This window comes from Gadus macrocephalus, chromosome 14 (assembly GCF_031168955.1).
Source record: "Gadus macrocephalus chromosome 14, ASM3116895v1".
Classification (NCBI taxonomy): Eukaryota; Metazoa; Chordata; class Actinopteri; order Gadiformes; family Gadidae; genus Gadus; species Gadus macrocephalus.
Window position 1 is genome coordinate 25,288,311 of NC_082395.1, and position 70,167 is coordinate 25,358,477.

At 44.3% G+C, this 70,167-nt stretch overlaps 4 protein-coding genes and 3 long non-coding RNA genes across 14 annotated transcripts in view; 3 read left to right on the forward strand and 4 right to left on the reverse strand.

Annotated features, from left to right (window-relative positions):
• Nucleotides 1–656: 656 nt before the first annotated feature.
• On the reverse strand, nucleotides 657–1,576 carry LOC132472598 (uncharacterized). The gene is made up of 2 exons (XR_009529113.1): nucleotides 793–1,576; nucleotides 657–738 (listed from the first exon to the last, which is right to left on the reverse strand). It is a non-coding gene; the product is annotated as an uncharacterized LOC132472598 (long non-coding RNA).
• A 10,446-nt stretch (nucleotides 1,577–12,022) lies between these two features.
• On the forward strand, nucleotides 12,023–38,992 carry dnaja2a (DnaJ heat shock protein family (Hsp40) member A2a). Of its 2 annotated transcripts, none has more exons than XM_060072292.1 (9): nucleotides 12,023–12,194; nucleotides 13,525–13,584; nucleotides 22,323–22,552; nucleotides 22,630–22,710; nucleotides 22,860–22,993; nucleotides 23,068–23,264; nucleotides 32,179–32,323; nucleotides 36,938–37,065; nucleotides 37,878–38,992. In XM_060072292.1, the coding sequence occupies exons 1-9, from the start codon at nucleotides 12,117–12,119 to the stop codon at nucleotides 38,064–38,066; spliced, it is 1,242 nt and encodes a 413-aa protein (XP_059928275.1). In that variant the 5' UTR covers nucleotides 12,023–12,116; the 3' UTR covers nucleotides 38,067–38,992. The 2 variants fall into 2 exon arrangements, with proteins under 2 accessions (XP_059928275.1, XP_059928276.1); XM_060072293.1 differs by lacking the exon at nucleotides 37,878–38,992 and adding an exon at nucleotides 37,590–37,616 and having other exon boundaries at nucleotides 12,035–12,194; nucleotides 36,938–37,092.
• LOC132472599 (uncharacterized) lies at nucleotides 20,990–22,329 on the reverse strand. The gene is made up of 2 exons (XR_009529114.1): nucleotides 22,220–22,329; nucleotides 20,990–22,093 (listed from the first exon to the last, which is right to left on the reverse strand). It is a non-coding gene; the product is annotated as an uncharacterized LOC132472599 (long non-coding RNA).
• Nucleotides 31,211–33,642, reverse strand: LOC132472595 (uncharacterized). Its single transcript, XR_009529111.1, has 2 exons — nucleotides 32,570–33,642; nucleotides 31,211–32,508 (listed from the first exon to the last, which is right to left on the reverse strand). It is a non-coding gene; the product is annotated as an uncharacterized LOC132472595 (long non-coding RNA).
• Nucleotides 38,993–40,696: 1,704 nt separating the features above from the next.
• Nucleotides 40,697–54,054, reverse strand: wdr59 (WD repeat domain 59). Of its 4 annotated transcripts, XM_060072263.1 has the most exons (28): nucleotides 53,932–54,029; nucleotides 53,573–53,622; nucleotides 53,056–53,191; nucleotides 52,812–52,897; nucleotides 52,620–52,700; nucleotides 52,219–52,256; nucleotides 51,947–52,035; nucleotides 51,746–51,862; nucleotides 51,566–51,643; nucleotides 51,253–51,409; nucleotides 51,086–51,165; nucleotides 50,100–50,229; nucleotides 49,808–49,905; nucleotides 49,473–49,637; nucleotides 49,149–49,244; nucleotides 47,879–47,983; nucleotides 47,482–47,603; nucleotides 47,128–47,281; nucleotides 46,542–46,598; nucleotides 44,927–45,060; nucleotides 44,329–44,410; nucleotides 43,848–43,960; nucleotides 43,473–43,611; nucleotides 42,398–42,479; nucleotides 42,061–42,187; nucleotides 41,785–41,927; nucleotides 41,108–41,360; nucleotides 40,697–41,058 (listed from the first exon to the last, which is right to left on the reverse strand). In XM_060072263.1, the coding sequence occupies exons 1-27, from the start codon at nucleotides 53,983–53,985 to the stop codon at nucleotides 41,125–41,127; spliced, it is 2,949 nt and encodes a 982-aa protein (XP_059928246.1). In that variant the 5' UTR covers nucleotides 53,986–54,029; the 3' UTR covers nucleotides 40,697–41,058; nucleotides 41,108–41,124. The 4 variants fall into 4 exon arrangements, with proteins under 4 accessions (XP_059928246.1, XP_059928247.1, XP_059928248.1 ...); XM_060072264.1 differs by lacking the exon at nucleotides 46,542–46,598 and having other exon boundaries at nucleotides 53,932–54,054; XM_060072265.1 differs by lacking the exons at nucleotides 52,620–52,700; nucleotides 52,812–52,897; nucleotides 53,056–53,191; nucleotides 53,573–53,622; nucleotides 53,932–54,029 and adding an exon at nucleotides 52,486–52,589.
• Nucleotides 54,013–58,504, forward strand: nob1 (NIN1 (RPN12) binding protein 1 homolog). Of its 2 annotated transcripts, none has more exons than XM_060072288.1 (9): nucleotides 54,013–54,151; nucleotides 54,886–55,018; nucleotides 55,106–55,239; nucleotides 55,323–55,415; nucleotides 55,489–55,620; nucleotides 55,776–56,057; nucleotides 56,313–56,410; nucleotides 56,497–56,641; nucleotides 58,001–58,504. In XM_060072288.1, the coding sequence occupies exons 1-9, from the start codon at nucleotides 54,083–54,085 to the stop codon at nucleotides 58,265–58,267; spliced, it is 1,353 nt and encodes a 450-aa protein (XP_059928271.1). In that variant the 5' UTR covers nucleotides 54,013–54,082; the 3' UTR covers nucleotides 58,268–58,504. The 2 variants fall into 2 exon arrangements, with proteins under 2 accessions (XP_059928271.1, XP_059928272.1); XM_060072289.1 differs by having other exon boundaries at nucleotides 55,323–55,394.
• Nucleotides 58,505–64,663: 6,159 nt separating this feature from the next.
• The window catches only part of homer2 (homer scaffold protein 2), a 43,307-nt gene continuing 37,803 nt past the window's right edge, over nucleotides 64,664–70,167 (forward strand). Inside the window, exons 1-2 of one of the 3 annotated variants that reach the window (XM_060072294.1) lie at nucleotides 64,665–64,833; nucleotides 65,228–65,399. In XM_060072294.1, coding sequence (XP_059928277.1) covers nucleotides 65,395–65,399 — 5 coding nt within the window. In that variant the 5' untranslated portion in view covers nucleotides 64,665–64,833; nucleotides 65,228–65,394. Of the gene's footprint in view, nucleotides 64,834–64,957; nucleotides 65,400–70,167 lie in introns of those variants that run through there. The other 2 variants (XM_060072296.1, XM_060072297.1) reach the window with 2 other exon arrangements.

The window sequence follows — 70,167 nt, forward strand, 5'->3', positions numbered from 1 at the left end:
GAGGGCTGTCAATCAAATATCGCGCTTCAGAAACGGCCAATCATAGGAAAGCCCGCCCTGCCTTGGTTCCCTCCCCCATAGTGCCAAAACTAAGTTTGCGCGCGAGAGCAGAACATCATTCGCGAGAGGCTGTTTTGTATGGCAAGCCATCCCCGCCAGAAAACGGCATCATTTAGACGCGTATCACCTTCATTACGCCGTAAAAAACGCTGTAAAATGTAGAAAAACGCCGTAAAATACGCCGTCAACTATCGTCATGCGCAAAAAAGCGCCGCTTTATACGCCGCAATTAAGCCTTTCAAGACCGCGCGTAAAAAGCGCCGTTTTGAACATCAAACCGCGCGTAAAATACGGCGCTTTTGTGCACATCACAACGCCGTAAAATACGGCGTCTCTCTAGCATGCTAATAATCTCTGCCCTTCTTTTCTCTCAGCCAATGCATTTGAAGTGTTTCGAATAAAATCACCATAAGGTTCAAGTGCGGTCATAACTAAGGCTAAATATAATTAGACAGTCTATTGCTGGTTTAGGTGGTTGGCTCTTTTTTCTTCGCTGCGTTCTGCCTTCTGGTGTAGCCTATAACTATAAATGTAGGCCCTATCTATTTTTGTAGGCCCTATTTGTTTTTCTGTTTCGTGTTTTAAAAACCAACACACAAAATCAAATGCCGTTTATTTGTTTATTCCTTTTGCCCTTTTTCAGTTTCAAAACCAAATCTGAAAAACCAAAAAACAATCCTGTTAATAGTTTTTTCTGATTTTGTTATAAATCGGAATATTCAAAGAACGAACCATACACGGATTCTCCTACCTCATCACTTTACTGACACACACAATGTGTGGCAGTAAAGTGACAGGATCATTCCATAGACAAAAATCTTTCCATCTAACTAATTTAATTTAGGAGGATAGTCATTGCACAGATGTAAGTTAACCAAATATTCTCATTATAGCCTAGTTATATCCTAGTTTTGCATATTTATACATTGCATCCTATTTTCATATTTCATGTGGCATCTGTATTTTTATGTAGGCTACAGCATCTGTATTTTAAATGTAGCTTATATCTTCTTTTTACATTTTACCTTTTGCTGAGGTGGGCGCTGTATTAGCCTACTGTATAGGCTGTCTGTATTTGTGTAAGAGTTATTTGTATTGTGTAACCTGCTGGATTATGAAAGTTAGTTTGGGGTAAATAAAGTGTCTGTCTGTCTGTCTGTCTGTCTGTCTGTCTGTCTGTCTGTCTGTCTGTCTGTCTGTCTGTCTGTCTGTCTGTCTGTCTGGGGGAAAATGCCGTGAAAAATGTACGCACGGTGCGTTCAGGATTAGGACTGATATTATGTCGGCATAGGCCTAATCAATCGGGTTTTAATATTTGAAGCATTCATATCAGTCTATTCTGCTGTTGGCCTTGATGGGGAGATATTTTTTTGCTTCCATGCACAAATAGTTGAATCCAACAACATTCCTGCGTCTCCAGAGCCCATTTAAGCACCGTGTCAGACTCAGTAGACTGTTACAAGCCTCTGAACGTTGTTAGAGCATGGCTCCCCAGTTCATCAGTGTCTCTCTCTATGGCTCCTCGTCCTTTCCACTGTGTATTTATATCGATTGAACAAGAGAGGATGTTACGATAACTCCGCGAAAATAAAGGCTCCATGGCTGTAATAATTTAAATATAATTAACTTATAAAGCGTGTAACAAGACACCTAGATGATCTGGCTGGCTGACTAAAAAGGCACTGAATTTGGAACTTATAACACAGGAGGTCTGGCTTGCGGACAAAAAAGCATTGCGATCATAAAAGCGTGACCATCTGACAAAATATAGAATCGATCCGACAACCTACATAGCAAGCGTCTCTATCGATTGGACCACGGTTATCACAACGTTGAAACTGCATTTACTAATATATATATCTATATGAATATGACGCTACAACTAACGCCAAATGAGAGGAGATCTGTGTTGAACTGATTTGGTCTGCTTGTCTTGTTCAGCGATTGGGCGCAAACACTTCAAATGCCTTGGCTGAGAGAAAAGAAGGGCGGAGATTATTAGCATACTAGAGAAACGCCGTATTTTAAGGCGTTGTGATGTGCACAAAAGCGCCGTATTTTACGCGCGGTTTGATGTTCAAAATGGCACTTTTTACGCGCGCTCTTGAAAGGCTCAATTGCGGCGTAAAAAGCGGCGCTTTTTTGCGCATGACGGCGTATTTTACGGCGTTTTTCTACATTTTACGGCGTTTTTTACGGCGTAATGAAGGTGATACGCGTCTAAATGATGCCGTTTTCTGGCGGGGATGGCTTGCCATAGTTTTGCGCGCGCGCAGAGGTAATTTGCGCGCGCGCAGAGATCATTTGCGCGCTCGTAGTTAATATCTATGCGTGTGGAATAATATAATACGCCCGAATGCATCTTTTATCACATGAGTGCTTTATGGCACTAATGTGTCGCCATACTAGGACCATTCATACAGGAGCAAGCAAGAACGTTACCTTTTTCTGTCCTTGGGAAACGAAAAGACGGACAATCCGTTTCCACTGTTAGAGCAGTTTATCATTGCACATTTACGAGGCATTTCTTTTTTAAACTATCTTTATTTTCGAAAAATAGACAATGACAGATGAAATGATATTGAGCGGAACATTGACTGTATTATTTAAGGTGGTCATACCGTACCTACCATGTATATAACACATTGAACATTGAACACAAGAAATGGAAAAGATATTCCATTATGCCCATGTACTTTCACCATACATAACTATATAAAAAATAAAAGGGCCTGCAGGAAAATATAAATACAGTACGCAAAAAAATAACTTTGACGGAATGTTTCTGATCGTGTTTCAGCTTCAGATGCCGTCAAGAGGGGTCTCTGGTCGTAATCAGTCGCAAGTCCGTCCCTGACTAATCAGCATTCATTAGCAGAATGCTAGCGTGTACGGCCAACAACGGCCCAAACTGTAAGAAATCGAAAGGACATAAGTACTCATTCATTCGACTTTTGAACTATAATCTATATTGAACTTGTGGAATCTACAATAAAATTTGCGATATTTCAACGACAAGCAGGTGAAAGAGACATATTTAGCCGTCTAGCCCCATAGACTCCATTCATTCTGGACTCGCCCGCGATCACACCCAGTGGATGTCTAATGGAACTACAACCAAGATCGGTACAATGAGGCGTATAGGAAGTGCCCAGGCTCTTCGGTCCGTGGATCTTCTGGCCAATCGATTTTCGTTTTAAAACCAGGAAATGGAAAACGGATAACGAGCCGTCTCCCGTCTCGGAGTCGGAAAATGGGAAACGAGGAACGAACCTATTTCCCATTTCCCATTTCCGATTTCAAAACGGGAAACGGGGAACGGGTCGTTTTCTGTGGTTCGTGTGCGTGGTTATGAATGGAAATTCGGGTAAATAAAAACGGGGGCAATTTTCCATCACTGATTTTGCATTAATATGACCCGGAACTGGTTCTGTTGTATGTGCTGATGACCAGTGTTGTCAGGTACGCGGCACTTTTGAAGTGTTGCCGCGGGTTGAATTCTTTGTCCGCTGGTTCTGGTTAACCAATTTTGCATGGCAATTACATGAATATCTTTAAATATAAAAAAATATTTATACCCAAATCCTACCAAACTGACTCCAGATTAATTCATTCATCATCAATCCATCATCAATCATCTGTCCAATGATTGGTGATGACATACTGTCCAATCATCAATCATCATCAATCAATCATGGAGTCGTTTACACTATTTAGAGGGCCAAAGAGAGTGAGGATCCGGGAGGATGATCTAACTGTGGACAAGGTTTGGAGGATTTTTCAGGTGAATACATTAAACCACGAAGCTGATTAGCCACCGTGCAATATTGTGTATGTTGGTTATTGATTTTGTCGTAAAATTGCACTATGCAAGTTGGGCCATGCGTAGACTACTCAAGGTGAACTGCGCTAGCTAGCTTAGCCTAAGCAAATGTCAGTGAAAGTTCGCCTTACTGTCAAAAAGAATTAGTGCACAGTTTCACAGTGTGCAACATCATGTTCTGGTTTGGGAAATGAGTCCGCTTCAGTTCGAGCTGAAATTAACATTTTGCCTTTGCTTGGCTGCTTTGCGTTATGTTGTAGATAATGCATCAACACTGACTGTGACACAGGAGAAAGACCGCTATCGAACTCAGGCTATGATGACTTTTCAGCTAGACTAGCTTCTAGCAACAAGGGCAAGGAAAACTCCTTGCCCTTGGTGGTGTCCCATATCAATTAAATGAAATAAAATCGTAAATTTACAACAAATGCAAAAGCGGATTGGGGGTGCGTTCGTAAATTCAATCTGACGCTCTGAAAAAATAGAATCGCGCTCTGAGTTTTGAAAAAGACGACGAACGGTTGTTTTGAGTAGAATTAGCACTGTATGAAGGCTACGCCACTACATTATTTATTTTCCAGAACACAATCCCAATGATACAGGAACAATTACAGTGACGATGAGGAGCACTGTGTGAGCAATAGTTTTAACCTAGTGCAAAACAGTATTTGTAAGCAACAGCTTGTGATTTTAACTCAAACGTGCTTTAGCACTAGCAACCTGCCAAGTGCACTCTCCATTCATACACAGCAGACAGATGAAATTCCGGTATGAATGTCACAACATGAGGGGACTTTTCACATCTTTCCCATGCAATGTCAACGTCTTAATGTACATATGTTCAGCATCAATGTACAAATTACTTCCGGGTGATTCCTGCAACGTCACTTCTAAATACATGTTCTCTGATTCTGTCTCTCCCCAGGTCGCTCCAGATGCCATGTACCTGACAGATGATGGCAATGGGGCCATTTTCCCCCTGCCCTCTGGGGAATTCCCCATTGGGTCCATGATGACCATGGGCCACTTTGAGGTGCAGGGGCAGCCAACCCCAGCTGCACCTCCAACGCCAGGTCCAGCCCCCTTCTCTTTCTCCTCTCCCTCCGCCTCACCTACACCTGTCCCCTTTTCCTTCTCCGGTGGGCCAAGGACCTTCCCCCCGAGGGCTTCAGGGCACTTTGGGAAAACCTTTCAAAGGTAGGGTGACAGAAGGATTTTTAAGTGTATGTTTTGAAATGACATGATTTGACTGCATACATAACATTTATTTTATGGTCTATGTAGGTCCATCAATGTGGGGGAGGTAGCGGGCAACCGCATTTTGACCAAAAAAACGTTGGTGGTCCGCTTCTCAGAGGCAGAGGCGAATGTGGAGGCCATCCTTCTAAAGGCGAGGGAGGCCCTGGGCCAGGTGGAGGAGACCTTTGTCCTGACCGACAGTCAGGGCAAAGGTTTTCGTGCTGCTGGAGGGGGAATTTGAGGACCTCCAGCAGCAAAGACGGGCCAAAGTGAGGTATGTAACATCTTGTCACATGTCAGTTCATCCATACAATTGACAGAGTAGAGTAGAGTACAGTGAAATGTATCAATCCCGAAGGAAATGCAGGTGTCTAGTAGCATACATGCATACAAATTCATTTACATATATTTCATAATATAATAAGCAGGCAAGTCAGATAAAAGGCGCAGATGGTGGGTGGCGGGATTTGGTAGATCAGCAGCCTCAGTAAAAGGAGAAAGGTAGAGATACGGGTGTGAGAGGTAGCGTGTAGAATGTTGGTGTATTTTAGAGATAGTTATACTGTCCAGTCACCGATGACAATCTCTTCCTGTGTGTCATTTTTTGTGTACTATGTACTGTGTACTATTAAAAAGCTGATAACAAAGGTATGTACGTACATGTTGTCACTCATTATTCGTCCATCCATGTCTTTGCAGTCGCAGGGAAGACAACACCCTGCTGGACCGGGCAGAGGAGGTGAAGGTGGCTGCCGAGTCCCTGGAGAATGTGGCTAACGCCATTAAGAAGCTGTCAGAGGTGGCTACTGCCCACCTGCAAAGACCAAGCTTGCAGCCCGCCAAGGATGCTATGTCCTGCCTGGTTTGCAAAGGTATGGAAAAACGTTGATGCCACACATGCACATAACTGAGACATGTAGTCTTTTTTCAGAGATGTATAAAGCACTGGAGTGGAGGAGTGGAGTGGAGTAGAGGTTCATTCATTCTTTATGCATTCATAGATTCAATGACAAAGTTTTTGATTAACATTACAAAAGCGATTGATGTCTGATGAAAAAACTGAGATTTGTACATAGCCATTTGCATGGGTGGACAAAAGGAAACTGCTGAAAGCATTGAGAAACTGACTTTTGGAACTGCATAGGTGACACCAGAATGTTAAACATGAACAACAACTTTTGAGAATTTTAATTCTGTTGTGAGAAATGTGCCAAACCAACTTAGAAAAGCTGTAAGTACTGAACGGGTGGAGACGGAGCAGGGTGGGTTGGTTTCACTGGGCAGACGTTTAAAGTTCTTTAGTGTAGCCTACGTCTTGGGTAGGTTATATTATGTCAGCTGTGATGTGACCTGTTTAATTTACCTCATTTATCTTGTCATTGTGTGTTCTGCAGCGGTTTTCGTGGATCCACAATTCGCGACATGCTGTGAATCCTTGGTGGGCTGCAGGGTCTGTGTGCAGCGGTGGTGTGCCTCCTCCGACTTCTGCCTGAAGTGCCGTGCAGCAAACTTTGCTGCCAACGTCCTAGCAGTGCGTGGCTTGTCTCCGGCTGCTGATTTCTTCAGGGACTTTGATGTTGATGCCTAATTTCTTTTTAGTGTGTGTGTGTGTGTGTGTGTTTCCTTTAAGACAGTTTCCACCCCGTTACACGTTGGAGCTTTTTTTCACTCCCGTTACGTTTTGGCATGCAACACACCTCACTGCACCTCACTGCATTGTTCACGCATCCATGCACTCACTCTACATTACTGACTTTACTGACTTCCACGCTCTACCGTTTTGCTCCTGTTCGTCTTTGTTTGTGTTCATTGTTATAATAAATTACTTGTTATTTTGTATTTAAACACTGCGTCCTTCCTTTTGTCATGGCTTTCGAGCCAAGTCGTGACAGCTTGTATCTCACTAAGTCTTTGTTTTGTCAACACACTATTTTGTGTTTGTGCACTTGCTCTTTGAGTTCTATTCACTTATTACAGTACCTTTTGTAACACCAAATTTTAAGTTGTTCTAAATGAAACTGTTTTCCTTCACAGAAAATGGGCGGTGAGTCTAATGCAAATGTTTCACCTGAGCTTAATTTGCAGTTTTCAATCAGCTTTATCGAGACAGAAAAAACAATGACCAATGCTTACGGAATGTTTCATTTGTTATATGAGCAATTTTTTATTATGTTGTGGTTACAGATTACAGCTTAGGCATGCCTTCTTGCTGAGTCAATTAGGTACAGCAGGGCATCCTGAAAAGGCTTAAAGTGGTTGTGCACTGCACCTTCGTACATCACAGCCATGTTGGTAAATACTGCCACAAACTCTGCCTCTGCCCTCATCTTGGCTTCAGGTGTTGTGAAAGGGTCTTGTCCGAAGCATGAGTCCCTGGCCAGAGAGGAGTTCAGCTCCCGGTCATACCACGCAGCTGCCTCTGGGGGCGATGGCAAGAGCTCCTCTGACAGTTTGACCTTGCAGCCATTTTCGGCCAAGTGATTTGGCACACCCCTTCCTGTACAAAAAAAAAAAATGAGGTGATGTGTTCAGAGATGGGACATTGTTTGTAGTCCCACGTAAAACTGTCACGTCTTAAATGTCTTAACACCAACTTGTTTATATATGCATAGCACTGAAGTTCACCTGGTATCGCATGAGCATTCCATGCTCCCACTACCCTTTCGATGCCGATGCTGCTCACTTGGCACAGAAGTTTAGATGTACAGAACTTCACAGCATTGTCCTCCATATTGACAAGCTCCTTGTCCTGTAGGTCCACAAGAGCCGCTTTCAAAGGGTAGTTCACCCTGTTAACTTCCACCCATATCCTTTCAATTCTGTGGTTCTAAAGCAGAAAAAGAATTCCAAGTTGTGAAACTTCATTGATTACAACTCATAGCTGTGAAATCATTCTAGTCATCTCTGCTTGGACACACCAAGACATTTAGACAACAGCACTTTAGACATTCTAAGCTGTGCACATCAAGTGCGAAATGTAGTTGGGAAGCATACTTCAGTGGATTTCGTCTGCAGATATGGGCGCCTGTCCTGATTGTTTCGGTATGCCTGGAGGTTTTCCTGCATGAACAGTGTCAGGTAAAATTCTCTGCCATGATCCACACGGACCTGGTCCCAAAGGCCATAATTCAGGACTGCAGACCTTGAAGAAATTATGGTACAAAAAACATTAAAAGTAATTTATGTTTATCCCAATGTTTTATAGATACAGTAGGCCTACATAGATAGATAGATAGATAGATAGATAGATGAATAGAGAGTACCTGTACACGTCTCCATAAATTATAAGATTATTTTTTACTGGCATAGTTGCATAGCCAACTATTTTGCTGCTGTAGCCATCTATCGCCAGTACATGGGTAGCACCAAACATGACTAATTTCTCATTTTGGTCCAGATGGATTTTATGACCCACGTACTCGGCCATGTATGGTGTTGGATTTAGATTTCTTGCCCCCTAGAAAAGATGAAGATGAGAAAATGTCATTACATCTACAACATTTCTGTTATTGTCTTGTATTGGCAACCTTCCAGTTCAACTTCACTGAAATGCTATTTAATTCATCTGTGTAATGGCTGTGACAGAAGGAAATAACAATACATTGCACTGCTATGCGATATAACAGACTTTGACCCCTTCTGTAAATGGCAGGACAAATGTGTATGGATGGTATGTACATACAGTATGCCTCTGAGCATATGACGTTTCAATCATTTTTGTCACACACACACAGTATATAGCCTGGCTGCTCCCTTAGGCTGAAAAACAAGCTGTGTCTCAACTGTTACTGAAATACTCACATTGCAACGTTCTTCGTGGTATGGCTGGTGCAAGTCTCGGAGGACACCAGCAACACGCTTCTCCCCTGCCCTCACTCCTTTATTGGCCAGATACCCAGTTAGCATCTTTCTTCCAAAGGTTGGTCCAACCTATAGCAGATATTTGAATTAAAAGCAAAGTATTAATGAATTGTTTGCAAGATTTGTGTGTGTGTGTGTATTTAGTGTCTCATGTTTCATGTTTAGTTACATCAATTATGTACTGTTATGTGAACCATGCAATCCTATGCGACTTCAGTGAAACTGTGTGTGTGTGTGTGTGTGTGTGTGTGTGTGTGTGTGTGTGTGTGTGTGTGTGTGTGTGTGTGTGATTAGTTCTACCGTAGCCGTCATGTGCAAACCAAAGGTCAGAGAGACACACTGTCGCTCTCGTTTGTTTGTTTTTGTCTTGGGTGGGGAGTTGCTTGGTAGGCCTATGACTCGCTAAATGTGTGATAGAATATCCCTTTATATTTATTGGGTATTGGACAGTTTGACATGAGAGACGTTTTTTGGTGATAGGCCGACATAGGCCTATTTCTGTAGGCCTAGGCCTATATTTGTGCACTTGTCATCTTTGTTTCTATTGAATGGTGTTCCTTTTTCTTTAGCATAGGCTATGTAATTTATTTCATATTCATTTGGGTTTTTGTGTAGGCCCAATTCTTTTTTTATTGTGTTTTAAATATGAAGTGTGGAGCTGTCATTCATCGGCGCACTGCGCCCGCCCCTGATTGAGAGTCTTTAAAACTTAAAAATTAAAAGAACTGTCAGAAACACAAACTCACACCTACACCTGACGAAGACCAGACTGGTCGAAACGTTGTGTATAATAAACTGGGAGCAGAACCGTGTGCGGACCTTTTTCTTCTTTTGTTCGATCGCGTTTAGTCCGGCACCTGTTTTAACTGGGTGCGCGCACTCCAAAACGCTAGCAGACATAAGACCCACAGGTCATAGGCCTAAGTGTTCACATACACATGACATGAGATATAACTTATTTCAAAGGATAAATAGGCCTAACCCACTGCCGAATACGCAGTACATTTCTCATGGACGGGAAAAGGCTAGATTGACTGCATTACGTCCATCTTCATTAATAGAGCAGTAGTAGGCTAGGTACACACACATCATCATCATAATTTATGAAAAACAAGGAGAAGAGGATGTTCAGGAACACTTTATTCTGATCACCAAAAAATACAAGTTGCGTAAAATGTCAAATGTATGCAATAGTGTGCAAAAGTTTGAGCTCAGTCCAATATTTTCGGGGGTAGGATGTCACGTCTTGTCGAATTGGGCGCATTTAATTGCAAACATGAGAGGGCCCTGACACTTCAAGTAGCCTACTAACCCAATTTTTGAAACAATATGCCTATATGGATCTGAGCTTCAACAAAACTTCATTTGCCCATCATTACATTTTGGCTCCGCTCAGTCGGCTTTCGCCCAGGCTACTCCTACCTCATGAATCGCGCGAGCCACCTCTACCTCCAATCGGTCGCTTGACAGAGGACGCCTCAACAAATCATGCTCGGAGCAGTATCGCCGAATACTTCTCTCTGATAAGCCTCTCTGCAAACCAAATTCAGCGACTAGTCTTTCTGAAATGTCAGCATAAGACATGCCGCTTTGCCTCATTTTGTGTATTAAATGTCCAACTTCATCAACGGTAGCCATGATTAACAGACACTGACAAAAGACATCAAGTTCCGGGTCATATTAATGCAAAATTAATGCAAAATCAGTGATGGAAAATTGCCCCCGTTTTTATTTACCCGAATTTCCATTCATAACCACGCACACGAACCACAGAAAACGACCCGTTCCCCGTTTCCCGTTTTGAAATCGGAAATCGGAAATGGGAAATAGGTTCGTTCCTCGTTTCCCATTTTCCGACTCCGAGACGGGAGACGGGAGACGGCTCGTTATCATGCTCGTTATCCGTTTTCCATTTCCTGGTTTTAAAACGAAAATCGATTGGCCAGAAGATCCACGGACCCTCTTCGTAGACGGGCTCTGGTGGTATATTCATTTTGTTAAGAAGAACCAAAAAACGAATAAACGAACTGAAATTTTGATTTTCGTTTTTTTGGACAAAACGAAAAAACGGCTGGTTTTTGGTTTCTGCTTATGTCAATTATTCCCAGAAAACAGAGTAATAAAACGTACCTTGCTCCTCAAGACGCTTGAGAGACGCGGTAAAGCAGAAGAAGAGAAGAAAATACAATTGTTTGATACCAATTCAAGAAACATAATTATTTGAATATAAATGAATTCATTTATTGCTGGTTAGTAAGCAAATAAAATACACCATAAGAAAAGAAAGTGCCAACTTCACATTTAAGAAAGACTGGCGGCAGTTAATTTCAACATCAACATAAGTTTAGCCTCTGTTTTTTCACATGTGAATTGGAATTCAACTGGCCTAAAATATTCCCGTTGGCCAAGTCCGACCTAAGTGATTCTGACTGTTGGAGATAACCTGATTGAGATCAATGCGACAAGAACGCATGGATGAAAGAGCGCTTGTTTTAATCTTCGGAAAATGCTAGTTTCACACTAGAGACGCTAGAGGATGGCAATACCCGCCGTCGCGCAATGACATGCCCTTACACATTGTTGAAATGATACGCTGGATGCATACTGGTGCTAGGGGCGGCAATTGACGCGCGTGAAATGTGCACCGCGGCGCTTCGGCGCCGGTGTGTGGTGTGTTTTATAATATGTCCATGGCCGGCTTTAGGATGATGAGGTGTCACGCGCTGTTCGACACATACACGCGCATTTGACCCCCGGCCCCCCCACCATTGAAATCAACCCGGCGCCGCTGGATGTTGCCCGGCGCCATTGAGCAGTTTTTATAGGAATGAATGGGCGCCATTTTTTAATCCGCTGTCCTTTCTATAATAGGTCCATGGTACCGCCGGGGGTGCAACCATGGACCTATTTGTCAACCTGTACCGCTTGGGAAAGCCCCGAGCGTCGCACCGCAAACCTGTACCGCTGGGTGCAGCCCCGAGCGACGTACCGCCAACCTGTACCGCTGGGGGCAGCACCGAGCGCCCAGCGCTGTGATACGACGGAAGCTGACAGCGTGGAGAAGAAGAGTTTTTCCACCGGCTCTTTTCTTTCACCTCCGCCTCCCCGCTGAACGTCCATCTCGAGTCAAACGATGGCGAATGTGGTGGATACCAAGCTGTACGACATCCTCGGCGTCACCCCGACGGCCACCGAGAACGAACTGAAGAAGGTAAAGCACCGGGCGTCCAAAAATCAGATTAACTCAACTCATCTGGGTTATGTTTCGGTGGGAACCAGGAAGTGCGTTGCTATGCGTACCTAGCTAGCGTTAGCCGCTAAAGTTAGCCACGACGTGGGCTAGCTGGCCTACTGTTTCAAATCATCATCTCGATAGTGTTGGGGTTTGTCCTTCTATCGCTCAAGAAAATAAGGGCAGCTGAAATGAGTTGATACCTTTTTGTCTTGAGATATATATATATAAATTGATGAGCTACACAAGTCACTTTAAGTTAGCTCATTCAGTTAGCTCACGCAGTCGAGGCTCCCGGGTTGAGGCACCACTTAACACGCTGTCTTACATGATGTCACACACAGCCTGTCTTACATGATGTCACACACAGCCTGTCTTACATGATGTCACCCACAGCCTGTCCTACATGATGTCACCCACAGCCTGTCCTACATGATGTCACCCACAGCCTGTCCTACATGATGTCACCCACAGCCTGTCCTACATGATGTCACCCACAGCCTGTCCTACATGATGTCACAGACAGCCTGTCCGACATGATGTCACAGACAGCCTGTCCTACATGATGTCACAGACAGCCTGTCCTACATGATGTCACAGACAGCCTGTCCTACATGATGTCACAGACAGCCTGTCCTACATGATGTCACAGACAGCCTGTCCTACATGATGTCACAGACAGCCTGTCCTACATGATGTCACAGACTGCTTGTCTTACATGATGTCACAGACAGCCTGTCTTACATGATGTCACAGACCGCCTGTCTTATATGATGTCACAGACCGCCTGTCTTATATGATGTCACAGACCGCCTGTCTTATATGATGTCACAGACCGCCTGTCTTATATGATGTCACAGACCGCCTGTCTTACATGATGTCACAGACGGCCTGTCTTCCAGCATGTCACAGACAGCCTGTCTTATATGATATCACAAACAGCCTGTCCTATATGTTATCAGTCACAAACAGCCTGTCTTATATGATATCAGTTACAGCCTGTATTGCATAGCTTCACACAACGCCTGAGGTCTTTAATAACCTTAAACAATGTGTTGATTGTGAGGTGGTAAGATTATGGCATGGCTGTAGATGAAGCACTCATTACCAACCAACTCATTATTGCAAAGGTCCAGTTCTACCCTGATATACATGTTTCTTTAAACTCCACTCATTACCAGGGTCCGGTTATAACCTGACATACATGTTGGTTTAAACTCCACTCATTACCAGGGTCTGGTAAACCTCTGGTTTATCTCCATCTGAATTGCTAACTTTTGGTGCTTCCTTCTTGTTTGGCGTATTCCAGGCTTATCGGAAATTGGCAAAAGAATACCACCCAGACAAGAACCCCAATGCTGGTGATAAGGTAACACTAATGTATATATATATATATATTATTTATAAGTGTATATAATGTATCTCCCACATTATCTATCTTTTCTTTGTCGCTATGATGTGATTGATGCATGTGCACTCTCGCCCTTTGTTTAACCCTAGCTGTTGGCATCTAACCTTAGCTGTTGGTATCTAACCCAAGCTCTTGGTTTCTAACCCAAGCTCTTGGTATTTAACCTGTGGATTTATTTAAACTGTAATATAAATTAGTTTTTCAACAAGGTTAGGCATGGATTTTCCTTCACAGGGGATTTTAATGTTAAGACCTAAAAAGGAAATGGTTTTATCAATACTTTAGTGATAGACCTGTATATGTTTTGAGTATTTTCAGAAGGTTTATTTGAAGAAGAGAAAAAATAATAATGAAGATCTGCTGTAATGATGGTCAGCCGTTTATTATGGTCAGTAAACTGGGCCACTGACTTACAATAACCCTCATCTCATATTTATTAATATGGTTTCAACCTTTTGCATTGATTGTGTCTCTCCATTACGTGACAGTTGGGGTCGTTGACTTTAAAGGGCTCATGTAATGCCGCCAGGTGTGGGTGTGATTAGCTGGTACAAGCCGTTTGGGTAGTAATAGTGACGTCACAAGTTGGCGTGTCCACCTAGATGTACGATGGATAGATCAGTTTACCACCCTACCAAGTGGACTGTAGCAAACGTTGCTCATCTATCCTTCATATATCTGGGTGAAAACGCCCTTTGGGATGCAGTGTTTCCCACAGACCAAGGACCGATGTGTGGTGCGCGGGGGGGGGGCGGGGGTGACGCGGCACGGCGGCGTCAGCGCACGAGTTTAGTTTTTACCTGAACTTTTGATTCTGTGACATTCAAGGAATGAATTGCAACAGACAACTAAAACTGGAGGTTTTTATTTCAAGTACAAATAAACTCAAGACCTACCTGAACCAATATTTAACTATTTTAGGAAAAATAAAATAAATAGTAGGGGATGCTCGAATATTCGGCCAACCGAAAATGTTCGGCCGAAAATGGCCCAAAACATAATGTTCGGTTTCGGCCGAAGGAGTAAATAGCCGAAAATAATACACAGAACATTTTTATTTTTGATTAAAAATAAATAAAAATGTTTCACTCTTATTTAAAGGCCCACTATGCAACTTTTTTAGCCAAAATTACATTAAGTATGCAGGTTGAGAGTTATGCTGATGGTTCTGCATCCATTTCTGGGTCGATTGGTGGGTGTGTCATTTTCCCATGTCGCCTCTACAGTGAAAAAGCGCATATGCAACTTGATCTGCTCGGACCGGGACATTCCGGATGTGAGGCAGCGGAAGTATCCTCGAAAATCAGATTGTAGTTTCGAAAATGCTTTACGGCACAGACACACACCCAAACATGGCACCGGCTAGATATAAACAGCCAGTTGCGAGGCAATTGTTGCATTCATCATGGATCAATCGACTGATAAGGAACCCAAGAGGCGACTGTCGGTGGAACAAAAGAAGAAGGGACCAGAAAAGAGATCAGACACGAGTGAAAGGGGAACTATACAACTTTTTTGGCTTGATTTACCTTAATATAACAGGCTAGGAGTCATTGCGATGGTTCCATTATACATTTTTGTTCGATTGTTCGTTGTTTCAACTCCCCCTTGCGCATCTTGGCGGAGAAAAGGAATATGTTTCTGCCGGCGACCCGCCGCCCACTCTCGCGGGAGTCTCGGGTCTCGCGAAGTAACGAATTGCTTTACGGCACAGACCCCCAAACACGGAACCGGCTCGATATAAACACAAGTAATTAAGGGATTGTTACATTCATCATAGATCAGCCGACTAAAAAGAGACAGAGAAACCCAATGTCGGAGGAACAGAAGAAGAGAAAAGGGAGACTGACCGACAGAGAGGCCAGACACGAGTAAACGTTGGGCAAGCTTTTCAGGAATAGCGTGAACTGAAAGAAAAAGACTGCAAATCAGACTGACTCCGACTTGGCCGTGTTGCTTTTGAAATTGAAAGTACTTTGGGTGCTTTGGGTGAACTTTGTCCTCGTGGTATTCTTGATGTTGATAGTCTCTGTACACATGTGTTTGATCAAACCATTTTGTTGTGAGCCCTGTAAAAATTGTTTTCTCGACCGTTTTGTTGTGAGCCCTGTATGTTTCTAGCTTGCTTGGTTGCAACCATATAAACACCTTTGTTTCCATTGGTGTTTTGCTGTTCGTCCGTCTCGTCCCCCTGATATAGACTGAATCCCCGAATCCAGGTTCTTGTTTATTTAGATTATTATGTTGGCCAACACTCTCACACTGATTGTTCTGTTCAACCTAAGATAAAACAATTATAATTTAGGATATAAATTCTCCCCGTCAACTATAAAAAAGGATGGCTTTATGTTTATTGCAATACAAATACACCATTTTAAAAATGTATAACCTTGCCTACACTTCATGAACATTTACTTCGGACATGGCTCCACGCATTCGCCGGCTTCTTTGAAAACAAATGCACATGGCTCGCGTAGAAGTGCATGGGGAAGGGTCGTCAACGAGTTGTTACGACAGTGTTGTAAAATATCTACTACGAAGCTGTAGGGGGTGCTGTGTAGAGAAATGTGCGTGCCAAAACCAAGAAAACAGCGAAGAAATTCCCGAAGTTGCATAGTGGGCCTTTAAATGTACATTGTTCTTAGATTCTTGCTATAAGGTCTGCTGGAATGTTAGAAAACGTTCAGTATTAAATAAATATTTTGTATCAAATTTGTAATTGATTTTTTTCATTGAAAAGCAAGACAAAAAAAGTTTATAAAGGACATTTAATTGTTTGATTTATGCAATGGTGAAGAATTAAAGCAAAATAAATGAAAAACAGCCAAAGCCGTGTTCGGTTTCGGCTTTCGGCCAACTGTTTCAGTATATTCGGTTTCGGCCAAGAATTTTCATTTCGGTGCATCCCTAACAAATAGTAACAATAAACTACTAGGTACAACAAGGCAACTAACTAAAATAATGAAATTGCATTAGCCTAATGTGCAAAGCTTGCATGCCCCATCAGAACAGACTGTTCAACTTCATTTCAGACTAAGCTAACTACCTCCTCAAGCTGCTCCGTCTCGTCTGGACGAGGCCTTTTTTGGCGCAGAAAAAACTTTTCAATACTCATCTGGATTAAAGCAACAAACATTCAGAGTCAGAATAAAATAATATTAAGAATAGAATGTAATAAATGTTTTCTATTCTTTTTGATATGGGCACCGTATAGGCCTATCTAAACGAACCGCATTTCATCTTAATCGCAGTGTTCGCTGCGTTACCAACAACGTTGTCTATGATGACGGGTGCGGGATGTTCATTATCAATAACGTTGAGTTCATAAAGCTAATATTACCTTTTCTGAGTTAACAAAAAATTTGGGCAGGTGTGTTATATATATGTATGTGTATGTGTGTGTGTGTGTGTGTGTGTGTGTGTGTGTGTGTGTGTGTGTGTGTGTGTGTGTGTGTGTGTGTGTGTGTGTGTGTGTGTGTGTGTGTGTGTGTGTGTGTGTGTGTGTGTGTGTGTGTGTGTGTGTGTGGATATGGATATATGTTATTCTTAATATTTATTTATTTGTGTATGTATATCTGGAGTTCGTGACAAAAATAATTTCCCTCTGGGATTATTAAAGTATTTATCTATCTATCTATCTTAGACCACAGTAACCTTTGGTTACTGCAAATGTCGCCGACCGTCTTCTCTGTGCCAAATATATTTCTCCATTGACCTCAAGCATTGCGTGTGGACAGGAGGAGCGGGCAAATCAGCCGTCAGTGAGTGTGCATGTATCTTCAGTGTGTATTAGGGGTGTGACGATACACTCGACTCACGAGACGAGACACGATATTGGGTTCACGAGAAGGAGACGAGACGAGATTTTAAGAAAACTATGACAAAATATATGACTGGACCAACAGACTTTTATTTAACCGAGTTGCACATACATTTTTAAATGTTTTATTATAACTCTTTACATGCATGAAATTGAAAATAACATTTATAAAAGTTAAAGTAAAATAAATTAAATATTTCTCTTTTTTTCAAGTGCAAACAATATTATGTGCAAAACCAAATCAAAGTACCCAAAATGCTGCCAAACAAATGATTTAAAAGTGGCGGGGGCATCTTCGACGGTAGTACGGGTATTTTCCGACGTCATACTGGCTGTCTTTAGCTGTGTTCGAAATCGTTCCCTATACGCTCACTCACTATTCCCTGTGTTCATGATATAGTGCACTGCATAGGGAACGAACAAACAAGAATTCGGACACTACGCTGAACATTTCTAAACGTCATTTGCGTCAGTAAATGCGCCGGGTATTTGTGTGACGTAGACAGATGTGCCCACATCATGTAAACAAACCGGGAACTCACGAGGAAAGCTGGAGGTTATATTGATGATGAATGTTACATTTCCTTGTTCAAGTTTTTTTAATTAATTTTGAATGTTAAATATTCTATGTTAAATCCCAAATAAATTGTTGACATTTCTAAACGAAAGCCAGAGACTATCATTAAATGTATTCGTTTTCGCGGTTATTCAGCTTCTTCTCCTCCGGAAAAACACGACAGCATTGCATTGTTGTATACGGGAGTAACATGTAGTGTACATCACATGTACACTAAAATTTGGGGTATTTTTAGTGCACTATATACTGCATGAAATTAACCACTGAGAATTCGAACACCACTATAAAATGGCGAGCACCCTATATAGTTGACTATAGCCGTGATAGGGAACGATTTCGAACACAGCTTATGGCTGCTTCCCCTCCTTCTCCTCCTCTTCTTCTTCTTTTCCTTCTCCTTTAGGTTCTGACAGGCTAGACGTAGCAAAGGCGCATTACTGCCCCCACAGGCCACAAATAGAAGTTTGGATAGCTCACAAATCTCGCGAGACAGATTTTTAACGCGACGGGTATTTGGTTATTTCTGGCCTAGGTTATTTCCAATAGCCTAGGCCAGAGTCCTGCATGGGTCCATTTTTTGAGATCCGCACCCGCAATGTCCAGCACCAGATCCGCCACCCAAGACATTTTTTTATATATATACCTTCTTTTCTCTTTTCTAGTCAAGCTATAAACAAAAAAAAGTGCCAAGTTTTGGATTGGTTGGTTTCACAAAACATTTCTGCAATACTTGGACACAAGATTTAAAACAGTATTTTTCTTCTACACTAAAATCTAAATAAATAGATCACCTCACTCTCACTCTCACCCATGATAATATCAAAATGAAATCCGCACCCTCCCGGACCTGTTGACATTTGGCCCGTTACCCAACGTATTTGGCCCGTTACCTGGCGTAAAACAAAACTTCATATTCACCATGATATCTATAAAGAGAGCCTTCGTGCCTACAATTTAGACTTAAAAAATGCTAGAGAAACATTTTTCTCCAATATCATTAAAACCAACACTAATAATGCAAAAATCCTATTTGCAACTGTTGACAGACTGACCAACCCCCCAACAGAAATTCCACCTGATCTCCATTCCACGCAGAAATGCAATGAGTTTGCAGCTTTTTATATTGATAAAATTGAAGGCATCAGACGCGCCATCAATATCTCCACTTCAAACAAAAATGTTGGACTACCACCCTGTTCAGGCAAAAATTACGTGGCAAGGATGGCATACTTTAATGTTATAGACTCTCAAAATCTTGTGGAAACTTTGACACAACTAAAGCCATCCACCTGTTGCCTTGATACTATACCTACCAACCTCTTTAAGAATGTTTTCGACTGCCTAGCAGTAGACATATTGCAGATAGTTAACAACTCTCTCCAGTCAGGCAATTTCCCAAAAGCTTTGAAAACTGCAGTTATTAAACCCCTTTTAAAAAAGCGGAGCCTAGATGCCTCTATTATTAACAACTACAGACCAATATCGAATCTACCCTTCATAAGTAAAATCATTGAGAAAGTTGTCCTCCAGCAACTAAATCACTTCCTGGCATCAACTGGTTGCTATGACACCTTTCCAATCAGGATTTCGACCCCTACACAGCACTGAGACCGCCCTTATTAAAGTTGTAAACGACATCCGTCTTAACACAGACTCTGGCAAAACCTCAATACTAATGCTACTTGACCTCAGTGCTGCATTCGACACTGTAGACCATACATTACTTCTGGAAAGGTTAGAAAACTGGGTGGGGCTTTCAGGCACTGTCTTAAATTGGTTCAGGTCCTACCTACAAAATAGGAACTACTTTGTTTCCTTTGGCGACTTTGTATCAGAATCAACCAACGTGACCTGTGGAGTCCCACAAGGTTCGATCTTAGGACCCTCTTTATTCAACATCTACATGCTCCCACTAGGGCAAATCATGCAAAATAACAATATTGACCATCATTGCTATGCTGATGACACGCAAATCTATGTATCGCTATCACCAAATGACTATCGGCCCATAGATCTGCTGTGCCAGTGCATTGAGCAAGTGAAGGAATGGATGTGCCGAAATTTCCTTCAACTAAATGAGGACAAAACAGAGAATTGTATTTGGTTCTAAAACAGAAAGGCTTAAAGTAACCCAACACCTTCACTCTCCGTCCCTGAAAACCTCAATCAAAGCCAGAAATCTAGGGGTTATCATGGATTCAGATTTACATTTTGACAGTCACATCAAATCAGTTACAAAATCGGCATACTATCACCTTAAAAATGTAGCAAGACTTAGAGGGCTCATGTCCACCGAAGACTTACAAAAACTTGTACATGCCTTTATCACTAGTAAGCTTGATTACTGCAATGGTCTCCTTACAGGTCTCCCAAAACAAACTCTGAGGAAGCTTCAGCTTGTTCAGAATGCTGCTGCTAGAGTTCTAACAAAGACCAAAAGATTTGATCATATTACACCAATTCTGAAATCGTTACATTGGCTTCCTGTAAGTCAGAGAATTGATTTTAAAATCATGTTGCTTACCTATAAATCCCTACATGGTTTAGGCCCAAAATATTTAACTGATATGCTTCCACTACATCAGCCTTTTAGACCCCTAAGAAGCTCCGAGACCAATCTGTTAATTATCCCCAGAGTAAACACAAAACATGGGAAAGCAGGATTTAGTTACTACGCAACAAATAGCTGGAATAAACTCCCAGAGGATTTAAGACTTGCCCCAACTCTGAGCACCTTTAAAACAAGACTGAAGACTTTTATGTTTGCTATAGCTTTCTGCTAAACAACTTTGCCTTTATTTTCTATTTTAATACTAAAATGCCTTTTTAACTTTCTATTTTTGCATATGTTTTTCTTTTACTTGCCTATTATTTTATTTTATTGTATGACACTGTTTATATGTGAAGCACTTTGAGTCTGCCTTGTGTATGAAAAGTGCTATATAAATAAAGTTGCCTTGCCTTGCCTTTCTTACACACAACCGGACTTGTTCATTACTTCACTAAACTGACACGCACACTACCTTCTCTGCTCTGCTCGCTCGTCCACTCACTCGCTGACGACAAACCAACACACTTGCACATGCACACAGAGCCAGTGATATGCGTACGAGATAGGCCTACTTTCTCGTGAGCACCAGATACTTTCTCGTGCTCACGAGAAACGTTAAAAAAATATATTTTAAACCACGTCCCTGTTATGGTTTCCGCACTTTTCTATTGTGACAATAATACAATCAAATAAAGTTAATTTTTTTTAAATGCATTACCTTATTATTATAGTGAGGACTCATAAATACATACTGTTAGGGAAATCTGTTTATGTTTTAATACTCGTTTCTGGAATTTATTTTTTAAATATATATCGGCATTTTTAATCAACATATATTTGTATCGGCCATAAAAATCCTTTATCGGTCGGGCTCTAGTTGCACTGGTATTTACTGATCAAGAAAGGTCCTGTTATCCAGTAACCGCCTGCAACTTTAGTGTAGTGACGAGGAGAAAATTATTGAAACGTTGACATCAAATTGACAATTCCGCCTTTGCTAAGCCCCTGTGGTTACGGTTGCTATGCCTGTGAAGCGCCCGGCCTGTCAGTATTGCGTTTTAATTGATGTCTTTGAGATATTCCAGCGAGATACACACATTTCCAGGATAATAGTTCTGAATTTCAGAATTATTGTGCATAAAGGGCATTAAGATGGTCCAAAGCATCAGGTACCAGATTCCATTCTCTCTGGACATGTTTCCTGTTTCTAGAATTGGTCATAGCTCAAAGGTCGTTCTAGGAAGCGCCTTAGCCAAGGGTCAATTGGGTCGAAAACTGTGCCTTTGAGTTGAGCTTTTATTTTATTTACACTAGGGCTGAAGAACCGGCCAGGTCCAGTCCGGAACCCATCTGGTCACCTGATAAACTAACCCTATAAAACAGTAGTTAAACTAACCCTTTAACACAATAGTTAAACTAACCCGTTAACACAGTAGTTAACTAACCCTATAAATCGGTAGTTAAACTAGGCCTATAAATCTGTAGTTAAACTAACCCTTTAACACACTAGTTAAACTAACTCTTTAACACAGTAGTTAAACTAAGCCTTTAACACAGTAGTTAAACTAAGCCTTTAACACAGTAGTTAAACTAAGCCTTTAACACAGTAGTTAAACTAACCCTTTAACACAGTAGTTAAACTAACCCTTTAACACAGTAGTTAAACTAAGCCCCTTCATGCATAGTAGTCTGGGTTGGTTGTTTCCGTATTCAGAATGAGTTGTACTAAATCCCCTGGTTTCTTCCAGTTCAAAGAGATCAGCTTCGCCTACGAGGTGCTCACCAACCCTGAGAAAAAGGAGCTGTACGACCGCTACGGCGAGCAAGGCCTGCGGGAGGGTGGTGGGGGCGGGGCAGGCATGGACGACATCTTCTCCCACATCTTCGGCGGTGGCCTCTTCGGCTTCATGGGGGGTCAGGGGGGTCGCTCCCGCAACGGGGGCCGGAGGAGAGGGGAGGACATGGTGCACCCCCTCAAGTAAGTCCCGGGGCATTTCTCGGCAACGCTGGTTTACCAGTACTAGTAATAGTCAACATGCTGCTCTCTTTTCACAGGGTCACCCTGGAAGACCTTTACAATGGGAAAACTACTAAACTACAACTTAGCAAGAACGTCCTCTGCAGCACTTGTAACGGGTGAGTCTTGAGGGAGCTCGGTTTCCTCTTCCTGCCAGCGGCAGCTTCCTGTGGCGGTCTGTGTATCCAGCAGTAAACTGAGGTGGGGTCACAGCACGCTCGCTACCTGCACCTTCTCCTCACATGTTGTGACGTTTATGCCGCTGCAGGCAAGGAGGCAAGACGGGGGCGGTGCAGAAGTGTGGGACCTGCCGGGGCCGAGGGATGAGGATCATGATCAGACAGCTGGCCCCCGGGATGGTCCAACAGATGCAGTCTGTGTGCACAGACTGCAACGGGGAAGGTGGGCGCGCTGACCGACACACTGAGTTCTCGGGCTCAGGAGCAGAGCCTCACCGTTTGCCCTCATGTTCCTAGGAGAGGTGATCAGTGAGAAAGACCGCTGTAAAAAGTGTGAGGGCAAGAAGGTGGTGAAGGAGGTGAAGATCCTGGAGGTGCACGTGGATAAGGGCATGAAGCACGGCCAGAAGATCACCTTCGGAGGGGAGGCAGACCAGGCCCCGGGCGTGGAGCCAGGAGACATCGTCCTGGTCCTACAGGAGAAGGAGCATGAGGTCAGTGGAGCACATCTTCTAGAACTGACCCAGCGTGTTTCATATGGTCTTCAACATGGTTATCCATGTTACCACCAACTGGATCAACTGTCTTTTAGAGAAAATAGAGTAGAATCCTATGTCTCCGTCTGGAACGGCCCCCTCTGCCTGGACCGCCTGGGTGTGTAGTCATCGTGATGACGATGGGCCATTAGTAACCTCTGACGTCACAGTGAAGGGACTCGGGCGGCGAGGGGTGTGTGGAGCTCTTTGTGTGTGTGTGTTTGTGTCACGGTTTGTGTAGCCTTTCATATACAACGCTCAATCACAACTATGATACGAAGAAAGTATCAAATAGTTAGTGAATTAATCGCATACTTACATTTTTCCGAGAAAGTATGTAAAAATTATTGAATTCAATTAAATTATGGCAGATTAATGATTCAATGAATAATAGACTTTAAAGTTCAATGCCACTTTTCTTTAAAACATGTCTTTCATTAACATAGTTTATTTTAAGATCAAATTAATAACATTTCCATCTCACTCAAGATCCAATGCATCTCAGTCGAGTGTGGCTTGAAGAGGCTGCCTGCTAGCGCCAGCTTCAGGGGCTGTGGCAGCTAGTACCTGCGAGCTTGCTACCAAATGTTTTGCGTTGAGGTGATATTTAAAGGAGCATTTCACCGGTGGAGGCATGAATATGTATTGAAATTGGGTCCTATATGTAGTCGAATAATAAAATAAAATTCAAATTTGGTGCCGTCTTGACCGAGAAAAGGCAGAAAGTGACTTTTTGGTGCTTGTGGATTGAAAACAACTCCCAGCATGCACCACGATGCACAGCTTCGCTGGCCACTCCCGCTGATCTAGATCTCCGCCTATCGGACACCTCGCTGTTCCATCTACCAAGCTGATACCGCAAGACTGCTTGAAAATCATTTCACACAACATTTCTACCGGCGTCAAGTTTTGATTTGTCGCGCCACACTTTTGCCGTGCACAGGCGAGCGCGTTCACAAGAATTTGTTGCGTGAAAAATTAGGTTGAGTTCAAATATTTGAAATTTGACGTGAATTTCGCGTGATGACAGCCAATCAGCGTTCAACAGCGTGGCCACTGAGTCACATGTGTAACGTTTAGGGTTGGGTATCGTTTGAAAATTTTCGATACCGATACCGAAACCGATACCTTTAATTCGATACGATACCTTCACGATACTTTTTCCGATACTTTATATTATGAAAACCTTATAGGATTATCGGCCAACTACTTTTCTACAATTATTATACATTGAGCACCATAATTTGTTAATAACTCTAGCACTTTGAGATTAAAAGGATACAATGACAATGAGGTCAACGGGCAAACTGGCAGTTTTATTGTGAGGGCATTTTCATATATTTCAAATGATCATATATACAACATAACATATTTTTTAATATTTTCCATCTACGTGGTTACTAATGTTAAAGTTGCAGTAACTTGTATCTATCCATTCTCAGTTAGAATTCTTATGGAGGACGATAATCATATCTGCCTTTTCTGGGAGGAGACGGGCCCTTTCCAGACTAATTGTGTCCCCAGCAGTTGAGAAAGTGCGCTCAGCTAGAGTGGAGGATGCTTGGGGACACAAGTACCTAGCACTAAGATCAAACAAAATCGGTAAAGTCTCCTTTCTCTCCAACCACCAGATTACTGTATTTGTTGAGGTCAACACATTATATAGGCTTCTATACAGCTCCAACTCGTTTCTTGTCCTCTCTGCATCAGTCCGCGTGTTGGTCCACATTACCGCTGGCGCTGATGGTTAGGGCCCTGTCTTCCTCCACAAAGAGTTCACCGAGTGCAGTCAGGGGGGTCGACCTCTTTTGTGGTGGAATCTCAAAAAAAAGCAGATGAAAGCAACAGTGCTCAGAATGACATTCAAGACAGGGGACAGTGGCATGGCATTGATATTATCACATACATAATTTTTCCTTAGCTCTTACCTAATCCACGCCATCATCTTCATTCCCTTCCAGTGATGCTTCTTCTTCCTCCTCCGCCTGGCCATCATCAGATTGATGTTCCTTTATAAATGGAAAGAGATGTGTTTATGATTACTTCCATACATAGGTCTCTATAAGATATATAGATCTTATATAAGTCTCTATAAGATATATATATATATATATATCTGTCGGCTTAATATAAACCCCTCTGAACGCGCCTGTCTCTGCAACCGCAAGCAAGCCTCTTCCTCAAGCCTTGCCCACACGGCAACATCCTGGACTTTAGCCTTAAACCGCGGACCCATAGCGGTGGCCTCTTCCAGGAACGCCCGGATCTTCGGCTCCTGTTAGAGCAAATTATAAGACTATTATTACAAGTCAGTATGTCACAAGTGCTGGCTTGGACAGATGGACCTTAGTACGAAATGAAATAGGAGATAGTCAAATGCAAAGCCAACTAACTAACAAACGGTAGTGTTTTATTTACATTATACTACAAGCACACGCCATGTTGGTGACTTTGGAAAAAAAATAATCTTTGCTCAACTAACGATCTAGTAAATTACGTTAGCTACCGTAATATTAGCTGGCACACAGCTAACCTGCTATTAGCTGGCTAATGTCTAGCGGGAAACGTACCTGTTATGTCATCGTTGCTAGCAGAAGAAGACCCAGCAGATGGAGTGTTGAAGACGGTGCAGTTGTCCAGTCTTAAATTGATGCCATGGATGATCAAATGTTTCATCATTTTGAGGTGTTCCCGGACTTGCATTTTATAATCACCAAGCAACGGTTGCATTTTACAGTATTGCTGTAAATGTTGACGAAATATAACCACGTTTTAGAACGCATCTGGCTAGCGCAAAGTTCAGTGAATTTTCCCCGCTTTCAACTCGAACGCAGTGACGAGTCTCACGTGACGTCACCCAAATAGCTTCATGCTGATTTGTCAGTCAAGTCGCCTGTATACAACAACAACGGTAGTGATTGGCTGGCTGCGATAGAGAAAAAAATAATAAATAAAAGCTTTCACGCCGTCTACTGTAAAGTATCGAAATTTGGCACAGTTTTCTCCAAAACAATTCGATACAGTACCCAACCCTAGTAACGTTACAGCCAATCAGCGTTCAACCGTCAAACTCAGTGCAGTGCAGTCCGGGGTGAACTGCAGCATGGAGGAGAAAGTGAATGTTGCCGTTTGCGACTCCCGGAACTCTATTATATAATATAATATTTGTATATATAGTATCAAGGCCAAAAGCTCTGTGCGCCTCCGGATGGCCGTAGCGCGGGGAGCTCTCATAGGGATTGGGCTTCTCGGGTTTGTTTACCGCCGTGCTATGTTTCCGGTCTTGTGTGTTCCAACGGTTTATTAGGTAATAATAATAATAATAATAGATTCAATTTATATAGCGCTTTTCTCACACTCAAAGCGCTTAGGTAGGCCTATCTAATAAATCTGTCTATTCAATACTTCATTCACTGCCTCTTCCGTGGTCATTACAATGTTATGAATATACTGCGTCGGGTCCTCCGACGTCTCTCCCTCTTCCACAAAAGGTAAAGACATGCAATGGTGGTTATCTTGTTGTGGCGCGACAAATTCGAAATTAGGCCTACCTAATAAAGCGTTTTGTTTTTTTTAATCATTGCTTTATTGGCCTAATCTGAGGAGAAATCTATGCCATAAACAGAAATATTATAGGCCTTTATTACACGGGTCTTCTCAATGACGTTGAAGCGTTCACTTGCATGGGTAGTAGTCCGGTAACTTGTCAACCCCAGCGTCTTTGGTTGCAAACAAAGACGTTCGGCAGACTATTTCTCTGCTGACCAACACTACAAATGCTGGTAACGAATTATAAATTGTAAAAAGACACACCATGTTAAGTTATTTTTTCGTTTTGGCAAGTAGCAGTGTAATAAGCAAGATAATGTAGCCTATAGAACGTCGCCGGTCATTATCGGGCTCGGGCTCATAATTAAAGTTAATGTGTCGGACCGGGCTCGGGCCGGGTCGGGCTTGATTTTCTGGGCCCGATCTAAACTCTACCCTCCATTGGTTGTATAGCGTGACTGCGGCCCACTTAAAAATAAATAAATAATAATAATAAAATGGTTAACCGTGTACACGGAAAAAAAAGGGGTCGTGTAACCGTTTTACGAGAATCCTCCCCTCTTACACTTCCTATTCACTTCAACGCATAAATGTTCATATCTTCTTCAGCTACTTGTTAGGAGCGGGAGCTATTGTTTGCATTCCCGCCACCTAGGCTGGAGTGGTGGACCGGGGATTTTTTTTTACATTTTTGTGGGAGTGACTGCTAAACATTCAGTGACGTTAATGTCGCCTGTGTTGTTTCCCTTTTCCCTCAAAACTGAATTTCACCAAAATAATGGCGAATTATTCCATTATTCCATGTGTGAATTAGGCCATATTATTTGGCAATAAACTGAGCCATTTGCAGTTTGAAATTCATGTGCATCTGTCTCATCGGAGACTGCAGACGCGCTGTCAAAATATCAACTTCTCCGATTCAAATGCGCTCATGGCTCTTAAAGGGGATGGGAGCTGGCACTCTCATTCGTTTGTTGGACGTTACGCCCAAACCACACCTACGGGTAACTAGGCTGCTTCAGACCAACCCTTTTGACACTTGCGCCGCGACGCAAGTGTCATTTATCCGCCTGTAAAATAGCGATGGCACCGTAGAACCGCCCACAAAGCTACTTGCGCTTTGCGCTTCCCACTTGCGTTTCAGACCGTTAAAATAGGGCCCATTGTGTTTTTGTTCAAAGGACGTTGAGTTTCAAATCTTAAGTTTGTATTTTTATGCATTTTATTTATCAGAACTTTAAAGGGGACATATTATGAAAACAAAACTTTCCTGGGATTTGGGGTGTTGTTTTGGATCCTACGTAGGAAGGGGGCACATTCAAGTATTACCTCTCACTTCCCCACCCCCCTGCATAGCTAAGATTTTGTGGACCAGCGGACGAGCAGCAACAGCTCCGGCGGGGTTGAGCTCGGCGGCAGCCCGGCAGCTCGGCTCCGGGAGTACAAACCCTTTCTCCGTCGGCGGCAGTTCAGCTACCGGAGTATACCCGCCGGATGTACTCCGGGAGCTGAACGGCCGCTGCTGCCGAGGCTTCAGCGGCAGTCCGGCAGCTCCAGAGGAGGGAGCTCGGCGGCAGACCGGCAGCTCAGCTCCTGGAGTAGGCAATGGAGAGACATGGCCAAAGTTCCCTTCCCCCAATTCTTCTCAACCATGGCCGAGATAACCCCCACTACGAGTCTGTATTTGTTGTGAAGTACCAGACTGAGACGTCAGACGCAGTCTTTATGATTCATAATATCATCCGAGGCGCACATAGCTTATGGCCGTGATATTAGATATAATATTATATAAATACCTTTATAATATTATAATTATATTATATAGATGTAGTGCTGCAGGAGTCCGCAAACGGCAACAATCACTTCTCCTCCATGCTGTGGTTGACTCTGACAGCTCATTGCTCAATAGGCAGCAGCTCATTTGTATTAAAGCTACAGACACCAGAAACAGCACATTCTGAAGGGACTGAAACAGAGGGGAATAGCGGTAGGTGAGATTTTATTTCCTAAAATCTATTTCCAGCAAACAGCCTTAAAAATATGTTTTCTGGAACTCGTATACTATTTTTACTTGTTGGGAAAACACCATAATATGTCTCCTTTAATATATTTAGATGTTCTTTTCTGTTGTCTTTTCTGTTGACCTCATAAATAATTACAAATAACCAATGTTAGGGAAATCTGTTTACGTTTTGTTACGTGTTTTTGGAATTTCCTTTTTAAATATATATTGGCCGATGTATCGGAATATCAGATTTTTACAACACCAAATATTTGCATCGGTATCGGCCTTAAAAATCCTTTATCGGTCGGGCTTTACTTTTGAATACGTTTGTTCAGAGTTGTGTTGTTAGTGTAGAGTAGTGTTTGCTCACCTGCTGCTGGAGCGGGGACAGGAGGCCCCAGCTACTCTTGACAGGCTCAAGTGTACCAAACAGTCTCCGTGGCAACTGGTCATTGTGAGTGATGGCAATAAAAGGAATGAATCCAGGAGGTGCCTTATGTCTGTATATAGAGCACTGTCCTTCATGTATATTTATTTATTTATATACATGTGTTTGACACATTGGGATGATAAAATGCACAAGAAGTAAAATGTGTTTTGACGTCTCTTGCATGGCCTCTCATCTACCCGTTAGGGTAATTATGGGATTGGATTGAACCCCACCTTCAAACCAAGATCACGAGGGCCCCCTTTATGTCCTCGCGTTGGGTTCAGGCAGTGGCTGACATTTTCCTCAAATTTCTGAATTGGTATTGCTCATAAAAAAAAAAAACCTCAGTTCTGCTCTGAAATCTTCTGTTCTGCTCTGAACTGTTCTGATCAGAGCGGTTAATGTAGACGATCCAAACATGAAGCTGAGATCATTCATTTAAGTAATGCGTCAGTCGATTGTAACTAGGGGTGTGAACGGTTACAAAAAATTGTAAACGGTTACACGACCCCTTTTTTTTTCGTGTACATGGTTAACCGTTTTTTTATTTTATTTTTTTAAGTGGACCGCAGTCGCGCTATACGAACAATGGAGGGTAGAGTTTAGATCGGGCCCAGAAAATCAAGCCCGACCCGGCCCGAGCCCGTGCACGTTCTGTCTGAGCCCGGCCCGACACATTAACTAATAATGAGCCCGAGCCCGGTTTCATACATGTGTAACTTTGTACACATTTGTTACTTAGGCCTACTCTGCTAAATATATATGTAGGCTAAGGGATAATGTATAGAACGCCGGTCATTATCAGGAAAATAAGCACCGACAGGGCGAACAGGACACCGACGCACAGCGGAGGTGTCTTGCTTCACCCTGAAGGGGCTTATTTTCGATAATGACCGGCGACGTTCTATAGGCTACATTATCCGCTTATTACACGGCTACTTGCCAAAACGAAAAATAACTTCACATGGTGTGTCTTTTTACAATTTATAATTCGTTACCAGCATTCGTAGTGTTGATCAGCAGAGAAATAGTCTGCAGAACGTCTTTGGTTGCTTAGCAACCAAAGACGCTGGGATGACAAGTTACCGGACTACTACCCATGCAAATGAATGGAGCCTTCCACGCCATTGAGAAGACCCGTGTAATAAAGGCCTATAATATTTCTGTTTATGGCATAGATTTCTCCTCAGATTAGGCCAATAAAGCAATGATTAAAAAAAAAAAAACGGTTTATTAGGTAGGCCTAATTTCGAATTTGTCGTGCCGCAACAAGATAACCACCATAGCATGTCTTTACCTTTTGTGGAAGAGGGAGAGACGTCGGAGGACCCAACGCAGTATATTCGTAATATTGTAATGACCACGGAAGAGGCAGTGAATGAAGTATTGAATAGACAGAGATTTATTAGATAAGCCTACCTAATAAACCGTTGGAACACACAAGACCGGAAACATAGCAACGCCGGTAAACAAACCCAGAGAAGCCCAATCCCTATGAGAGCTCCCCGCGCTACGGCCACCTGGAGGCGCACAGAGCTTTTGGCCGTGATATTATATACCATTATTTATATATATATATATATATATATATATATATATAGATAGATAGATAGATAGATAGATAGAGCTCCGGGAGTCGTAAACGGCAACATTCACTTTCTCCTCCAAGCTGCCCTCACCCTGGACTGCACTGCACTGAGTTTGACGGTTGAACGCTGATTGGCTGTTACGTTACACATGTGACTCAGTGGCCACGTTACATGACGTAGCCTATGCCCGGTGTTCAGTTACCCAACATTTATCGCATGCATTTATTAGCTCTTTAATGTTGTCCAAGTTTAACATTTGTAGCTTTATTAATCGCTAAATAAATAGTAGCCTATGTGTTATTTTTGATAAAATTATTATTATTTTTTTCGGTTTTCGTTTACAGATTTTTCCTAAAAGGTTATGATTTACTAACCGGTTACACGTGTACCCGGTCACACCCCTAATTGTAACCTGGTTACTTGGGTTAATCCAATCCTTTTCCCATGGTTCCAATAGACTAAAGGTACGGCCACACTGAACGAGTTACGCGCGTTAGAGGCGTAGAAGATCTGAAATTGTTGCATAGGTTTAGGCGCGTAGTTGCGTTACACGCGCTAAAGCAGCGCGTTAGACGCGTTTTACGCACCTAAATAACGCGCCCAACGCATTAACACGCAGAGTTCGCTTGACCCGATGTCACTGGCAGAGAGAGACGGAGCCGAGGACGCACAGAAGCAGAAAGAACATGGGACGACCAAGTCATCGTTTCAGTATGTGCTGAAACAATGAGGAGGTGGTAAAACTCACCCAGCTGTGAGCACCTACGGAGGATGGCATGCACTAGAGTTTAGATTCTCTGACCGAGCCCGAGCCGACCCGCAGGCCAGGTCGGACCGCGAAGCAAGACCCCTCCGCTGCACGTCGGTGTCTTGTTCGCCTTGTTGGGGCTTATTTTCCCGATAATGACCAGCGTTCTATACATTAGCCCTTACATATATATTCAGCAGAGTAGGCCTAAGTAACAAATGTGTAACTTTTTTACGTGTAACTTGGGGCTCGGGCTCATAATTACAGTTAATGTGTTGGGCCGGGCAGGGCTCGCACAGAACGTGCACACACACATATACAGCGCAGCATTGGTGGTGATCTCAGCCATGTTTGTGGAGCAAAAGAAAAGTAGCGGGGGAAAATAAGTTTCAGGCAGGCTCATCTAGTTGCGTATGCACGTTGAACCATTTTTGTGACACAATGATAAAGCGTCAGGTTAGGCGCGTAATCTTACGAATTCGTAATCTTACGAATGCAGTAATATGATTGGCGGGAGGGAGGTGTGATGTGCTATGATGTTTCCTCTGCAGACCTACAAGCGAGAAGCCAACGACCTGCACATGACTCACCGGATCGGCCTGGTGGAGGCGCTGTGTGGCTTCCAGTTCACCCTGAAGCACCTGGACGCACGGCAGATCGTCGTCAAGTACCCAGCGGGCAAAGTCATTGAGCCAGGTAAGTCCTGAAGAAAACAGTAGGGGGCGCGGTACTCCTGAGGTAGGGCAGTAGGGGGTGGTGTATTGCTCTCCAGCCCCAGCTGCAGAGCGAATCAAATCGCCGAAGAATGGGCTAATATTATAATTTCTGAGTTAACAATAATTTTGGGCAGGGGATTCTGCGCACAGTATATCATACTAAACCTTGGTAAAACGGTCAACGACCGTCTTCTCAACGGTCAACAACCGTCTTCTCATACTAAACCTTGGTAAAACGGTCAACGACCGTCTTCTCTGTGCCAAATATCCCGCTGCTTCGGTTTTCCCTTTAATAGGCGCGTAGAGGAGTAGCGGGTGAAAGTTAGCCTACCCGCGCACCACTGGCATGAATGCTTGTCTCTGTGTGTTCGTGTGCGTATGTGTTAAGGATGTAACGTTACCGGTGTAACGGTAAACCCCGATAAAAATGTTTTAATAACAATTACCGTTTTCATTTCAAATACAATTATTATCTCGGTGGATAACCGCGCACGCGGTGTGGAAACCGTGTGCTTAAATCCTTCCCAGCTCTTCATCAGAGTCTCCTGAAGTTGCCGTGCAGGCAGACTGTGTAGCCTACAACAAAATGTTTTGAAGTTTGAATCATGGCGGAAGGAGGAGACAGCGCTCAAGACATCCATCAGCCTTCTAATAGGGATGTGCATTTCTGGCAAAAATACCATTCAATATTCACTGAGAAGGATTCGAATAATGTTCGAAAAATTGGCAATCAAGAACCCCCCACGCACGCTCGCTCGCACAATGACACAGGGAGGGGCTTTTATGATTTGTATGAAATCAATCTGTTTATTTCACCAACTGCGCCATCAACATTCAAAATTATTTCAACATGGGCTTAGGCAGATAGGCCTACATGCGCCGAACAGAGATCGCTATTTATTTATTTTACTGAACACGGTCTGCATGACTGCCTGAACAAATGTGCTGTAATTTCAACGCAAATTTAATTATATCGATATTGACGATATGGTCTCGTTTCATATTGCGTTTGAAAAAATATCGATATATTTTAAATATCGATATATCGCCCAGCCCTACTGTGAACTATTCAAAAAAATAACTTCACAGGGTGCGTCTTTTTAAATGTATTTTTTACCAGCATTCGTAGTGTTGATCAGCAGAGAAATAGTCCTCCAAAGACGTTGATGTCGCTTAGCAACCGAGGACGCTTGGGTTGATAAGTTACCGGACTTCTTGCGGAGTGTTACGATAGAAAAAACGTCAGGGACGTCCCTAGGAATTCTGGGCCCCCTGACAGAATTCAGTTATGGAGCCCCCCCCCCCTAACCCAAAAAAGAAAATCTATTTATAAAAAAAAAAAAAAAAAAAAGAATTCTATATATAGCCATTATTTTTAATGTTATATATTCATTCACATTTTATAATCATTACATTTCGGGTAATACTGGGTCAAAATTGGGTAGTCATTATCATCAGAAGAAAATTAATAACTGAATAACAACATGATAAACCTACCTACTTACCTAGGCTACTTTGTACACTAGATAGTTAATATTTAGTTACACATTTACCTGGGTTGTAGTTACTATAGACAGAAATAAGCTAATAGACTGTGACAGTGCTGCTTCTACTTAGACTGTCCTCCTTCTCCCCTTCTATTTCAACCTCACTGGTTTCTTCTGTGGGTTCATCATGGCTTGAAGAGGGCCCTGACTCTAAGATACATCATATAATTCAGAATATGTCTCATAATTATCTGAACATATTAAACAATGTTGTCAACAGTCTATTTCATTGGATTGAGCTGGGCATTACTAAATATGTATTTGTATGTTTTGATTTGCTGCATTAGCCTACAATAAAAAGCAGCTATTAATCTAAAGGTAGACTACTACTTAAAAGTCAGCTCAAATGTAAGTATCCTTTAATGTCTGCTAATACTGTAATGCAGCCAATCAAAATATTCAAAATCTGTTTACATAAATGTTATTATCATGCTGGCAAGCAGTATGGTATGTTAATCATCACATTATCTCCATTTATACCATGGTCGGGGTGAATACTCTATTCTGATTGGCTGGAGGGTGTAGGTTAAAAAGTGTTAATGTACACCTAGGAAAGACGTTGACCCTATGAAGACGCTATGGCCACGTTGCTTGGCAACGCATGCTTACGGGAGATATTAAATAGTCCGCTTAACTTGTAAAAATAATGTAGGCTTTTTGTAGATTGGTAGGCTATTGGATATCATGTGAATGGTAATGCAAACAATCTTTTCAGTTTTATCATCCAGTGCAGGCTGTAATTATTTTAGCTACAGTAGCGCTAGCTGCTAGGCTTGTTATCAGGTTGTTGGGAAAGTGTAGAGGAAGGAATACACCTTTCCAAAAAAAAAAAACTGGGTGATGAACTGTCGACCGCTTTGATCTCTTTCCTCCCCTGACAACCTGACTTCTTCATTTCACCGACCGGGATACACACAAACTGACTTTAGACTGCTAGTTTAAGACACTAGCAGTCTGCACTTGCTTCACAACGATCCGCCTGGCTGCTACTTTGCTCTGCAGTAGCGCAAGACTTGGGCTGTACCCAATAATGACAAATGAGAGGGGTGATAATAGGGTGAAGACTTTCTAATGATTTTGTAAAAATGGAGAAACAAACCATAACGAAACAAACCACCTTAATTTGATGATTTAATCCGAAAAATAAAACCTTTTCTTCTTTTTTGCATATAGTCTTAATAATACCACCAGTGTCCTCTGGGGCGCCCCCGTCAGTGCTGCGCCCCTGGAATCAATCCTAATTTACCCCCCCCAAAGGACGTCCCTGTTCTACGTGAATCCGACTATTCGTCGATCGTTGCCCATCCCTACCTTATTAGAGGACTAAGTCTGAAGTATGGGCGTTTGGGTATTTAAAAAATACTGCGATAATACCGAAAAGCAGGATAATTTTGGTCAAAATAACCATGAGGTTAAATTTTCATACCGTTAATTCCCTAGTGTGTGTGTGAGAACGAGTGTCTGGGAGAAAGACTGCTATGAGAAGTCAATTTGTAATCATTTTGTGCCGCTTTGTGTTGATTCTGTGGCGCTGCGCCACACGTTGGTCTATGTCAGTCCCTCCAGTAAAACGCGATAAAACGATCGTATAATTCAACGCATAATCAGCCTAACTCTGCATATTCATGCGGGGGCCGCATTTTTTCAAATATGCCGCACTTTCACCGCATAAATTGTCAATTTCCGTGAAAAAAGCAGCCATTTCCGCCTGTTGCCATGGGAACGTTATGGAGTGACGTTATGGAGCGACGTAATTACGCGACGTGAACGTCATGCAAACCCCGTGACGAAGGCAAGATGAAGCGGTCTAATTTGCCAACAAAGATATCTGCAAAAGACCGTGCAAAGCAGGGTTTGTTACACGACAGTGGGGGCAAATCATTTTGCACTCCGTCCAACTGCGTGTTGGACCACAGGCGGAGGTTGACGCTGGAAAGCCACTTTGCCGCAGCCAAACATGCAAGGATGGTTAAAGAGATGGACGTTGAGGGAGAGGGGATTGAGGATGAGGAATGATTGGCTATAGTCAGAGGCTACGCAGTTAGTTTTCATTTTCACAGTGGACTGTTGTAGTTTCATTCAATGAGTTGATGCAACTTTACAGTTGTAAGATTGCACTTTTTTATTACTCTTTTGGAAAGCTTCCTCTGTAAAACAGGAGTTGAAGTTGTCGCAGATTCTTTTTGTAAAGCTACAGAAGTTGTACTCAATGTTTTGTAAGTTTAAGCCATGTTTTAAGGTCTTAAATAAAACAAGATATGTACTCCAATTTACAATTAGGGCATTTAGCAGACGCTTTTATCAAAAGCGACTTACATCGTTTAATACACACATTGACACACAAGTGAACCATGCTAGGCGACAGCCAATTCCTCAGGTCAAATTGTAAATAGTAAATATTCCCAGCGCTTTGTGTGATGTAGTATGCTTGTTTATCATAGAAAGTAATTCCCGCATTTTTTGCAAGTTCCCGCAATTTCATTGCATAAAATTGCATGAATATGCCGCATATTTCATCGCATTTTTTAAGAAAACGTGCCGCATGATCAAGGATTTTTGGCCGCATAAATCACAAAAAAACGCCAAATTTTTCTGGAGGGACTGCTATGCATGGGAAACACTGAAAAGGACAGATGTACTTGACTCTACCAACGCTGTCAAGCACTAGGTGTTTTACTCCAACCGACCACCAGTGGGGGGTGTTTTACTCCAACCGACCACCAGTGGGGGGTGTTTTACTCCAACCGACCACCAGTGGGGGGTGTTTTACTCCAACCGACCACCAGTGGGGGGTGTTTTACTCCAACCGACCACCAGTGGGGGGTGTTTTACTCCAACCGACCACCAGTGGGGGGTGTTTTACTCCAACCGACCACCAGTGGGGGGCGGGCGGGCGGCAAGAGGCCTGTTTTACTCCAACCGACCACCAGTGGGGGGGGGGGGGGGGGGTTATTCCAACTGACCACCAGTGGGGGGTGTTTTACTCCAACCGACCAAAAGTGGGGATGTTTCACTCCATAAGTGTTAATGTGCCTCCATCTCCCCAGGCTCGGTGCGGGTGGTGCGGGGGGAGGGGATGCCCCAGTATCGGAACCCCTTTGAGAAGGGAGACCTCTACATCAAGTTTGACGTCCAGTTCCCCAGCAACAACTGGATCAGCCCGGAGAAGCTGACGGTAAGGGTTGGGGTTAGAGCCGCTGAGGTTAGAGGTTAAGGGTTAGAGGTTAAGGGATGGAGGTTAAGGGATGGAGGTTAAGGGATGGAGGTTAAGGGATGGAGGTTAAGGGATGGAGGTTAAGGGATGGAGTTTAAGGGATAGAGTTTAAGGGATAGAGTTTAAGGGATAGAGTTTAAGGGATAGAGTTTAAGGGATAGAGTTTAAGGGATAGAGTTTAAGGGATAGAGTTTAAGGGATAGAGTTTAAGGGATAGAGTTTAAGGGATAGAGTTTAAGGGATAGAGTTTAAGGGATAGAGTTTAAGGGATAGAGTTTAAGGGATAGAGTTTAAGGGATAGAGTTTAAGGGATAGAGTTTAAGGGATAGAGTTTAAGGGATAGAGTTTAAGGGATAGAGTTTAAGGGATAGAGTTTAAGGGATAGAGTTTAAGGGATAGAGTTTAAGGGATAGAGTTTAAGGGATAGAGTTTAAGGGATAGAGGTTAAGGGATAGAGGTTAAGGGATAGAGGTTAAGGGATAGAGGTTAAGGGATAGAGGTTAAGGGATAGAGGTTAAGGGTTAGAGGTTATGGGTTAGAGGTTATGGAGAGGCCGTTCAGATCAGAAAAAAAATTAAAAGCCTCCATATTCATTTGTTGATTAATGTCCAGGAGGAATTTAGTAAAGGTTTAGTAGTCCTCTGTACATGAGGGGTTTGATTAGTAAAGGTTTAGTAGTTCTCTGTACATGAGGGGTTTCATTAGTAAAGGTTCAGTAGGGTTAGGGGTAGCTCCGGTTCACTCTTCAGCTGACGGCGGTGTGTTCTCCTCAGGAGCTGGAGGACCTGCTGCCCTCGCGGTCCGAGGAGCCGGTGATCAGCGGCGAGACGGAGGAGGTGGACCTGCAGGACTACGACGCAGGCCAGGGCTCCTCGGGGGGCGGGCGGCGAGAGGCCTACAACGACAGCTCTGATGAGGAGGGGGGCCACCACGGCCCCGGGGTGCAGTGTGCCCACCAGTAGGACGGCCCCCGTCCCTCTCACACCCTGTGGAGAACCTGTAGGAGTTCCACCTGGAGCCAACATGTTGGTTCCTCAGACAGATTGACGAAGGTCTCCCCATGCAATCAGAAAGTGAAAGTCTAAATTAAGGGGTTTGTGAAGAGAGGTTTGTGTTCTGGGCTTAGTTTGTTTATTTATCTGTGGACTGTAAAACCCGGTCATTTATACATTGCATATGTTTATAAATGAGTCTTTGGATTCCCCCCCCCCCGATGTGACATGTGACAGCAAACGCATGTAAATCCTTCATGTGACAAAATGGACGTTTTCTTTTCTTCCACTAAATATCGTAGAAAATACAGCGAACAAGTGGGCATAATTCTAGGGTTGGACTTCCTGGACCCCCTAGACCCCCATACCATACCACCTTGACCTCATATCTCCCGCTCCACCTCCCGCTCCTCCTGCTCCTCCACCTCAACCTCCTCCCAAGGAGAAACAGGCCATCTAGAAGGCTTTTCACGTTGTGATTTGTTGTTCAACGTGACTCCGCTGAGCCGTGAGATGAAGACCAGGATGCTGGACACTCACTGGTTCAGGGTTTCATTCACTCACTTGGTTCATGGTTTCATTCACTCTCCAGCCATTGTTAGAAATTGTTTATATATCTGCTTGATTTTTACTGGTTTTCTTGGTAGGTTGTTTTTACCTGTTATTTCCTTTCTATTGTTTTAATTCAAACGTTGTGTATAATATGATGAAACTGAACAGTACTTTTTTCAGCTGCTGCGTTCACTGCTTTAGGATGTGATGACCCAGGACATTGGACACCATTCGCTGGTTAAGACTGCTTTGGTTCCTACGCTGGATTTAAACAGTGGGACACACTTTATTCAAGCTGCAAACTTATGGAAAAATAAGATTGAAGTTGTTAAATAAAATATCAAGCATAATTTTGCCGATTTTTCTACTTATTACTTTCAACATCTACATGAGACCGCTTGCTGAAAAGATGACCCTTAAATCCACTGGAGGAGCCAGAAAGCACTTTATGATACTGTTACCATATAGATATAATGTACTACTAAATTCAGATTTATTGATATTAGAAAATATATTTTTTACTTTTGAATACTTCAGTATAAAGGATGTATTGAATAATTTAGGTGCTTATTGGCCTACACATACTAATCATAAGTCAGGACGGGCTACATTTGGCTGAATTCTAAAAGGTATTAGTAATATGAAGAGCCGTTTGGGAGGCGGGAGGCAAAGGAGCTGGCTCTTGTTGGTGAGCTGATCCAAAATTCCCATCTGGTCGCGCATTGACAGTAGCGACGTGTTTACCTTCCTAATTTCCGGATTTCCCTATAGTCTCCGCTGTAAACGTCACAACGCTTTGAACTGTGGGTGATGCCGTCTCACGGAAAGGGCTCGGGTTTCGCTTCGCCTCGTGCCCACTGCCTCCGTCCGTTGACTGATCCCCATTGCGTTTGAATCAAGTGCCCCTGACTGCAGCCCGCAGATCGAGGAGGGGCTAAATGTGGAAAATTCCGCGCAGCATCATTGACTCAGACGGAAATACGAGTCCATGATACTGCGCGCTTTTCTGCCTAGAGGTAAGTTGCCGCTCTCTGTTCGTGTACATTGCTTGCTATGGGCCAGAAAAATACCTTGATACTTGCCTTTGTCAAACATTTATGGAAGCTTTTTTTTTTTTTCTTTACAGATCACAATTTCTTGCCTTGGGTTGGGTGAAAATAAAAATCAATGATGCAAAGTCTTGTCTTTGGTTTATTTGAATTAGCTAATATAATTGAGTGTACGAAATAATGTGTGTATACTAAAATAGACATTTGAAATGACAAGTTAAAAGTAGGAATGTCTCAGTCTATCAAATGCATGAACCTTTTTCCATATTACCGGTAAGTCATTGTGCTGTGCTGTGCTGTATTGATGTTTGAGAATGTGCTGCCGGATCTCCGCCACCAGATGGCGCCCGAGAGGGTAAAACCATGATACTGAGTCAATGATGCTGCGCGGAATTTTCCTTAAATGTGGGCGGGGTTAAACGTTTAAGCCCGCCCACATTTAGCTCCTCCTCGATCTGCGAGCTGCAGTCAGGGGTTACTCGTTTGAATGGGGACGGACGCGCAATGCATTGTGGATCCGTGCGCTGAAGGCTCCGCCAAAAAGTTAAAAAATTTTCAACTTTTTCGGCAGCTACGGATCCGTCATCCAATCAGATCACGTATGCAAATTTAAGCACTGTGACACTACTCGGGCTCTGACGACCCTGGAAACCTCCCCCATCCGTCAGCCACGCCTTCTGAGTCCTTTGACTGACGGTGCAGTGGGCAAGTGTGGACTCAAACCCCCAAGCCCTTTGGAATTCGACATTGCACAGCCCTGAAGCCTTAATTGCGCGAGAACGCACAGCAAAGTCTGAGTCCGGACATTGGTATTGGGACCATTTAGCCTTTTGAACTCTAAAAAACGTCCAAACGTAAAATAGGCCGACAATGTTACGCGTTGTCCACTCTGAACTGGTGTATAATGAGCCTACTTGTTTTTTTGAGGCACACAAGCTAAGGTGATAAATCAACATCACTATGTAAATTGAATGTGAAAAAGAAGACGGTAAAAGTAAGTCGTTTGTACAAAATTTCAATATACAGATAGAACAAACAGTTTTAAGGTAGTTTTTCCATTTATCACAGCCCAACTGTAGCTTTTCATTTGTGGGTGACAGTATATTCAAAGAACTGAAGTTACAATCTTCTGATTTTCAATAATTACGGCTCGCAAGCACACGGCCAAAAGACAACCTGCTTCATCGAACAGATCCCAAATGAACTGGGTTAAGGTAAGGGGTAGGGTCAAAATGGTTAGGATTAGCAGGGTAAGGTTGAGAATTAGGCTGAAGGGGATAGATGGGTTAGGGTTATGTTAAAAGGGCAAGGGTTTGATGGGTTAGAGTTGGGTAATAAGGGTTAGGGTTTGGATGGGATGGGTTTGATGGGTTATGGTCAGGTTAGATGGGTTTGGGTTGGATGGGTTAGGGCTAGCAGGGTTAGGGTTAGTAGGTGCTCTGCTGGAGGCAGTGGCAGCCGCAGCCCGCAGGGCACTGGTCGTGACGGCTGAACCAGTCCATCATGTGGCTGGTGTGGCCGCCGTGGCCGCAGCTCAGGCAGAAGTTGGAGGCTCCGCGCACGGCCACGTGGCAGACGGCGCACTGGAAGGTCAGCCGCCGGCACACCTCGCACTGCGTCCCGCGTGCCTGAGAGCGGCAGTGGCAGCAGAACACCCCGAACTCTGCAGCACGCGGCCAGGATAACAGACATGGAGGTTTGATTATATCTAGATTTTATCCAGTTAAACACCAGATTATATCCAGACTATATCTAGATTATATCATGTACGACAACAGATTATATCCAGTACAACACTAATCCAGATGATATCCAGTATAACACCAGATTATGTCCGGATTGTATCCAGAACACCACCAGATTATATCAAGCCCAAAACCATATCCAACCCATTACCATATTATATCCATATTATATCCATCCCATCACCAGATTATATCCAGATTCTTCAGAAGCACCTGAATTAGTAAATGTGGCAATATTGTTTGTGTGTATTATTGGTACTATTATCATAATTGTGTAGGTTTGTGTGTATTTTCCTCATTATTGTGTGTTTTTGTATTGTATCATTCAGATGGCACACTAACCGATCCCCTTGTGTGGTTCAGGAGGGCAGGAGGTGAACTTGAGCACGTCGGCTCTCTTCTCCTTCAGCCCCCAGCGGTGCAGGATCTCCCCGTAGCACTTCTTAAAGTCATCAAACTGCAGCACATGGGTGGGGTCCAGGAGCCTGGGGTCACAACGCAGGTTTATGGTCCCCACGGGGCTCTCACCACAGGGTTAGGGACCCCACGGGGCCCCCAGGACACAGCGTTAAGGACCCCGCGGGGCCCTCACCACAGGGTTAATAAGGAAGGGATCACCTCTTGTTCATGTCGTGCTGCTCCCGTTCTCGTTCTCGCGGGTCCGAGTAGGCCTGGTTGCCGTAGCGATAGTCATCAGGTGACGACTCGCCCCAAGGACCCCCATGCTCAGAGTCCCGGCCCGTTGCTAGGGGCCATGAAATACATCCCATTAAATCACCATGGGGATCTAGCAGACCCCATCCAAACATCTAACAACACTCCCAGTGTTGTTAACCCCATGCTCTAAGGTTAGGGGGTACCCCCTGGTCACCCCGACCCCATGCGTTAGGGGGACACTCTGGTCACCCGACCCCATGCTAGGGTTAACTTGAGCCCTTGAATCCCTGAGTCCTACCGGTGTTCCAAGGGGCGACGGGGACGGAGTCGGACGTACTGGAGCAGGAGCCGGAGGTCAGGGAGCTGGATGTGAAGCTGGGCTGGGGAGGGTCAACACAAGCTGTCTGTCACACCAAACCTGACCAATAGGAACCTGAACAATGACAGACTGACCAATAACAGACTGACCAATGAGAACCTGACCAATAACAGACTGACCATTGAGAACCCGACCAATGAGAACCTGACCAATAACAGACTGACCAATGAGAACCTGACCAATAACAACCTGACCAATAACAACTTGACCAATAACAGACGGACCAATGAGAACATGAGCAATGAGAACCTGACCAATGACAGACTGACCAATGAGAACCTGACCAATAACAGACTGACCAATAACAACCCGACCAGTAACATACTGACCAATGAGAACATGACCAATGAGAACCTGACCAATAACAACCTGACCAATAACAGACACCAATGACAACCTGACCAATGCAGACTGACCAATGAGAACCTGACCAATGCAGACTGACCAATGATAACCTGACCAATGAGAACTAGGGTTCGACCGATATATCGGTCGGCCGATATTATCGGCCGATATTCACGTTTTTTTACGTGTATCGTATCGGCCGATACGCGGCTGATTTTCGCTGATATATATATATATATATTTTTTTTTTTACTTGTTATACCTCACCTGTTTTTAATATTTGTTAAATATTGTTCATCTACTTGTTCTTACTTGTTCTACCTCACCTGTTTTTACTATTTGTTAAATATTGTTTTTTACATTGAAGTTCAATAGATGTTCCTTTTTTTAAATTGAGACTTGTAACATTTGTTATCAGTGTAATTTTTATGATTGAGGGAGCAAAAGCAGTATCGGCTCTAAATATCGGCTCTAAATATCGGCTCAAGAAAATCGGTATCGGCGTATCGGCTAAGGCTGATGAAAAAATATCGGTATCTTATCGGCCCTAAAAAATCTGTATCCGTCGATCCCTAATGAGAACCTGACCAATGACAGACTGACCAATGAAAACCTGAGCAGCTAGGAGGCCAGCGGAGGCGGGGCTTACGTAGCGCGAGTGGTGGGGGAGGAGGGCGGAGCGAGGCAGCTGCTGACCGCAGGGGGCGTCCGGAGGTCCCTGGGCTCTGAACACGCTGCACAGCATGGCCAGGGTCTGGACGTCACTCATCTGGCTGTAGTGGTCCAGCCTAGGGAGAGCGAGAGCAAAAGAGAGAGACAGGAGGAGTGAGTGCAGGGCCGCCGGGCTGGGGGTGTAAGGTGGACAGGCTTGGGTGGGGCCTCTACCACCCCCAAGCCCAGCAGTGCCTCTTGTATACAGGGCCCAGAATTTGATGCTACGCTCCTGAGTGAGTGCTATTGTCTACATGGACTGGGCAGTGAGACAGAATGAACCAGGTGCTCTATGTTCTCCAGGTTGACCTACAGAGTCTCCAGCAGGTGTCGTCCAAAGGGGTGCCTGGCCCAGGGGGTGTCGATGTCCGGGTCCGGGTCCGGTCCCAGGTCCTGGCTGGTGGCTGCGGACGCCAGGGCCCACACCTGTTGATGCACACGCACACAGGATGTGGAATCAGCTATATAAATATATATATATACTATCTATGATGTATACAGCTATGTAGAGCATGATGACAACGCCTTCTAACCCTGAAACAATCTACAGTCTAGGGGGTCTATAGTGGTCTACAGTGGTCTAAAGTTGTCTATAGGTTTCAATAGGGGTCTTCAGTGGTCTACAGTGGTCAATAGGGGTGTACAGGCATACAGGCGTCTATAGGGGTCTAACTAAGAGTAGTCTACAGGGGTCTATTGGCGTCTAAAGAACTTTATAGCAGTGTACAGGGGTCAATAAGGGTCTACCGGGGTCTACACTGGTCCACAGTGGTCTAAGGGGACAGGGGAATCACCTTGGCCACGTCCCGTCGGCCCACCACCAGCGCGGCGGCAGCGTTCTTCTGACACGTGTCCTGGATGTCACTCACGTTCAGACTAGAGGGAGGACGGACACGGTGGTGAGCAGGGACAGATGGACACGGTGGTGACAGACGGACCCAGGGGGCCCAGGGTCAGTGGAGCCGCACGTTAGAATCTAACGCCTGGTTTCACCAAGCAGGTTAACACATGGGTTTGGCTCAAGCTACAAACCAGTCTGCATGACCCCCTATTTAAAGGACTAAAGATACCTCTATCAACTGGATTTAAAACATGTCAACACGCCATGAGCTCTCTCCCCGTGTTATCAGCAGACCTCTCACATGTAGCTCTCTCTCCCAGTGCTCCGGGCGGACCACTCACTACAGTGAGTGGTCCGCCCGGTGTTCTCTCCCAGTGCTCCCAGCAGACCACTCACTGTAGCTCTCTGTCCCAGTGCTCCCAGCGGACCACTCACTGTAGCTCTCTCCCCGTGTTATCAGCAGACCTCTCACATGTAGCTCTCTCTCCCAGTGCTCCCAGCGGACCACTAACTGTAGCTCTCTCTCCCAGTGCTCCCAGCAGACCACTCACATGTAGCTCTCTCCCAGTGCTCGGTGGACCGGCAGCAGGCAGGAGATCTCCTGGATGATGACCTTCCCCGCCAGCTTGATGGGTCGGTTGCTGGAGTCGCTCCCCTCGCGCTTGGTCTTGAACCTCCGGGATTTCTAGCGGACAGGAGTGAAAGAGAGGCGGGGAGACGGTAGCGCCCCCCAGAGGAGGAACCAAGCACCACTTGATTAAAAGTGGTTTCTAACAGATTAACAGGGCTGTGTGCGGCTGGGAGGAAGACCTGGCTGGAGTCAAAGCTGTTATTATTCCTGCCAGTAGATTATGTTGATGTGCTGGTAGATTATAGTGATATGATAGTAGATTATGTTGATGTGCTGGTAGATTAAACTGATATGATACTAGGGCTGGGCAATTAATCGAATTTCGATTTTAGCGTCAAACAATCACTAAATAACATTATCGATTTTTCGATTATTTTTCGAAATGATTTATACAAATTGCAGAACAGCTGAATACATATCTGTACATTATTTTAGATTTGAACATTTTCTTTAGGACCATTTTCTGCATTATTTTAAAGCGAAATTTCAAAGTTCTCAGCTACAAAGAATTTTGAGAGAGACATGCTGAAAAAATACATCATGTTTTCAAACTCAAAAAATAATCGTTTGAACATCGTGATTTCAATATTGACCAAAATAATCATGATTATGATTTTTTTTTCCATAATCGAGCAGCCCTATATCATAGTAGATAATGTTGATGTGCTGGTAGAATATACTGATATGATAGTCAATTTTGTTGATGTACTGGTAGATTATACTGATAGTCGATTATGTTGGTGTGCTGGTAGATTATACTGATATGATAGTAGATTATATTGACGTGCTAGTAGATTATGTTGATATGATAGCAGATTATGTTTATGTGCTGGTAGATTATACTGATATAATAGTAGATTATGTTGATGCGCTAGTAGATTATATTGATCTGATAGTAGATTATATTGTGCTTGTAGATCATATTTATGTGCTAGTATATTATATTGATGTGCTACTAGATTATGTTGATGTTCTGATAGATTATAGTGATATGATGATAGATTATATTGATGTGCTAATAGATTATATTGATGTGTTTGTAGATTATATTGATGCGCTAGATTACGTTGATGGGGCAGTAGGTTATATTGATTTGGTAGGAGATTTTATTGTGCTAGTAGATTATATTGACGTGCTAGTAGATTATGTTGATTTGCTAGTCGATTATGTTGATGTGCTACTAGATTATATTGTGCTAGTAGATTATATTAATGTGATAGTAGATTATATTGTGCTAGTAGAATATATTGATGTGCTAGTAGATTATGTTGATGTACTAGTAGATTACATTGATGTGATAGTAGATTCTATTGATGTGCTAGTGGATTATATTGATGTACTATAAGATTCAATTGAAAGTGATCGTTAGTTCGTGGAGACCAAACAGCGTGTCAGATGAATCGTGGACAATGTTGCTGTTACTATCGACCGACATGCGAGGCCGCAGGATACATCGGGAGGGGAGGAGGGAGGGCTCAGTACCGGGTAGTCGTGGATAGGGTTAGGGTTGGAGGGGAGGAGGGAGGTATCAGTACCGGGTAGTCATGGATAGTTTGGACAGACCAACGGCGGAGGGCAGACATTGGGGGCTTCTGATTGGGGGAGAACGGGGGTGTAGAAGTGGACCAAGGAACCAAAAGGAGACAAAAGATTGGCCCATTTGGGAGGGTGGTGACCAATCAGGGAAGGAAGACAAAAAGTATGAGGAGGGTACACATATGGAACATACAAACCACAAAGACAAACCCTGCAGGTGACCTCATTCACTGAGCTAACAGCTTAATGCAGGCTACACACACATCTCTACACTCTCAGTGTGTTCATGCGTGTGCACGTGCATGCATGCGTGTGTGTGTGCGTGCGTGCCTTTGTATGCGTGTGAGTGTATGCGTGTGCGTATATGTGTTTCTGTGAGTGGGTGCGTGTGTGTGTGTGTGTGCGTGTGCGTGCTAGTGTGTGCGTGTGTGTGTGCTTGTAGTTGTGTGTGTGGTTTTACTTGTAGGTGTGTGTGTGTGTGTGTGTGTGTGTGTGTGTGTGTGTGTGTGTGTGTGTGTGTGTGTGTGTGTGTGTGTGTGTGTGTGTGTGTGTGTGTGTGTGTGTGTGTGTGTGTGTGTGTCTCACCCGCTCCTTGTAATAGAAGGAGGAGATGGACACGGTGTCCTTGTCGGAGCGTGTGGGGCTCCCGCTGTACAACCTCAGGGTGCTCTGAGACTCGGTGCGCATCTTCATGGGGGTCAGCACCCCGCTGTGGTACGCAGACAGCGCCGACAGGGACCTGGGGCGCACACAGTGGAGGAGGAACACCTTCTGATGTAAAGTGTCTGATGATTGGCTCTGGGAATGTAAGGTGTCTTATGATTGGCTCTGAGAATGTAAATATTTTATGATTGGCTCTGAGAATGTGAATATCTTATGATTGGTTCTGAGAATGTAAATATCTTATAATTGGCTCTGAGAATGCAGGGATCACCTCACCTCGGCGTGGGTTCGGAGGCCGGGACCGAGCGGTGCATGGTGTTTGGTCGCGTGAAGTAGACCAAGCAGCCAGTGCCGCAGAAGCGCGCTCCAGAGGTGCGGGGGAAGGGGATGTTGGCGTCCTGGTGACAGACAGACAGGAGGAGGCGGAGCTATCACCTCTAAAGTCTAGCCTCTATCTAACGCCATCATCTAACCCTCGAGACCCTATGGTCAGTGACCCTAACCCAGGAACATTTATACCAGTGTAGGGGTCAGTGACCCTAACCCAGTAACATGTATACCAGTGTAGGGGTCAGTGACCCTAACCCAGTAACATGTATACCAGTGTAGGGGTCAGTGACCCTAACCCAGTAACATGTATACCAGTGTAGGGGTCAGTCACCCTGACCCTCACCTGGTAGGATCCGTAGGTGTTGGTGACCCTGGGAAAGGCGGGCAAGGCGGGGGTCACCGGGTTCGACAGGACGTAGGGGCTGGCGGGCGGACCGTCCTCCTGGGTCTAGGAACACCGTAAACACCCTCATGTCATACCGTATACAACCTCATGTCATACCGTAAACAACCTCATGTCATACCGTAAACACCCTCATGTCATACCGTAAACACCCTCATGTCATACCGTATACAACCTCATGTCATACCGTAAACAATCTCATGTCATACCGTAAACAACCTCATGTCATACCGTAAACAACCTCAGGTCATACCGTAAACACCCTCAGGTCATACCGTAAACAACCTCACACCGTAAACACCCTCATGTCATACCGTAAACAACCTCAAGTCATACCGTAAACAACCTCAGGTCATACCGTAAACACCCTCATGTCATACCGTCAACAACCTCAGGTCATACCGTAAACAACCTCACGTCATACCGTAAACACCCTCATGTAATACCGTAAACAACCTCATGTCATACCGTAAACAACCTCATGTCATACTGTAAACAACCTCACGTCATTCATATCACACACCTGTAATATACTGCATATAGTTAGCTATTGACGTATGTATATGTGTGTATATGTGTATTTTATTCCATTCTGTTGTTGGTTAGATACATAGAGATTTCATTTTAATATGCATATCTTTCCTTAAAATGTCAGTTTATTCTGTATTTTGTTCTCTATTGCTAGTTGTCTTCATTCTACTTGATTGACTTTTATGTTTCTGACTTCAGCTAAGCAACTGTTAAAAATCATTTTCTCTGGGATCAATAATGTTCAATTAAAGTATTATTACTTTTATCTTAAAAACATTATGATATTTAGTCCATGATATTTAGTATTTGGAACAATAAAGTTATGATATTACATTTTTTTACCCCACCCCTACTACATACATAATATATAGTGTGTACATAAACGTGTTTGTTTGATGTGAGGCTGGAAACAACATGTGTGTGTTTGCTGTGAGGCTGGAGGAGACAACATGTGTGTGTTTGCTGTGAGGCTGGAGGAGACAACATGTGTGTGTTTGCTGTGAGGCTGGAGGAGACAACATGTGTGTGTTTGCTGTGAGGCTGGAGGAGACAACATGTGTGTGTTTGCTGTGAGGCTGGAGGAGACAACATGTGTGTGTTTGCTGTGAGGCTGGAGGAGACAACATGTGTGTGTTTGCTGTGAGGCTGGAGGAGGCTTGCAGCAGGAGGGGGTCCTCACCATGTCCGACTCTAGGCAGGACATCAGCTGTCGCACACACGGCTCCAGACAGTTCTGGTTCCTCTTTACCTTCTGCAGTGACGTGTCCGTTAGAATCTACAACACAGGATTCAAACTATCAGCACACTCCTCAGTGTCCATCTCATCCTCACTCCCCATCATCATCATCATCATCATCATCATCATCATCATCATCGTCATCACCAACTCCACAACCTTCATCATCATCATCACGACCACCACCACGATCATAACCACAAGAGGAAGGTTTCCTGTCTGAGGGGTACTGCTATATACCTCCGGTTGAGGAAGGAGGGGCTGTACCTTCTGGATCTTGGTCCTCATGGCAGAGGGGATGCTGGTGGGGGAGACGAACTGGAAGGTAGGCACGGCGTTGTTGGGGTAATGGGCGGGAAACTTCACCACCAGCCGCACCTGGTGGCTGCCCAGGTGGGCGGAGACCACGCAGCTCCGGTTTAGAGCATCCATCTGGACGCACAGGAGAACCGCCACCATCATATATATAACCCTAACTGTCATATCGATTACCAGCCTCATCGGGTTCAGATATTCCTATTTTCCTATTTAGATCATATGCATAAACACGATGAGAAGGAGGCTGTCTTGATGGGTGTGGATTCACCCCATCCCCCTCCTACCTCCACGTTGACGTTCCTGATCTGCAGGTTGACCAAGGAGAACTCCTGCTGCAGGGTCTGGGGCGCCCCGCTGGAGCCCAGGGCCGCCTGCTCCGGGTCTGGGAGAGAGATTACAGGATTACGCGCAAACAACAATTGTTTATTACAGCATTGTTTATTACTGGTTATTTATTCAACAGGGAATTGAGATTGGCCTACATGTTACTAGTACCTTCCTAGCGGACTACATTACCCAGCAGGCCCATTAGCTAACCTACAGCCTCCATACAAGGCTCCTCCATGCTGATCTCACCATGCAGGTCTTCAGCCAAGGGGGCTGTGCTCTGCTGGGGCTCCAGGTCCTGGGAGGACTGGGTCCTCTCCGGCTCCATGCTGAGGGCCACACCCTCCAGCAGCTCCTCCACCGTGTCGTTGGCACACAGCTGCAACCGCGGCAGCCGTCCCAACAACCAGACAATCAATTGGTGCTGCGTTATTCCCATCTGTCTGTATTTGCAGCAGCTACCATTAGAACATAAGCGAGCACCAGAGCAGGCTGGGGTGTTGGGAAGCACCGACCTAAAGCCCTGACCCTAGCCCTAACCCTAATCTGAAGCACTGACCCTAAAGCCCGGACCCTAACCCTAACCCTAATCTGAAGCACTGACCCTAAAGCCCTGACCCTAACCCTAACCCTAATCTGAAGCACTGACCCTAAAGCCCTGACCCTAACCCTAACCCTAATCTGAAGCACTGACCCTAAAGCCCTGACCCTAACCCTAACCCTAATCTGAAGCACTGACCCTAAAGCCCTGACCCTAACCCTAACCCTAATCTGAAGCACTGACCCTAAAGCCTGGACCCCAACCCTAATCCTAATCTGAAGCACTGACCCTAAAGCCCTGACCCTAACCCTAATCTGAAGCACTGACCCTAAAGCCCTGACCCTGACCCTAACCCTAACCCTAATCTGAAGCACTGACCCTAAAGCCTGGACCCCAACCCTAATCCTAATCTGAAGCACTGACCTAAAGCCCTAAACCCAACATTGGCCTAAAGCCCTCACTCTAACCCTAACTCTTACCGGCCTAAAGTACTGGCCTAAATCCCTCACCATAACCCTATCACTGACCTAAAGCCCTGACCCTAACCCTAACCCTATCACTGACCTAAAGCCCTGACCCTAACCCTAACACTGACCTAAAGCCCTCACCCTAACCCTATCACTGACCTTAAACCCTGACCCTAACCCTAACCAGAAGCACTGACCTAAAGCCCTCACTAACCTGAAGCACTGACCTTCTGCAGCTGTGGATCCACGCGCCATATCCTCAGGGTCTGGTCTCTGGACCAGGTGACCAGCTGGCAGTCCTTGGAGCCTGCGGGCAGCAGAGAGATATTGAAGCTTTACAGTGTTTCACAGCGTCAGATATAGCTGGTTATTAACAGGGAGACGGGCGTCGGACCTTCTTTCTGCGGGCGCCACTGGAACTCCAGGACCACGTCGTCATGGCCCACAAAGGCGTGGACGGGGCTGTTGAGGTCCAGCGTGCTCCACAGCAGCAGGCTGTTCTCCCGGCGCAGCTGGGGAACCATGACCGTCACCAGGCCGTGGGAGAAGGGCTGGCATGGAGGGTTAGGCAGCGAGAGGGGAATGGTATTCAGTTAGAAAGAGAGAGCATACATCCCGTCATGTTGAACCACTTTGACCAGTTCATAGTCATAGTAATAGTATATTACTATATTTAATACTATTATTACAATATAATATTAACTCACTGTGTATCGTGCCTTCCACACCGGCACCTGGCACGATAAGATGTTGAGGCACTTTCTCGGCTGTCTGTAATCCCAGAACTTGGGACATGGGACAGGTATAGACACAGTGATTGTTGTTGTTTGTGGTCTAAGTGCACGGTAGGGTTAGATTCAGGGTCGGAGAAGGTGCGTTCCTCTCACCCTGACAGAGTTGTCCTGACTAGACGTGGCCAGGATGTACTCGTTGTCCGGGTGCCAGTCCAGCCCGTGGATCTTGGACAGATGGGCGGCTACATACTCCACCGCTGTGTTGGGTTTCTACTAGAACAAGTCCTAATAAATAGACTGCTTGTTCTTTGTGTCTCAAAACATCTGTGTTTAGAAATCCAGATTGTCCCTCACCCTTCTGTCCCATATGCGGACATCTCCGTCATGACTGGAGGCCAGGACGTTCTGGTTCTTTCTGTTCCATTTGACTTGAGAAGCTCCGGCTACAAGACAAGAGAAGAGATGCTCAAGGATGCTCGAGGATAGCCACGACAGCACCCTCTCTTGAACCTTAGTTATTGCACATTTGGCGGAGGTTATGCCAGGTGACTATTTAAGATAGATGCTCTTCATGCGGTTTGACATTAATGTTGATCATCTTAAGCCCCTCCTCCTTCTTAACTCACCGACTGCAGAGAGTGCCACCAAGGGCTTCCGGGGGTCTCTGTCAAATCAAACATTGGATGGATTAAATTAAAAAAGGATTGCCGGAGTCTTACGTAAACAAGGTGCTAATGTAACCTCATTAGATCATCCCACCTAGTGTCCCAGATGATGATATAGGAGTCATAACAAGGTGCTAATGTAACCACATTGATCATCCTACCTAGTGTCCCAGATGTTGATATAGGAGTCATAACAAGGTGCTCATGTAACCACATTGATCATCCTACCTAGTGTCCCAGATGTAGATATAGGAGTCATAACAAGGTGCTAATGTAACCACATTGATCATCCTACCTAGTGTCCCAGATGTTGATATAGGAGTCATAACAAGGTGCTCATGTAACCACATTGATCATCCTACCTAGTGTCCCAGATGTAGATATAGGTGTCCACAGAGCTGCTCACGAGGTACTCAGCTTCAAACCAGGACCAGTCAAGGTCACTTAATTAAAACAAATTAATGAATTTGTTGTTGCAGATATATTTGCGGATAATTACATTCATTATTTTTTACTTTTAATAAGTCTGGTTGAGTGATTTTTGATTGTGTTACCTGATGACTCGCGTGTGTCCCTGCAGAGATGCGTGGACCTCCCCAAAGCCATCTTTCCACGTATAAAGGTCTACCCGCTGGTTACTCTGCAGCCCGAGACACCACCCCGGTGACAGGAATATATTACGCATCAATTTTAAACACAAACTGTCTCAGGAGCAGTTATCTGCAGGGGGCATGGTTCAGTGTAGACCATGAACATAATTATGCATTGCATGTTTTGGAATAAGAGTACAAGACTTACAGAGGCAGCAAAAACCCGGGACTGAGCCCTGTGGGGATTCCACTGCACCGTGCCCACGTCCCACTTGCTCTGACGGCTGATCTTACGCGGCGCTTCAGACGGGTTCTCCAGATTCACCACATACAGGAAACGCCGACTGGGACAAACCAAAAATAAAAAGAAGAAATTGACAGTAACAGAACAGAGTAGGCCTACGTTTATGAAAATAGGGTATATATATGTTATCTGACACTATGTTATCTAATCTATTATTAGTACCTGGATAAGTAAAATCATAGATGCATATATATACATGGAAACAACACTATTTAGTTATACACTGTTGAGTATCTGCATTTTTAACCTAATCAAAGCTTGGCTTTCATCAAAGAATACCAATTACAAACAATTATATTTGGACCAATTACTGTTTATCTAAAATAGGTGTATTTAGTCACGGGCCTATGTCCATGGATATATTTCTTAGTGTTATGCATTAAAAACAGAGTGACATCACCATGTTCCCCCTGACCCTTACCCCGATAGCACGGCGTGGAGCCCCAGACAGTCCACTGACATCGCGGTGGCCTGCAAAATGTCCAAATTAAATAAAACTGGCAAGGTGTATATATGACCAACAAACTTTAAATCTAATCTACACATGTAGTCTTTTAGTTGTATCCATACTCAACTCTACAATTATACAATTCACATTTGTGTGTGTATAGTGTAACTTAAAAGCAGTGGACTGTAATCATCTTCACATTGAGTTAAAGGTGTACATTTAATGTGAACTCTGCTGCAGCTAATGACAGCCCGCAGCACTAAGGGACATCACATAGTGTCAGTCATCAAATAAATTGAGCTTCAGTATCACATTATATCTTTATATTATACCTGGGCATCCCTAAACTCAACCACCACATTCTCGCTGCTCCAGCGGGCTGCCATCTTCCTCACAACATCAACAAGAAGTGACGTGCGCCAGAACACGTGACCTCAACAGCCTCTCTTCTGATTGGATTCTCGCCACAGACCCAGATCCAAGATGGCAGCTACCTTGGTGGAGCATGTTGTCGCTGACGCAGGAGCGTTTCTGAAGAAAGCTCCTCTTCAGGTCAGTCTTTGATTGTTTATTTGCTAATAAGCATGCTGTAAATAAAGCTTACTGACCCTAACCCATAATCCTGTCCTCCCTGACTGGCCACTACGAGTAGATAAGTCTAAAGGTTGGTTAACCCACTACTAGTAGATCATGCAGTGGTCACCACTACAATAAGTAAGTTATACCCTAACCCAAACCACTTGATAGATCGATGTTAGGGTTAACCCAGCACTAGTAGATCATGGTAAGGTTAACCCACTACTAGTAGATCAGGGCTAGGGTTAACTCACCACTAGTAGATCAGGGTTAGGTTAACTCACCACTAGAAGATCAGGGTTAGGTTAACCCACTTATAGAAGATCAGGATTAGGGTTAACTCACTACTAGTAGATCAGGGTTAGGTTAACCCACTACTAGAAGATCAGGGTTAGGTTAACTCACCACTAGAAGATCAGGGTTAGGTTAACCCACTACTAGAAGATCAGGGTTAGGGTTCACTCACTACTAGTAGATCAGGGTTAGGTTAACCCACTACTCGTAGATCAGGGTTAGGTTAACTCACTACTAGTAGATCAGGGTTGGTTTAACCCACTACTAGTAAATCAGGGTTAGGTTAACCCACTACTAGTAGGTTAGGGTTAACCCACTACTAGTAGATAAGGGTTAGGTTAACTCACTACTAACAGGACTCACGCTGTATTACAACGCAGAGTTAATGGGCCACATTATGTTGTAATTTGTTGCAGGACATCGGAGCAACAATCTACACCCTGAAGGACGTGGTGGAGGAGATCAGAGATAAGAACACCAGAAGAAGTCTGTCTGTCCTACCATATCAGCTCAACTTCAAAGAACCGTATCCTGAACACATCCGGTTTGGTAAGACTTCCACACGCTTTGACATTGTGACACGGTCCTGCATGTCTTTGGTTCCGGATTGACCCGACAACGTGTCTCTTCTCCTAGTGACTGAGTTCTCCAAGAAGACGGGGGACTACCCCAGCCTGTCGGCCACGGACATCAAGGTCCTCGCTCTGACCTACCAGCTAGAGCTAGAGCAGGTCGGCTCAGACCATCTGAAGAAGGAGCCAGAAGTCAAGGTAACTGCGACAGCTTCTATATTATCTCATATTTTACACAGCTTGGTGTTATTTTGAACTTTTGAAAACATTTCCTACTCCAGGTGCATGTTCAGAACACACAGCGGCACCCAGAGGCTCCGGTCAACGTCGCTGGATTCCACTTCCCGTCAAGAGTAAACCTTATAACCCCGAAAGTAAAAACAGACCCTGCTAGGATTTCCTGCCCTTCTGTATATGCCCTCTTATTCTGTTGTTATTGGTGTTTAGAAGGCGGGAGACGGCAGACAGACGCCTGCACGCTCGCACTCTGTTCTCCACGCTGAGGATGGGGAGTTTAACAGTTTCCAGTTCTGGAGGGACCCGCTGCCATGCATTGCGTCTGACCTGTTAGAATGGCTGGTAAGTATTTAAGAAACTATGCACAATGTTCAGTATTTAAAAGGTCTAGAACTATTATCTGATTTGACATTTTATTTTTTTAAGGAACCATTTCTTCCAGGGCGATCAAACGATGCTGCTGATGTTCCGGTTTGATATGGATGCTTTGTTCTCAGGCCGATGAGGGCCGCAGGAGCTCTGGAGTGGAAGACCGACCCAGAGCAGGGGAGGAAGAACTGCAGCAGACTGAATACTGTGAAAGAGAGCAGGGCAGAGAGCTGTCAGAAGAGGACGAGATAGAGGAGGACGAGGACGAGGACGAGGAGGAGGAGGAGGAGGACGATGGTGAGGGATGGATAACTCCTAGCAACCTCAAGCAAGTTCAGCTGGAGTCGGGGGACTGGACGGCCCCCGCTGATATTAAAGTGGGATGTCTGACCACTGACTTTGCCATGCAGGTAATGTAATTGTAATATCTAAATTATTGATTTAAAGGGGACCATGTATAATTTACAAAGTAAATGTCCCCATTGGATGCCCCGTATCAGATTATAGATTCAACTGTATAATCAAATGTGATAGACCAGCTATATCGCTCATGCAGACTTTGACTCTGCATGTTACAATAGCCGAGTGACAATATTTATAAAATGATAACAGTAGAATATTAAGTGAGAAATGTTCTTAACTGATATGTTTACTATTATGTCCAGAATGTTCTCATTCAAATCGGCCTTCATGTCCTCTCGGTCAACGGAATGCTCATAAAGCAAGCAAGAAACTACATCCTACGCTGCCACGCCTGCTTCAAGTGAGTAGGAAGCGGTCTGTTAAAACATTTCATCATTCAATTCTGTTTTGGAACCCACTGATGTTTCTTTTTTTTTCCTTTTGTAGAACTACAACAAACATGACGAAGGCATTCTGTCCTCACTGTGGAAACAAAACATTAAAGAAGATCGCAGTTACCATCAACGAGGATGGCAGCACGCAGATGCATTTCTCCCGGAACCCCAAAGTCCTGAACCCCAAGGGGTTGAAGGTAAGAGTGGAAGACTAACCCTGAGAGTAGAAGAGCTTACCCTTAGAGTAGAAGACCTAAGCCTGACCCTGAGAGTAGAATAACTAACCCTTACCCTAGAATACCTAACACTGAGAGTGGAATACCTAACCCTGAGAGTAGAAGACCTAACGCTGAGAGTAGAAGACCTAACCCTGAGAGTAGAAGACCTTAAGGTGCGGCCACACCTAACGCGTTACGCGCGTTAGATTACGCCCGTAACGCGCCTTACCTGACGCTTGATCATTGTGTGTCACAAGAATGGTTCAACGCGCCTATGCAGCTAGATGAGCCCGCCCTGAAGGTGCTTATTTTCGATAGTGACCGGCGACGTTCTATACATTATCCCGCTTATTACAAGGCTACTTGCCAAAACGAAAAAATAAAATCACATGGTGTGTCTTTTTACAATTTATTCATTTCCAGCATTAGTAGTGTTGATTAGTAGCGAAATAGTCCGCCAAAGACTTTGACGTCGCTTAGCAACCGAAGACAATGGGGTTGACAAGTTACCCCATCGACTACTACCCATGCAAGTGAACGGCATTGAGAAGACCCGTGTAATAAAGGCCTATAATATTTCAGTTTATGGCATAGATTTCTCCTCAGATGAGGCCAATAAAGCAATGATTAAAAAGAAAAACACAAACACTCGATCAAAGGCCCGGCCCGACCCGGCCCAAGGATAGTGGTGGGAAATATCGGCCCGACACGGCCCGCAGGTTAGTCGGGCTCGGGCAGAGAATCTAAACTCTAGTGCATGACGTCCTCCGCAAGCGCTCACAGCTGGGTGAGTTTCACCACCTCCTCATCGTTTCAGCAGACACTGAAACGATGACTTGGTCGTCCATGTTCTTTCTGCTTCTGTGCGTCCTCCGTCTCTCTGCCAATGACATCAGGTCAAGCTCAACGCTGATTGGCTATCGCGGTTAAGCGTCACGCGTAGGCGCGTCAAAAGTTCAATTCTTTGAACCCCGCTCGTTAGTGCATTGGGCGCGTTGGTGCGTTGAGCGCGTTATGCTTAACGCGCTGCTTTAGCGCGTGTAACGCATCTACGCGCCTTAACCAATAGTTCCCTATGCAAAAATGCCGATTTTCAATGCCTCTAACGTGCGTAACGCGTTCAGTGTGGCCGTACCTTTACCCTGAAAGTAGAAAACCTAACCCTAACCCTGAGAGTAGAAGACCTAACCCTGAGTAGAAGACCTAACCCTTACCCTGAGAGTAGAAGACATAACCTAATGTATTGCTTATTACATAATGCCTCGTTGCATGAGATATGTACATCATACATCGTCACGGTGCACTGTGCTGGTGAGTGACGGCCTGCTGTCCTTGCAGTACGCTTTGCCACTGCCCAGAGGAGGCAAACACGCTAACAACCCCCATCTGGTGGAGGACCAGCGCTTCCCCCAGCAGAGGCTCTCCAGGAAGGCCCGGCAGAAGACCAACGTGTACGACCCTGACTACGTCAGCGGCAGCTCCCCCTTCAGGGAGAACGATATCACCAGCCGGGCGGCCAACCTGCAGATCAGCGACGGCCGGGGCGGGGGGGGGCGACAGAGGACCAACCCCAACGCTACACGCAAGAAATTTGTGAAAAAGTGAAGACTATGTGGACCCCTCCTCACATGTAGAACTGACCTCAAACCAACCTTTATTTTGCAGGTTTCTAAAGTTGACAGGATTTCGTATTCTATGGCAATACATTTTGTGGGCTGTCTATCAGTGTAATGTAACTTTATTAACAATAACCCTGTTTGAAATAAACAAATTGCTTTCAAATTAGCTCAAACAACAATAAAAAACGATTTGCTTAAAAAAATTACAAATAACACTTAAAAACTGTCAATGATTTCCCATTCTTGTGATTCAAGTGACAAAACAATTCTCAAACTTTGAGCGTATCTATGGAAAGCAAGCGGTGACCAATGCATCAAAAGAGATTTGGCATTTTGGCCGCCTCATGTACCCTGACAGTGGCTGATTCATTATGATCTCCAACTCCAACACACAGATTTGCAGATTAAGGTTAGGAGTTGTTAGGCTTTCAGATCAGATTCAACTTTATTGTCCTTTAGCAGAGTACAGGTACAGAGCCAATGAAATGCAGTTGACATCCAACCAGAAGGGCATAAGAGGCCTTTGTGTGGGCCAGCTTGGGGAGGAGCTCGCTACAGGTCCCTGGCTGAGGAACAGCTTCTGGGTTGGTCAGACTGCTGAGCTCTCTATGACCGGGAACCACTTTGGAGCACAAACCAAGGGTGAGCGAAGGGTGCACCCACACGGCAGCCCAGGCGCTTGTTCTAGCGGAGGACGAGTCGTCACGGAGGCGGCTGGGTGAGTCACTGAGCTTCTGTCAAGGACTGCCTACTCACAACGCCTCCAAGGCCGTACCAGACTTAGAATAAGTCCTGGTCATCTGGAGAATGCTCCCTAATAAGAGTATATGAACAGACTCTGACTACCTCAGATGGATTCTTCAGGGATTATGTAAAACATGACTAAAAGCTTCGTATGGAAAGACTGAAGGCAGATTTTCTTTCCATATACTTAAATACCAACAGAGAAATATGCAACACCTTGGAGTATCACAGCTATTACCATTCTAAAGCCCCTAACAATGACATGATGGGTGTCAGTGGTTCATGATGCTGGGTTGTGTGTGGGTAGGTGGAAGACGCATTAGTAATGGCTGCATGCTCCACTTCAGACCACCACCTACTGAAAACCCCCTCACTCTGCACTAGAGAGGATAATATGCCTCTGCTCTCCTTTGACGGTTGCTGTGGCATAATTCTGTATTATTACTGTGTTCCTGAAAGTGAGTTGGTACGGATTGATTGCAACATGGTTTGTTATATTCTAGTTTGGTGACCTGATTCAGGAATTAAGGGGCTAGGGTGATATGGTTATTATTGGTGTTAAGGCGAGAACAGGGTTTCTGCTCTTCCACTTAGCTAACCCTTATAGGGCTAGTTAGGTTAGTACCAGGGTTAGTATGATCCACCTATAGGGCTGGTTAGGTTAGTATTCAACTTTAGGGCTAGATAGGTTAGTATCAGGGTTAGTATTCACCTTTAGGGCTAGTTAGGTTAGTATCAGCCTAGTAGGGTTAGGGTTGATACATAATAGCATAAGTATTTATCTTCAGGGTTAGTTATATTACTATTAGGTTAACTTAAGGGTAACCTAACACAAGCATGTTAGGTTAGCCTAACCGTCACGGTTAACCCTAACCCAGTGGGTGCTCCATCAGGCAGAGCTGTCTGTCTGTCTGGATGGCTCTCTGGCTAGCTGGATAGCTGCCAGGAACCAACCTTAGCCTCTGCTCTATCCAACACCAGATGTAGGTCGCAGAATGCTGCAGGGAACAAGGGCTGTGTGTGTGTGTGTGTGTGTGTGTGTGTGTGTGTGTGTGTGTGTGTGTGTGTGTGTGTGTGTGTGTGTGTGTGTGTGTGTGTGTGTGTGTGTGTGTGTGTGTGTTGGGGAGATAGAGGGAGGATTGTGTTATGGATGCTCATCATGGAGGACATGCCTGCCAGCATAAAGTCTCTGTGCTGTCACAGTGCATCGTCACAAACACCCGGACACCCCGGGGGACCCGGACACACTCGTTCCAAAACCTTCTTCTGCCATGCATCCCTCTCTATCCTCATTGTCTGTATCTCTTTATCGCTCTCCTTCTCTATCTCTCCCTCACTCTCCTTCACACACAAGCGCATTCTTTCCACATATATTCTCTTATTATCTCTCAGATTTTCCCATTCATGAAATTTGAATCCCATAATTTCTAAATTGCTAATTCCTGCAGGAGAAATTTGGTAGATACATTTATAAGGCCTACTCCAAAATCGTGTTTATTCTTGGTTTGATTGAACCATCTTAAACATAAACACATACCACTGCTAAAGCCCTGGTGCAGGGTAGCGTGGGTCTTAGACAGTTTGAGAAGAAGCACAGCGAACATGTTTGGTTGACTGAACAACCATAAGGCCTGTTTTACTGGTCATTAAACTGTGGATTTGTCGGATATTGAGTTTTGAGCGCAGTATCGTAGTCTGTACAGTATAGTACTGCAGATGTACAGTATCGTACTCAGTTCAGTACTCAGTATTCCAGATGTACAGTATCATACTCAGTACTGCAGATGTACATCAGCAGCAGAATCTTCTAAACACTGAATGAAAGTGTGCACACACCCTAACTTATTATTTCTCTCAACTCTCAGGTTATGAAAATAAATTTTAGGTTAGGGCTTTCCTTCCTATAATTTTAATAGCATTCATTCATTTTCATATCACCAGGCTGAACTTGTAACCTTGTTTCTGCCATGGCCACAAAGAAAAGGTTTAATAAAAATAAAATGCATACCAATGATTGTGCTTCAGCAGTGACTATTTTGAACTCTGTAGAGCTTGGTCTATACAAGGGCATCGCGCATGTAAGCCCATGACCCTGGTTGATGTCAAAAGTCGTTAGTAAAATCAATAACTTCCTTCCGGACAATATTGATCTTTTGTGATTTCATTATGGGCGTAATGCATTATTGCCACATCATGACCACATCATCACCACCTGTCCCCGGCATAGACCACCCTCAGAGGAGGGCCTCTTCCAAGTGGGACCTGAGACGAGGGAGTGGCTACACGACACGAAGTTGGACATATGAAGACGATACACGAAAGAGAAGAGCATTATTGCCGTCACCACAATTCTCATGGACAGTAGTCTAGTCAGGTCAACATCATGATATGAACTTCAAAACAAGATAAGTCACTCTAACAGAATTAGCCAATTATCAAAGGTGTGAGTAAAACTGATGCAGGTCAATGTAGACTTGATTAGATTTTCCGATCTCACATCAGTAACCTTATAAATATTGCTTAAGTGCAACAATTTCTTTACCAGGCAGATACTGAGAGACTTATGCATGAGTGTATCACTAGCAGGCTTAAATTCTGTAATGCTCTCCTTTCTGTTCTACTTAAGAAGACTTAGACTTAGACTTGGCTTTACTGATCCTTTTGGGATGACTCCCTCAAGGAAATTGAATTTCCAGTAGCTTACACAACACAATATATATACAATATAAGATAAAACAATAAACTCTTCCGAACAGGCTCCTCTGGTTGCTGACAACGGTGTGCAGGGGGTGGCTGGCATTGTCAATAATGTCCAGCAGTTTGTCCAGTGTCCTCCTCTCTGCCATCGTCACCAGTGAGTCCAGCTTCATGCCGGACACAGAGCCGGCCCGCCTGATCAGTTTATCTAGTCTGGAGATGTCCCTCTTGTATATGCTGCCTCCCCAGCACAACACAGTGTAGAAGCGGATGCTGGCAACCACAGATTGGTAAAACATCCACAGCAGTTTGCTGCAAATTCTGAGGTGTACAGGGTGAAGAGAAGAGGGCCCAGGACCGTGCCCTGGGGTGCTCCAGTGCTGCTGACCAGTATCGGACGTGGTGTCCTTCAGCCTGACGTACTGTGGCGTACTGTCAGTAAGGTAATCGTCAATCCAGTCCACCAGATAATTAATATAATATATAATCCCAGAAAGCTCTATATAAGATAGAGATCACCCAGAATGCAGCAGCATGTGTACTTACCAAGACCAGAAGGAGAGTCCACATCTCACCTGTCCCAAAGTCTCTTCATTGGTTGCCCATCAGTTCTAGAATCGATTTTAAAATCTTCTTAATGTTCAAAACACTCAATGAGCTAGTGCCCGGATATTTCTCAAAGATGCTTCTGATGTATGCTCCCTTTAGATCACTGCTGCTGGAATTTTGAATTTCCCTGAAGGAGCATTCCCAAGGGATCAATAAAGTGTCTATCTATCTATCTATCTACTGAGGTCCTCTGGTACTGGCCTTTGAGATGTTCTCCGGGTGAGGACAGAGACCGATGGAAAGGCGGCCTTAAGTGTCTATGGTCCTCGCCTCTGGAACAGCCTGCTGAGGACATCACAATATGTACAGGAGCTGAGGACATCACAATATGTGAACACCTTTAAAAGAAACCTTAAGAAATACCCATTTAACTCAGCATTCTCTTTATCCATTTTATTGTTAAGCACCTTGTATTGCAATTTAGCACGAAAGGCCCTATATAAATAAAGTTTGTTTTGAATTTACATCGGTGTTGCCTCATTGGTCTTGCTTCTCTGCCCGACTTAATGCAAATAGTTTCTTATGCAGTGTTGTAGCTTGTTAACTGCTACTACTGAACAGCTCATATGAAACTAATCTGGTCAAATAAAACTTTAAATAAAAGAAAGTTAACCAAGCCATGAATCATATTTCAGCCATCAATGGAATCATACTCACAAATTTAAATATCTATCCTTTGATCATGTTGTTTAGATTGTTTATTTCCTAATTTTCTCTCAGATCAGTTCAATCAATATCTCAAATATTAAGTAGAAAAATGACTTATTTTTATTGAAGAGGTTTCTACACCAATGTACACTTGTGTAGCTTATAGTGAAATACTCAAATAACAACACTTAAGTAACAACACTCAAGTAAAATACAGTTTCAGGGGCCAGTCGGATTCAGCAGCTGCATCCGGACCAGCTGAACATTTCAGTAATACAAATTAAGTATAAATGATGTAGTAACTATAGCTAAATTATAAACATGTTTTTTCAGTTCCAACAGTGTGCCTATTCATATAACAAAGGAAAACACACCCCTTCATAAATGCAGGTTACTTCCCATAATTGGTTGGATTACCGGTGGAGATTAGAAAATAGCTGCAGCTATAATCAGTAGGAGTAGGATTTAAGTGTAAACCATTCTTCTTGTTAATGATGAACTAACTTCTCTGCTGCATAGGACAAACCCCTGCAAATTGTTAAACCTTTATCTTCACTATGAGGGCGAGGTATTGGACCGGGACTCTGTACTGAGCTGTACATTCTAGTGCCAGAAAAGGAGTTTGGGATTAATAGCTGTGGTATGGTCTCTGGTTGTAAGGGTTGTATCCCTGGTGGCCTGACTGGTGGCCTGACTGGTGGCCTGACTGGTGGCCTGACTGGTGGCCTGACTGGTGGCCTGACTGGTGGCCTGACTGGTGGCCTGACTGGTGGCCACTCTCATGACCCCGACGGTCTTGCTGCCTGCGATGATCGCCTCCCCAACCCCGATCTCCTCTCCAACCCCGATCTCCTCCCCAACCCCGATCTCCATGCCAGCCATGACCTCCTACTCCTCCTCCCCGTCCACCACCTCCTCGGTGTCTAGAACGAGATAAGGAAAGACCTGATCTCCGGGTACAAAGCATGATATCAAATTGATCAATGGGTTTAAGGTTAACTTCCAGGCCTATAATGTGGGCTATATCTAATTGCAATTACAGAAGGTTTATACTAACTATAGTACCTCAATGAAAACGAACGTTCAACAAATGTTTTCCTCTTTTGTTATCAATAGAGAACCCTAATTTAATTGCTCTGTTGTAATGGAGACACAGAAAGACAGAGAGACAGATATTTACCTGTGATCTCTGCCTCTAGAGCTCCAGTTCTCCACGATGGGCGGCGGGTCTGCCGGCCGGCTCCGATACACCTGGTAAATCGCGTCGTCGGCTGAGAATCTGTTGGCAAACCGTTCCTCATAATCAGGTTTGTGCTCCGTGTTCTCCGTCATTCTGGAAGACAACAAAAAAGCGTACAAAATAAATAACTATTGGTCAGCAGACATGAGGTTAGGGCTGTGGTTATTTAGTACGTTTAGTTGGTAGTTAAGAACCCTAACCCTCACCCGGAGTGGATCTACACTAAATCACATTACGTCGTAACGATGATCTGAAATCAATTCAAATTAACTGATCAATTCATTTCATTTTACGATCAGGTGAACGTTGCGATGCATTGAAAAACACCATCCTCACCTGCCCGTTTAATCCAATTAGAAAAGTAAGGTGGGGGCAAACAGCTTAACAAAGGTGCACCAATAAACCCGCTCCGCCTGAACAATAAGACACATACATTGGTTCCGTGGGCGCATGTTCGCCAACACTTGAAGGGTCGACGGCTTTCTGCTGCGACACTGATCCTTTCATTAGTTGTATTATGTATATAAAGTAACAGATTCCACAGCACTAAAAATCCTAAAATCACTAACAGTACAAGTGCTACTGCTTAATCAAACATCAAGGGCAATAAACATGTAAGTGTCTTACGTTTACCACGAGTCAAAGGTGAATTCATGAATATATATATTTTTAATTGGAATGTATTTGATTGGGATTTCTATGTTGATGTACAGCTGTATAGAAGTGCGATGTTGGATGAACTCTTCACAGAGCAGACAAAGTGTGGGTGGAAACAGAGCAGGTGGAACCGCTCTGTGTCGCTGCTGTCGCTTCTGTCCGCTCCTCAGATGATCGCAATCTGCTGGAGAAACAAGTCTTGCACCGCCGGAACGAAACGCGTTCACTAACTTCATGTATTAGTAGGCCTACACCGAGCCGAGCAGTAGACGGATGGTTTTGACGCATATCTCCGCGTAAGAACCCTGACGAGCCGGTGGATCGAGTTAACCAAGTCGTCTCCTATTTCAGCCGTCGCTGTGCCAAGGACTTGTTTGGAGGTTGTGGTCGAGGAATGAAGTCTGTTGCCAGCTGATCGTCAAGTGGACTTAATTCATGTTCTGAACTGATATTTTTCACACAAAACCCAATAGCATAGCCAGGGCGAAAGGAGCTGTTCTGTTCTTCAAGTACGCGCAATGGGGTGAGTCCACGACACGCTTTGATACATGGATCACTTTGATACTCAATATATAATCACTTTAATACTTAAGACATGGATCACTTTAATACAGATCATTTTAATACATGGATCACTTGGATACATGGATCACTTTAATACTTAATATATGGACCACTTTAATACTTAAGACATGGATCACTTTAATAAATAGATCATTTTAATACATGGATCATTTTAATACATATATCACTTTGATACATAATGGATCCCTTTAATACTTAATATATGGATAACTTTAATACTTAAAACATGGATTACTTTGATACATGGATCACTTTGATACATGGGTAACTTTAATACATGTGTATGTGGCTGTGGTTTTCTGTGAATCCCACTATCTTAAGTTCTTCCTCGTATTAGTGGTTCTCGGAAGCCTTCAGTCAATTTATGACTTTTCAAGTATGGAAGAGTGGGGCTCAGTTAAATTGAATTAGGATGGTGTTCATTAGTAGGCCCTATAATATAACATTCCGCCGTATTCGAGGGCTGGGGGGCGTGTGTCTGTCAGAGCAGGGCTGGGGGCGTGGCTGTCAGAGCAGCGTTGCTCCGTGTGTGATTGTGGTTCGGAGGTGAAACCACCATCGTGTTGCAGTGTGGGCAGCGGGTGTTATACAATCAGCAGGCTCTCACTGCGCAGCCTCCAGCAGGTCTAATTAATGTCCACATCGCTCTATCTCGCGTGTGTTGGATGTCATTTTTAAAGCGCTCTGATAGCAGTTCTTTATTCGAAAATCTTATAATTAACTATAACTCTTCAAAACTTTCTTAAACTAGTTTTATTTATATATATATATATATATATATATATATATATATATATATATATATATATATATATATATATATATATATATATATATATATATATATATATACATTTATCTATTCATCTTAATAGATCGATCGATAGATATATACATTTATGTTTAATTTATTTGATTCCAGCAGTTTATGTTTCCTAGTGCCATGTGTTGTTATCCAGGGCCGCTCCCGGGTCCTGCACCCTGAAAGAGTCTGGACATTATATATCGCAACGATTATCACTACTCTATGATCCAATTAATTCCAGTCTATGATCCTGTGTTTGCACTAACCCTTCTAACACCGACTGGTTCCATCTGTAGTCCACTCAGCTAGCAGGTTTGAGATGGAAATGTACTGCAGATATGTGTCTTGGGAGAAGGGTGAGGTGACGGTTAGTTCTTTGCGGTGTTTCAGGACTAGGGTGAGGGTTAGGTTAGGGTGAGGGTTAGTTCTTTGTGGTGTTTCAGGAGGGTTAGGGTGAGGTTTAATTCCTTGTGGTGTTTCAGTAGGGTGAGGGTGGGGGTTAGTTCTTTGCAGTGTTTCAGAAGGGTGAGGGATAGTTCTTTGCAGTGTTTCAGAAGGGTGAGGGATAGTTCTTTGCAGTGTTTCAGTAGAGACATGGCCAGCCAGCCAAGCATCATGTCTGTATGGTGGTACCAAGCTCCTTTCTGAACAAGCAATACATTTGAAGTAATTCATTCCCTGGTTTTATTTAGATTAAATCATACCAGCAAAAATAATATCAAAACAGTATTAGGCAATGATTTAACATCTGAGGTAACGCTGACCTATGACTGGAGAAGCCCTGGTAACGCTGACTGAGGGAAAGCTTCTTGATGACAGGAGGGAGCCCTGGTAACGCTGACTGAGGGAAAGCTTCTTGATGACAGGAGGGAGCCCTGGTAACGCTGACTGAGGTAACGCTGACTGAGGTAACGCTGAATGAGGTAACGATGACTGAGATAACACTGACTGATGACAGGAGGGAGACCTGGTAACGCTGACTGAGGTAAAGCTTCACACGCTGCTCGCCATCGACTAGTGGAGATCGCACTCCAGCGTGTGCGATCCCAGCCGACTTAGTGAGGGCTGGCTGCTCAGAGTAAGCCGGCTCAGAGGCCTTCACTGAGGCCAGCTTCATAATCTGCCGACTGGTCAGCGGTGGCACTGCGGCTTTACCCTCATTGATTAGCTGTTCTGTCACCTCCCATAGTCTCTCGCTCGCTCTCGCTGCTGCTGCAGGTGAGGGTGGTTCTCCCAGGGTTCCCCTCACCCTGTGGTTCTCCCAGGGTTCCCCTCACCCTGTGGTTCTCCCAGGGTTCCCCTCACCCTGTGGTTCTCCCAGGGTTCCCCTCACCCTGTGACCTGCCAGAGGGAGGGGGGATGCGGGGGGAGAGAAGGTGCTTCTAATGATGAATAAAGGCGTGGTGGGGGTGGGGTGGGATGGTGGGAGACGGTTCCTCAGCAAATGGTTCAGGGCTTGTGGACCATCTGCTTCACACTGCGGCTCTCCCTAGTCCTCCTCTCTCCCCCTCTGCTCTCCCTAGTCCGCCTCTCTCCCCCTCTGCTCTCCCTAGTCCTCCTCTCTCCCCCTCTGCTCTCCCTAGTCCTCCTCTCTCCCCCTCTGCTCTCCCTAGTCCTCCTCTCTCCCCCTCTGCTCTCCCTAGTCCTCCTCTCTCCCCCTCTGCTCTCCCTAGTCCTCCTCTCTCCCCCTCTGCTCTCCCTAGTCCTCCTCTCTCCCCCTCTATTTCGTTCTTCTGTGTGGCTGCCCTCTGCCACAGCCCATGGGGGGGTTTCCCAAACAATGTTTTATATTTTTAAACGGGATGACACTCAGATTACTCCTAAATGTCTTAATAAGGTATAAAGGCTTCTTAAAGACTTGCTCCGGCGCTGCTTCTGAGATACTCTCACTAATGAACCGCCTCGACTCGGCTGTTCTGGATCGGCTCTCTAGATGTGCTTTGAGCTTCTGCTTCTGTTTAGTTATTCTTTGTAGTTTGGATGTGGCTAATGGATATTGCTTAGGTGTTGTTAAGGGTTAAGTTGTGCTTATTTTCCAGAACAATTTGTTCCAGAAATTCCAGTCAGACACATTTAGCGGTGGTCATTTGAGTCCTCCAGACTTGTGTTGCATACCTGACCCCCCCCACCCCCCACCCCCCTGCATTGCACCAGAGGCAGTAAGGGAAGATACTGGTGCACCTTGTCTGACAGGCTCTGCCCTCAGCAATGCTGCTGAACTCCTTCTGTCGTCCGTGTGTCTCAGCCCGGTGGAGATCCCAGGTGAAGGGAACACAGTGAAGCAAACGCAACATCGTACTTCAGTCACTGATATCCCACTGCATGCGTTGTATGCGAGAGGTTTCCGTCCCTCTCCATGATTATTATATATGTATGTGTGTGTGTATATATATGTATATGTATAGATAGCTAGATAGATAGATAACCCTGCAGTGTCTCTTGTTTCCCCATCAGGCAGCCCCTCCCTGGTGAAACATGTTTGGTGAGCATTAACATTGGAATGTGAGGAGGTTAGGAACGTGAAGAATGTGTCACAATCTCTGATGAGACCGCCTCACTTTCTATCAGCTACAAACAGTTACAAGCTGAGGATATTACGCTCTACATGCATTACTACGAGGCAGAAGCATGTTCCTGATGACGATATAACCCTTTCACCTCACCTTCACACCTCTCCCTAACACCTAACGGGGGGAAACCCCCAGCTTCATACTAGTCTTCAAGCAGCAAGCTATGTAGACCTGGGTTACCCTAACATGGGTTAACGTAACCCTAACCTGGGTTACCCTTACCCATATATAGGAGTCAATAGGCTCACGGTAGAGTTGTGTGTGTGTGTGTGTGTGTGTGTGTGTGTGTGTGTGTGTGTGTGTGTGTGTGTGTGTGTGTGTGTGTGTGTGTGTGTGTGTGTGTGTGTGTGTGTGTGTGTGTGTGTGTGTGTGTGTGTGTGTGTGTGTGTCCGCTTTTGTGTGACAACAGTGATCTGTATAATGGGTTTTGTTTCTCCCCAAAGCCGATCAGTTCTGAGATGAGGATAAAAAGGGTAGCCCATGTATGTAGCTTTAATTAGTATGAGGGCCTTAATTCCAGTGGAAGTAAATGCTTTAATAGCCTCTGGCTTATACACTATTTTCTAACTGTCTGATTAACAATATGCTCCCTGTAACTCAGGAATGTTGGGATTATTAAACCTGTTTCGTCGGCTTCTCACCAACATAACTGATTCATTGCTTTCTTTCTCAATACTGTACAATGTTTCCCTCACTTGTCCCAAATGTCCTATTAACTACCCAAATTCTTCTTTGTTTTACTGATTAAGACAAAACCAATCCAGAATGCAACTGTGACCACCAAGCTGTGTCTCTTCAGAAGGACTAGCTGCAGAACAGCAATGGTTCTTATAGACTGATGGGTGCATGACTAAATGATTGATTGTGTCTGTCTGAGTTTATATAGTTGTTGTGAAATAGGAGAGCACTAGATGGAAGAGGAGACGGAGAGCGTCACACTGCATCGAACACCAAGTATTAGATAGATAGTATTTCCAGTGCATTCGGTGCACTGAGAATGAATCTCTCTCTATCACTATGTTCACTCCCCCCCCCCCCCCCCCCCCCCCCCGGTTCCTTGGAGGTCGCTCCTCTCTTGAAGAACAAACAGACAAACACGCCTTTTATTTGATGCTAAGGAAGTGAGCTGACTCACATTCTGCCCGCACTAGATCTTCCAGTTTGCATCACAGTGCAGACATCTTCTGTCCAACAGAAGGTTGACTGACGTGTTTGAGACCCAAGGACCAGAGGGCTCCATTGAGGCCGGCCACGGGGCCCTGAGGCCACTAGGCACTGAGGCCACGGGGCCACGAGGCCACTAGGCACTGAGGCCACGGGCCGTTGAGGCC

What these genes read in the sequence shown, in the direction of transcription:
- dnaja2a (XM_060072292.1), top strand. Translation starts at nt 12,117, where the DNA reads ATGGCGAATGTGGTGGATACCAAGCTGTACGACATCCTCGGCGTCACC. An exon ending in TACAGGAGAAGGAGCATGAG is followed by an intron (nt 23,265 to 32,178) that starts GTCAGTGGAGCA and finishes TTTCCTCTGCAG; the next exon opens with ACCTACAAGCGAGAAGCCAA. An exon ending in TCAGCCCGGAGAAGCTGACG is followed by an intron (nt 37,066 to 37,877) that starts GTAAGGGTTGGG and finishes TGTTCTCCTCAG; the next exon opens with GAGCTGGAGGACCTGCTGCC.
- wdr59 (XM_060072263.1), bottom strand. Translation starts at nt 53,985, where the DNA reads ATGGCAGCCCGCTGGAGCAGCGAGAATGTGGTGGTTGAGTTTAGGGAT. An exon ending in GTCAGGACAACTCTGTCAGG is followed by an intron (nt 51,644 to 51,745) that starts GTGAGAGGAACG and finishes CCATGTCCCAAG; the next exon opens with TTCTGGGATTACAGACAGCC. An exon ending in AAACTATCCATGACTACCCG is followed by an intron (nt 45,061 to 46,541) that starts GTACTGATACCT and finishes CCTGTCCGCTAG; the next exon opens with AAATCCCGGAGGTTCAAGAC.
- nob1 (XM_060072288.1), top strand. Translation starts at nt 54,083, where the DNA reads ATGGCAGCTACCTTGGTGGAGCATGTTGTCGCTGACGCAGGAGCGTTT. An exon ending in CGCTGCCACGCCTGCTTCAA is followed by an intron (nt 56,411 to 56,496) that starts GTGAGTAGGAAG and finishes TTCCTTTTGTAG; the next exon opens with AACTACAACAAACATGACGA. An exon ending in TGAACCCCAAGGGGTTGAAG is followed by an intron (nt 56,642 to 58,000) that starts GTAAGAGTGGAA and finishes CTGTCCTTGCAG; the next exon opens with TACGCTTTGCCACTGCCCAG.